General features: G+C 44.7%; 1 protein-coding gene and 1 long non-coding RNA gene across 5 annotated transcripts; both read left to right on the top strand.

Moving 5' to 3' along the window:
* Positions 1–2,341: 2,341 nt before the first annotated feature.
* KLF15 (Kruppel like factor 15) lies at positions 2,342–33,148 on the top strand. Of its 4 annotated transcripts, none has more exons than XM_027700350.1 (3): positions 2,342–2,481; positions 17,066–18,177; positions 24,158–33,148. In XM_027700350.1, exons 2-3 carry the CDS (start codon positions 17,135–17,137, stop codon positions 24,324–24,326), a joined length of 1,212 nt encoding a protein of 403 aa, XP_027556151.1. In that variant the 5' UTR covers positions 2,342–2,481; positions 17,066–17,134; the 3' UTR covers positions 24,327–33,148. The 4 variants fall into 4 exon arrangements, with proteins under 4 accessions (XP_027556151.1, XP_027556154.1, XP_027556152.1 ...); XM_027700353.1 differs by lacking the exon at positions 2,342–2,481 and adding an exon at positions 12,642–12,794 and having other exon boundaries at positions 17,070–18,177; XM_027700351.1 differs by lacking the exon at positions 2,342–2,481 and adding an exon at positions 14,676–15,933 and having other exon boundaries at positions 17,070–18,177.
* Positions 33,149–52,640: 19,492 nt separating this feature from the next.
* LOC113976137 lies at positions 52,641–56,278 on the top strand. The gene is made up of 2 exons (XR_003537012.1): positions 52,641–53,124; positions 56,106–56,278. It is a non-coding gene; the product is annotated as an uncharacterized LOC113976137 (long non-coding RNA).
* Positions 56,279–61,245: the final 4,967 nt, after the last annotated feature.

Below are 61,245 nucleotides of genomic sequence, written 5' to 3'. Positions count from 1 at the left end.
GGGGCCCTGGGCACTGGCTGACTCAGCAGGGGCCCTGGGCACTGGCTGACTCAGCAGGGACCCTGCTCCCTGCCTGCTCATGTCTTTTCCCCCTGTCAGCAGCAGGGTGTCCAAGGCAAATTACCTGGTTTTGGGACAGCTTTGGTTCCAGCTGAGATTGGCAGACTCTGTCTTACTATGAACCTTTTAGATGTAGCAGCAGAACACCATCCAGGTATGGAAAACAGGCTGAAAATGCTTGCCATGCTGTACCCTCTCCAATGGTCTGCCACGTGTGCGTTACATGAGCTAAAATTTACTGATCCAAATTTCCCTAGACTGTACACTGAAGGGAAAGCATGTGGTTCCTGTCTTTCAGATTGAGCCCCTTTTGCCAGTTCTCAGATAAAATCTAATGGAGCTTGTTCAGGCTATTCAGATCAGCAGTGGCTGTGGGAAAGGGTCTTGTAAAATAAGGGTGTTTAGGTTTGTTATCCATGTATTTAGTTTCCTGTAGACTTTTCGGTGCTTTCTTAGCCTGGCCTATGGCTAAAACATTCTCAAGGGACTAGTTAAAAGACTCTTGTTTATTTTCTTGATACTTTTTCTGGCATCTTGTAAAAAGCTTTCTGCCTTTGACACTGTTAAATGGTGAAGCAAGGAGTTCTACCGCTGCAATACATCTAAGCTGTTTTAAGTTTCTCTGAACATATAGCATTGCAAAGAGCCAAGCCCAATTAATCTCCAGCAGCTGGCCTGATTTACTTCCTACTCCCCATACATTATGTTAGACCTGGGTCTTAGGGCTATGCTCATCCTGGGTCACAGTTTGATCTCGTTTCAAGAGGTAAATCCTGCAGCTCCATTAAAATGCGGCTGTTCAAGACGGCCCCTCAAAGCAGCCCACGTGGCTCCTCTGCAGGTCTGTGGGCTTGAAGGCAGCCAAAGAAGGCTCCTGGCACATTTTCCTCTTGAAAGTGGGTGTGAGGGAGGAGGAGGCGGCAGTAATTGAGCTGACAAAATTTTTGTGTCTCCTGTCTGGGTCTCAGTGGGCTCCAAAAGAGGGTTGAGAAGTGCCAACTCTTTAGGCTGGCCCTGTCCCACACGGAGGTTGCCTTCCAATGTGGCTCAGGAGCCTCTGCTCAAGATGATTTTTTTCAGCATTTTTATTCCTTTCTGCACTTCTTGTTCTGGGTTGCTGAAGCTTTTCTGCTGCCTTGTATTTTTACGAGGATTCATTGCACCCACTGGGCTCTGATGACTGGGCCACCTTCCCATCGCTGGTTTGCAGCAAAGTCATGGCACAGCTGAGCCTTACCCGGGATGCCTGGACTTGGTCCGGCTCTGCCCCGACAGGCTGCAGATCCACCAGCAGCTCTGTTCAGCCCTTTATGGGAAAAGCAGAACTCATTCCTTTTCTGAAAAACCTCCAACTCTTGATTCTTTGGCACACCTTTGAGCCTAGTGGTCCCTCCGTTGGCTCATCTTCTATGGCCTGGACAGAAATGTTGGCCCTTCGTGTTCTCCTTGGAGGTGACATCCCACACATGAGTTCAGCATTGAAACATTTGCCCCAAGCATCCAGTCAAGTGGCCTGGGGCTTTCTATGTTCCTGCCTGTGTCCAGTTCCTTTGGCTGCCTTGGAGCCTTTTTGTGTGCTCTGATTTCTCTCCCTCCCACCATCTCCAAAAGCATCACCATCTTCTGGCTTTCCCATGAATCTTCATTGATTCTTTTACCCAGAGAAGACCTAAACATCTCCACACACTCATGCTTACTGATATTTGATATTGGAATATTTGTATCCTTTATTTCTCTTTCCGAAGCCCGTTTGTACTAGGCAATGCCCAAAAAAAAAGAAAAAAATCCAAGAAACCCTCTCCTATACCCCATGCAAACAGCTCTGCTTGTGAAGGCAAAGTTTTTTTTTCCATCATTTTGCTGCTGCACAGTGACTCCCCTCTATTTTAAAATGTTTTTGCCTGAAGGCAAATTATTAAACAGCTTTTTTGAGCAGACTTTCATCATTTTTTTTGCCAAATTCTTGCCGTTTCTACCCACTCAAGGCTGATCCTGACGGCGCTGAGCTGCGTTGCTGTCAGGCATGGATGTGCCCGATTCCTCGGTAAAGTCTGTTCTGGTATTGCACAATGTGTCTGTTCTCTGGGGGGGCCATGTGCAATCTCTGACTGGGACAGATGTCTGAGCTTGATCCCTCTGGAATGACGTCAAAGGCTGCAATACTGTCCCTCTTCCCTGGGCTGGCAGGGCCTGGGCTGGCCATGTGCCACTGCTGCAGCTGCGCGTGAGGTTGTCCCCGTGCAGGGTGGTTAACGGGTCACCAACTGGCAGCACAGGTGGCCCCTGCCACTTTGCAAGGTGGAGATCTGCTTACACACCTGGCTCTTCTTCCTTGCAAGTTCCTGCTGCTCCAGAAACCTCTGGCTGAAAGCAAATGGGAGTTGATTTTTAAAAGGAGCATCCTCCATTGTCGACCCGTGAACAGATAAAATACTGTCAAACTCACAGCCTTTTTCCTGTTCTTGAGATACTGGCTGGCACAAGCAAATGACATTTGTCATGGAGCTGCAGCAGGCAGCACAGCATGGGGTGCCAGTAAATCCCTGATGTGGCTTGTCTTCCATCTCCATGGCACTGGTTAGGAGGATAGGAGTAGTTACCTATAAGCAGCTATTTTGGATGCTTGTGAGAAGGCAAGAGCAACAGCAGCCTCAGCTTGTACCCAACAAGCCGTGGAGAAATAGGGTGACACACACTGCTACACCTGATTGTTTGCCTCTGGGGAGGTTTCCCAGTGCTTCAGGGAAGGAAGAGACTGGCACATCCTTGGGGCAGGAATTCCCTGAGGCACATCGTCCTCTGCACTCCCCAGGGGCTGTGGCAGGGCAGGCAGGTTGGGAAACACCGTGTGCTGCTCAGCGGGATGTGATTCACTGCGACCTCCCGTCACTGCTGCAAGCATCGCCTGTGCCCCGCTGGACCTGCCTGCTGGTGAAGTGGCTGCTGACATTTCACATCTGCCAGACCCAGTCTGAAGTGGGCTGAATCCAGCCCAAGATTGGTGAAATGCTGTTTCTGATCTGCTCAACAGTGTGCTGGCCCAAGCCACGGTCCATTTTGACAGCTCTGCACATAGGTCAGGGGGAAGAAAGGAGGGTTTGACGTTTTCAGTTTTTCTATGAATGCCCAGACAGTTCTTAGGTTCTTCTTAAAAAGCTGATGACAGATTAAAAACAGCTCCCAAGTTTGGATTTTGGAAATACTGTGATTTTCCAAGTTGTCAATCCAGCAGGAGGAGTTCCAGCGTGCCTGGGGCTGTGCACAGCATCCTCTCCTTTAGGCAACTCAGGGCTGCTGGTGGTAGCTGCTCCCAGAGACCTGCCCTGGGGAAAGCAAAAGAGAGTCTGTTACATTAACAGAAACATTTTTGATGGCTCATGAAGTGAAAAAATATAAGATGTAGAAAATTGTATTAAAAAAAATTGCTAGCCTTACAAAAATGGAAGAGATTGGTTTTTAGCATGTAGATGAGGAGGTAAGGTATTTCTCAAAACCCTGTAATTTTGAGCTGGAAATAGGACTGAAACAAGTCTTGAAAGTAAATATTTAATTACCAGATCAATTTTGACAAAAAGATCCAGAGTTTGCAATTGATTTCTTTAGCCTCTGCTGAGCCCACCAGTGAAACTCCAGGTAAGTAGTGGTGCTGCTGTGTTGGTTTGCTGTGGGTCCCATCAGGAAATAACTTATACTTGTGATTATAGTAGATCTTGCATGCTAGAAGTGAAAAATGTGACATCTCAGAACCAACATCCTTTCTGTCTTCTTTTGGTAGTTTATTTCTAGGTGTAAAAGCAAAAGTAGTTTTCTTGACTTAAGAAGGCTGTGAGGAGAAGGGCTGGCATGGCAATGCTTCACACTTTGCAGGGCAGAAATTGGCCAGTATTTACCTCAGGGACTGTGATATTTAGACAAGAAATCCAAAGGAAATCACCACAATGAACTTGAACTAACTCTGACAAGTTTTCATGATCAGTGCTTCACTATAATAAGAGAGATGATGCACAGGATGGTCACTGTTAAATGCAAGCCTAACCAAAAACATCTAAATGTTGCCCAGTCGTTGGGGTAAATTGGCTTTAGAGCTGAGGGCTGTTGCTGCATCAGCCTCTGCAGCAGATGGATCCCAGGTCCACTTGGACAAAGACTGGGTGATGTGCAAATGTTTAGAGATATCTTTTCTCTAGGAAAAAAATGCATTAGCATGTCATTAAGAAGAGGTTATGGGAAAATTAAATCTCTAAATAAGATGCGATGTTCTCTTCCATTCAGAGATTACAGGTTCTTCCCATAAGAGCTGCCATATTCCCTGTGCTGCTTGCACAACTCTGTTGTCCTGAAAAAAAAGCTTTCTCATAATCTTTTTCTATATATTCTTCACCAGACAGTTGAAGTCTGTTCTATGAACATCAGTTTGTTCAGGATTATACATTGTCAAGATTATTATCCTTAGGGAACAGGTGGAGAAACTGCAGAGCAAGGAGATGAGGTGAGTCTCTTTTGGCTGTATAGACATTTAAACAGTAGCAGGATTGGGAAAGGACATGGTTTCCTCTTAAGCAGCGTTTGTGGGGAAAAAATATAAGCCAGTAATCTGAATTTAGCTCTCTGTTATTGCTTGTGACATCAGCAAGGGTGAATATTTTGCTCCCAGACATCTACAGAATTAGAAAATGGGCATCTTTAGATCACAGGATGTATGACTAGTTTTCCCCCCAATTTTTTGACAAGTCCAGGGTGGGTGTGAATGAAAACACTTACTATGATCACATCTGTATTTTGAAGAAGAATAATCCAGGTCTGAATCAGTGGTTTTAGTTTGTTAGTAAGGATGCATTAGATGAGAAAATAGAGGCTTGCATCACAATGGATAATTTTTATATGAGCAATCCAGTTGTTTGGAGGGGACCTTGTGTGTTTATTTATTATTAATTATTCTGTTGAAAGTATTTACCCTGAGACAAGCAAAGCAGTCAGCTCTCAACAGCAGCGAAATGAATCTCAGTTCAGGGCAACCCAAATTGGGAAGAAGCTCTGGAGAGTGGTGCTGTTTGAAATAAATTGAGGAATTATTTTAAAAGCTTGCATAGAAGAACAGAGTTTTGCCAGCTATTACAATTGGACTTCAGAGTAACTGCTGAGTGGGTAATTAGTCCCTCAGGAACACGGGAGTCTGGACAAATGTAAGAAAGAACAAGAAGGGGAAAAAAAGCGTATGAAAAATTAACTTTAGAAAACAAGCTAGAACATTAGTCACAGGAGGGATATAACTCAACTTTCATTTAACATCTCTTTCTGTGTTGAACAGACACATTGTTCTTAACCCCTGTACTGAAGCAGGAAATACAAACCTTCTCGCTTTTTAAGGCAGCTGGAACTGAACTTTATTGAATTTCATCTCTTTGATAAGAGGGTGAAGGAGAGGGTAAAGAAATGTGCTGAAAGTACCTCAAACCCAGAAAATGGGACTTATGTTTGGGTGGAGCAGGGAAACAAACCAGTTGTGGAACTGCTTAAGATATGTAGTGCCTGTTTTGCTCTCAGAGACTCCTCCGTCATGAAGGCAGAGCAGTTAGTCAAGGTTTAAAAGATAATGTCCCCACCAGCATTTGCTCACAGCCTGTCTACAATGCACAGTCTCATTCTCCTCTGGACTGGGGGCACCCCAGCTGGACAGAAGTGATCTACCTACCAGACATGTTGGAGGATACCTCTTTGCATAACTCTTTGCTGGGTTTAGAAACACTTGGTGGAACACAACTGCAAAATAACCTGGAAGTATGTGAGACACTTGTGAGGTTATATAGCGGACGTGTGGTTGACCCTGCACTTCCAGAGGTCCTGATCCATAGTTCTGTGCTGTGACTATTGAACCAGAGACTTATTTATAGTTTCTACATTTGGGTCTTGTGGTCCATTGCTCCCATTATTATCTCAACAGCAGCGATTTGCTAATCAGTCCTTTGTAGGATAGGACTAGTATTGCTTTGGATGTTCAGTGTTTAGAGAAAAAAAAATGTAGTTCTTGTGACTCTGGAAAAGCAAGAAGCTTTGCAAAAGCTCCTAACATATCTGTGTGTGAATCTAGGTAAATGGATCATAGTCACTGGACTCAGTGTCTGGAGGGTAACAGTAACATCACAGCAGAAGGTTCAGTACCTGACACCAGACATGGATCTTCCTGATTTTGAGGACTTTGGTGTTGTCTCTACTCTAGAACCTCCAAAGGGATTGAGTCAACCTCCGTGCTGGGCTCTCACCAATTCACTCTCCAAGCGATGGGGTCCCACTTGCCCGTTCCGGCCTGGTGCCCACAGGAGCACTGTCTGTCGGTGCCGTGGTGCCGCATTTCTGACCTGGCAATGCTCTGCTGCTCCCTGAGCAAAGGTTACTGGGGTTTTCATGTGGGCTTTGTGTTTCCCATTTAAGGCGAGAGAGAGGCTCTGAATTCCATCGGTTGGGTCACCCTCTCTGTTTCCCAATTCAATGCAAATGGCCAGACAGGCAGGCAGCTCTTCCTTGAAAACATGGAAATTCACTCGAGGTGTGCCAGTTTCTCTGGCAGATGTGGTGTTGGCAGTGCACGATGGACACAATGTGGTCATAGTTGTTTATTCCTGTAAACACTGTCTTCAAAATCACCATCTCCTCTCACCACCTTGAGTCACTTCCCCAGAGTGCTCAGCACAAATATGCTGCACAAAAGCACCCAGCTCTGGCGTATTCCTTCCAGGAGAGGGCAGGGGAATACAGTTTATTACAGATCCACTCCTGAACTGGAGCCAACCTTCATCCTGGCCCAGTTCTTCCTGTACATCTTCCAGTCTATTTTGCTTTCCTAAACTTGGGTGAGCAGAAATAGGAGCTGAATCTCCTCGAGGCGAGCCAGTGGGTTTTGTTACATTTACAGACCTCCTGTCCCTGAGTCATCTTCATGAGAGATAGCTTGGACTAGGTTCTTCCCCGTACTCTTGAATCTCTTGCAATGAGCCTTGTGTGTCTCATTGAAGGCATTGGCTTCTGTGCATCTTCAGGACAGGGGTTTTAACAGCTGAGCCCCAGCTCTCGTGCTTCATCTCTCCAGAGGAGGCAGTGATGGGACAACTTGTCTATCACACACTCAGCACACCCCTATCCCTGGAGAAAGTGGTCTGATTCCCTCAGATGTTCATGATGTCAGCAGGCACAGCTCTGCTTGTGGGTGCTTTGCCAGTAGATTAAAATGCAGAGCATGGAAATCTGAGGTTGGAGCTGGACCTGGTTAAAGATGGCCTAGAGAAATGCAGCCAGAAAGTCAGCTGACATTTTCTCTCTCAGTATATTAATGAAGAGAAAGCCTGGGAGAAAATCAGAAATTCTCCCCAGGTCCCCACTGTCTTTAATAGTCAAAGGAGTATTAACATAAAAAAATCCTAAAATGAGTTTCTTCCAACTTATCTCCCCCTAGGCCTATGATTCTGACTTGAAAAGACAACATAATTTCCAAACCTGTGAAGGAAAGAAAAAAAAAAGAAAAATCAATAAACAGTTGGCCCTGCAGCAGAGATGCCCTTGCAAAGCCAAAGAAATTAAGTCCTGAGATTGCTGTTGTTGTTTCCATCTTGTCCTGCAGAGCCACAGCCAGGCATAAACATATTCTTTGTGTCAATATTTCTGTAGTACCGAGAGAACTTAAAGTCCTTATCTGTGAGTGTCAAGGACTGCTAAGTTAAAGTGATCATAACATTACTGGAGAGTCTGACAGGCTTTTTTATTTCCTCTGTGCCCATGTAACTGTTCTGGTGCTGAAAGCTGAAGCCCAGTAGAGCTCAGCCGGCTGTGACTGTCGGCTTTGTGGCACATGGAAGGGATCCATCTGCAGGAGACTAATTTAAAAAAAAAAAAATCCCCAAATAGAATTTGAACTTCCTTTTAATATTTTTTCTCTGCTTGATTATTTTTGTTTCTTTCATTGGAAAAGAGCAACTTTGATTTGTAAATCACATGGAAATGTGTGAGTAATTGATTCAGCCTGACTAACCCTTGTTTTGCCAGGTGTCTGGTTGGCTCATCGGATTACTAATAGTTTGCTGCAGTAAATGGGAAATAGCAAGGGCTGGGGCAGAAATACCACAAGTGACCTCTAAAGACAGCAAAGCACTCATCCGATGCAACACAATCCCTCTTTTTGCCCATCCATGAAACCCAAACACTTTTCCTTCCACTGTCCTCAAAAATGAGAAGTAATTTGTAACACAGAACTGTGCAGGCAATGTAGAAAAGATGGGAAAACTTGAGGCAGGAAAAACTATCCTCTGTACAGCACGGATGGAAAGGCAACATGTGGGCAGAGCCAGACAATTCTTAGGTGTAAACTGCTGAATGTTGAAAGGACGAGCCCTTTGCTGCTTTTCCCACCTTTAATGGGTCTCTGCTGTGTGGTACAAAACAACCTGGGAACAGCTTCAGCCTATGGTTTCTTTTTAACTTTATAAAGCAGTGTTATTATTATCTCCAGGGAAATTTTTAAAAGCTTGAATACTGAGGTTTATTTGCCTTTCCTGACTGGTTCTTTAACACACAGCCTCAGAAAAAAGCCAGTTAAAAGGACCTTAACCTTATGTTATCCCCAGTGTTTGACTGGGCTATGGGAATGCTAGAAAGCTTGTCTGAGCAGGGCAACCAGTTTGACTGAAGTTCTCTCCTGAAAGGTGGCAAAAAAAAAAGAATAGAAAATCCCCAGTAACATCAAGGGATAGAAGCAATAATAGATTTTCAAAGGACTTGTTGAAGAGATGAACAGAGGGAAGGAAATCTCTTAGTGATGCACAAAAAGGACGGGACAAGGGAAAATACAGATGTATTTTGTAGCAGGTAGTGGGGACTCAGTTGTGCTGCATTACAAAATGAAAGATGCTGATGTGAAACATCAGTCACAGCTGCACAAAAACTCATTCCCAAAAGCCTGTCCCAGCCCAACAGTCATTCCTGGTTCTCATGAAAAGTTGGCAGAAAAAAGGGATCAGAAATCACTATATTTGTCTAGATCTGTGCATTTCTCCTGCTGTTAATAAAGGCTTGTAATGTTTCCAAAACCTTGAGCAAAACTTAGATGTGTGTCAATTTGCTTTCACTGTCATGGGGCTCCGAAGGATTAACCAGTAAAGCAGTCCACAGATTGAGAAGTGCATTCAGAGATCACGGGGGGATGGAGAAGTAGCTGAGTCAGCCCAGGCAGGGCTGGCACCTGCCACTGTACTCTCTAATTCTCTCTTAGGTTTAAGCCCCAAATTGTGCCAGCAGACCCCAAAACCAGGGCTGCAGTTCAGGGCTGTCCCAGCAGACTCATGGGTAAAACAATGTGATCATGCTAGGAAAGGAAATTTCTCTGATGAAATCTGCTCAGGAAAGATGCTGTAGAGGATGAAACTGTGGGCAGGTTTCACCAAGGACGACCCCAGACTGGGGCTCAAGGTGACAGTGACTTTTGTGTATTCTCTGTTGTACAGTGACAGGTTTGTGCTGAAGTGAGGCATCAGAACTTGTGCTGTCGTATATCCTGTTTGTTTGGTTTTAATGTGTGCTTTTTCTCTGTCTAGAAATTTTGCCTGGGCAGAAAAAGAGGACTTTGGATGTTTGTCCAGGGTGTACTGATGCCCAATATCCTGGTCAGGGCAGCATTTTCCACAAAGTGCTGGACACCCAGGAATGCCTAAGGCACAGTCACTGAACCTACACTCGAGGGCTGTGCTGAAGTTTCCCATGGATTTTGTGTGCATGGCAAAGGGGACCTGGATATATGTAAAAAATTCAGTACATCCAGAACTTGTCACATGGTGTGTGAGTGAGCTCAGGCCAGGGCTTCCTCCTGCATGCTCTGGACTCACTTCCCAGGTGTTGTGTGCTGCCTGCCTGCATTGTTAATACTTTTTCTTTATTTTTCCCCCTAGGAAATCTCAGGGAGAAACACAGTCTCCTTAGTTACACTTTCCTGATATTTTCCATTGCATTTCACCTCGCAGTGGTCACTGTTGCCTTATATTGAAAGGATAAGATGCTCTGTAGGGTTCTTCAGATGTGAAAAAGCATGAGATCCCCCCTCCATCTCAGGGCGCAGCCACACAAGGGCAGGTGCTGGCACAAGGGAAGGTGGCTGAGCATGTTCTCCAGCAGCAGCACGTGTTTGGATCTGCTTGATCCCACAGAAAACATCTCACCTTTGTATCTCTAGCTTCAACAACAGCCAACAGTACAGCCTTACAGCTGCACAGTGGGCAATGGACCCAGACTTGAGCAGTGCTTTTAGAGAAGCAAAAAGCTTGTGGGCCCAGTAAAATGGATGAAATTTGAAAAGCAGAACTGGGACACATACCCTTTTATTTCCACATAAAGTAAATATGGAACTTCAGTACCTCTCCAGCAATTCAGAGGAAGTTGGGAACTACTGTAACTAAAATACAAAGACATTGTCTTTTGCAAGTGGAAAAACATAAGTTAGAGAAACCTCTAATATGTCCCAATGCCTAATTAGGTTATAATAATGATAAAATCAAGATTGCAACTTTTGGTTATTTTTATGGTAAGGGAATTTCATATCTGTACAGCCAACAATTCAAATTCCATTTAAGCCCAGTCTTGAGCTTGGATTTTAGCTGTATCTAAATCTTATGTTCTAGGCATTGCAAAGCTAAACTTCACATACTCAGGGAACAAGGGGTTTTTAACTGAGAGAAAGCAGTAAAGCAAGGTTTGCCAAACATCTATTTTGGGTAAAAATATTTAAGGCCAACATTTTTACCAGTGTAATGCATTTTACGTCAGTGGAGTTACACTAATGCAGAATTTGGCCCTGATGTACTTGTATAAATATAGTATCTAGGATTGTGATGAGTGTGTATTCATGCATTATTCATTGAGACAACGTGGAGAGGAAGAGAGAGGTATGTGCATGAAAGCAGAGCCCTCAGCATTCCTGGGTCCTTTGGCTATTCCCTTGGAGTGAGGCCACACCTGTGGGGTCACCCCTGTGCTGTTGCCAGGCCCTGTTGCAGTGACTTTTTGAGGCTGAATGCCATCATGGAAAGCGAGTGGTTTACATTTGTCAGGATGTGGAATGTGTTACTGGCAATTAGGAAGAAATGCAGATGGAGGATATTTTTGCCAGTTTAAATTGAGCTGGAGTTGAAGAGAGATGAGACTGCACCTTGGTTTGCCACAGGCATTTGTTTTGACCCTCTGTGCCTCAGTTTCACCATAAAATGAAAATAATACTTCATTTTCCTTGTGGGACAGTGAGGTCCACAGTGAGACAGTAGGAATGGTGTGCTGTCCCATGTGTCCTCAGAAAAGGGTGCACAGACCTGTTGTCACAAGACTACGTTCTGGTATCCTGGACTTCACCTTCCCAAGGATTTGAAAAAAGAAAAAACTGAATTTGAAAAACCACTGACTTCTGCAGCAGCTGGCACCACTGTGAGCTTCCTCAGGTGGGCTTTGCCTCTGCAGGGGTTGAACATGATCCTGATCCATGCCAAATATTGCATAACTATAGTGTGTGTGTGTGTATATATCTCTCTAAATTAATACATGTATTTATATTAAAAACTAGTAATGACTGTAATAACAATGGTGGGGGTGTATGGAGGGTAACGCATCCCAAACCCCGATACTTTCTATTATGCTGGAAGTCCCCCTGTCAAGCTCCGGCAGGCAGAAAGGGGAAGATGTGATGGTGTGGGGCAGGAGTGAGGGCATGCAGCAGGGAAAGGGCCTGGGACTCCTCGCACTCCTCCAGGGACTTGCACCTCCCCAGGGACTTGCTTATCTCCTGGAGATGTCCAGAGGCTTGTACACTTACAGAATCATAGAATGGTTTGGGTTGGAAGAGATCTTTAAAGGCCATCTAGTGCAGCGAGTAGTGACATCTTCAACCAGATCAAGTTGCTCAGAGCCCTGTCCAACCTGACCTGCAATGTCCCCAGGGATGGGGCATCTGCCACCTCTCCGAGCACTCTGTTCCAGTGTTCCATAGCCCTCATTGTGAAGCATCCTTCATTATATCCAATCTAAATCGACCCTCTTTTACTTCAAAAACCATTACCCCTTGTCCTATCGCTACAGGCCTCGCTAAACGCTCCCAGGACCGCGCATCCCCTGCGGGATTCACACGTCCCCGGGGTCCCTTCTGGGCGGCCCAGCACCGCCCCGGGGGCCGGGCCGGGCGGTGCCGCGGCTCCCATTGAGGCCGGGGCCGGGCCGGCCCCCGCCGCCGCGGGGCCAATGGTGGCGGCGGACGCGGTCGAGCCTCTCCCCGGCCTCCCCCGCCGCCGCCGGGCGCCCGTCATGTGAGGGGGATATAGTACTACGGGAGCGGGGCCGCGCTCCGCAGCCGCGCACCCGCCTCCCGGGGGAGCTGCGCCCGCCTCCCGCCGCTCCGCGTCTGCCGGGGCCGCTCCTGCCTCTGCGGGATCGTGTTCTGGTGTTGTTTTGTTGTTTTGTTTTGTTGTTGGCTTTTTTTTTTTTAATTCTGCGTTTTTGTTGTGCGTGGGATTTTCCCCCTTGTTTATTTTAAAATTTTTTTATCATTATTATTTCTATAATTATCTTTGCTTTTTTTTTAAATTATTTTATTTTTTTTGTGGCTTGGCTTTGTTGTTTGGTTTCTGTTTTTCTTTCCCCCGTTTTCGCTGTTGTTTTTGCATTCTTCTGGTCGTTCCTGGCCTCTCCCCCCCGTCCCGGCTCGCAGAGGAGTTCAGGTAAGGGCGAGCGGGGGGGCGCGGGGCCGCGACCCCTCCGGCGGTGTCCCCGCACCCGCTGCCGCAGCACCGCACCAGCGGCCGGGATGTTTGTGCCGCTGCTGCCCGCTCACGGGGCAGGTGGGAGATTAAATTCCACCCCCGGCGGTGCAGCGGGAGGGTGCCGGGCTGCGACCAGGGCTGGGGGGCTGTTTCGGGGCTGCACCGGTGCCGTGCCGTGGAGTGACAGGCGGGGAGAGAGGGGTTTACTCCCGGTCATCGCGACCAGGGGACCGCGCCGGGGGCGGGGGAGAAAGGGGGAGCTCGGGTCCCCAAAGCTTCCTGAAAAGGGATGGAGGGAAAACCAATAAAATAAATAATAATTAACACCCCCCCAAACAAAACAGAAAACCACAATTAAAAACCCAAATAAACAGATGCTTTGCAGGCGTGGAAACCTGGCTGTGCTTGTGCTGGGATAGGAATGTGTGTGTCCCCCGGCCCCCCTTTCCCTGCCCAGGCAGCTGGTGCCACGCGTTATTTGGGGCACCCTTCCCTGCTGGGGTGCAGGAGGCAGCGGAGTGCACTCCGTGGGGAGGACATTGCAGATGAAGTGCTTCCTGTTGTGGAAACCAAAGTTTGGGGCTGGAGTGGGACAGTTTTCAGAAGAAAAAGCTTTGGGAACGTTTCTGCAGCTTTCCATAAGTGATGGGTTTGGAAAAAACAAACAAGGAGACTCTAAACACCCCCCTGTGTCCATGGAGCAACACAGCCACTTCACAGAAGAGAGGAGAGCAAATAGGTTTACTCCTGGCTTGTGGCTTCTTTTTATAATTTTTTTTTATTAGTTTTTCCCCCCCATGCATTTCTATTTTAATTTCTTAGAAATGCTGGGCCCGGTTTACTGCCTGGTTTATGGCATGCTCTGTGGAGCAGGAGTCAGCCTGAACAGATTTAAAACCTTCTAGGGAACAAGAGAAAACACTGAAGAGATTAGTCCTAAACCAGAAAAAGCTGTGGCAGTATACATAGGAAATGACTGTCAGCATCTCATATATGCTGTGTGATGAGTTGTGCTGGGCTGACTGTCCAGAAATGACAGACTGGGAAATATGTCCCTATGTTTCAGCAAGTTCCCAGGACTTAGCATTTTATTGTTGCTCTGCATCAAAATATGCCTTCTCTGGTTTGGTTTGTTTTGTCATTATTTTTTTTTAGCCGGCGATTAGATGGACAGGTTTTAAACAGAACAACATGTTTCTGGCAGAAAGGACATCATAACAACCCAGGGAACTCTTAAAAATTGGAGACGGTTGTGCTGCTGAACAGCTGCTGTATTTCACTCCAGAAGTGGCTGTTTTCAGTGGCTCAGGCACTGCGGTCTCACTATAGGTGCTTACATTTCTAACATGTTTTCAGGGCTCCTAGAGATGAAAGTGCTTTATGGAAACAGCATCATTAGTTTTCATAGCTTTCACAGCCCTGGCTTTTTTTGGTTTTGTTTTCTAATCTTCTGGTTTTGGCTGAGTCTTCAGGCAAAGTAGGGATGAAAGCCTTTTAGTTGTTAGCCTGGCCTTTAGGAGAAAAATATAGCCAGGGCCTGATTCTGCATTCCAGGCATTCCCCAAAATCTTCTTGGCTGTTCTGCAAGCTTTGAGAGTGCACAGAAAGCAGAACTGGACCTTAATGCGCCTGAATCTATTTGCCTCTGACAGTCCCCTCTTAAAAAGACTCTGGTTACACTGAGTAACAATGTTCCTTGTCAAAGGAGATGAGAAACAAGCGTGCTGGCTGTTTTCTGCTGTGATAACTGGCCCACAGCAGTTGCTAGGGGTTTGTTGGTTTTAATTTTCCCCTCGTTTAAGCCCTTATTCAAGTTACAGTTTAGTTCTATTCCCAGTGAAATATATGGATATTTTGATATGCTGCTTTCTAGTTTTGCAGGCATTTTATTATTTGTTTTTTAAAAAGAACTTTGCCAACTGCTTTTGGTGCGTGTAGAGCAAGCCAACTTTTCTTAGAAAAACACACATGGCAGTCCAGTTTTCTCTCACAGCCCCATTCTTCAGAAGTTTAAGCTGAAACAATGCAGACATAGAAGGAAGAATCAGAAACCATCTGAGGGCAAGTCCTTCTTTCTGCCCCAAGTTTCACAAGACAGTCACCAGTTTTTGGTGCAAGATAGAAACAATCTGCTTGGGTGAATTCTTACTGGATGCCAATACAAACTTGTCAGAAGCAGATTGTGTTTTCTGTTTCAAAACTGGAATAGCTCAGCTCTGGGACTTCTGCTGGGGAAACTTTCCATCAATGCAGAGAGTTTAAAAAAAAAAAAAAGTGTGTTAGAAATAGTTCAGCTCTTCTGACTCTTCACTTTTACTATAAGCAATGATTATAGTCTAAGGTCACAAAACAGAGCCACTAACCTCTGTTTGAACTTCCTCGTGTCAGGCACATGTGGGTATTTCATTATCTGTTCGAGGTATAGCTGACTGACAGGACGTGCATACCAGGAAAATGTGCAATCTTACTTTTAAGCCTTTCTTTCAACCCTTCCCTGCTTCCTTCATGTGTGTTTGAATGAGGAAGCAGTATCTTTAAGAAATATGGGTGCTTCCCCCCCGTTTCCTGTGAAATATTAATAGGTGCTGCCAATGGGACAGAGCTCTTTAGGGGTGTTGTGTAAAATACCTCACCTTGCATTTGCTGCAGCCCTGAGCACACAGACACCTTTTGATTTTTTTCTCCAGAGAAGGAAAGACAGGGCAAGTTTTGGAGATGAGGCAGCAAGGATGCTCTGCAACAGCAGTAACAACCATCCCCTTCCCTGCACAAAACTGGGAGCTATTGACTATTCATGGCAAAGCGTCCAAAGCGCAGCAGCAGAGCCTGTGGAAAATGACAGCGTGTAACAAGATTGACTGGCATTTCCTTCGCACTGGGTCACATGTCTCCTAATTCACACACACGCAAAACCTCATAGGCTGATCAAATGACTTCTATCTCTGCAGTCCACATACCTTCCACAGAAAGAGTTGTTTTATTATGCACATGTACAGCTCTGTTTTCAATCAGTCACCTTGAGCGAATGACTGAGGGCCAGTGTTCGCTCCATCGGGAGGTCTCTGCCTTTGCTCTCTAGGAGGCATAGTCTCCATCCGTAAGCAGTTTTTTTTTTCCTCGGGGAGGAGGAGGGGGGGGAAGAAAAAAATACGCAGATGTCCCTCCTGCCTCTCCCTCCCCAGAAACCTTTCTAGGAAGTTTGTTTGCCTTAAGCGGGAAAGCGCAGGACAATCGCCGCCGTCAGCAAGCATTGTGGTGGGCTGCGCTGGGGAGGGTGAGTTTGCTGTTGTGGCTCCGTGGGGTTGTAGCGGGATAACGGCTCACGTGAGTCGGGATTGCGGGATGCTCCGCTCGCCGCCTCGATACGGAGGAGGGGGAAACTGGCATCGCAGCTGCCCACCGTGGCTCACAGCAGGTTGAGATGCCGGGGGTCCGTACAGTCCGTACAGCCCTCCCAGTTTAGCAACTGGAACGAGGTTCAGCTCACATCAACCTCCGTACCCGGAGAGAAAGGAGCATGGAGCAGCGAGGTGAAACCAGCCACCAGCTGGCCTGCAGGACATGGTAATTAGCTCAGTGCAGTGCCAGCTTTATTAAGGACAGTGCAGGTGATGATGACGTTGACGCACTGATTCATTACATCTGGAGGGGAAAATCCGCCTAGTAAATGCTGAAGCACAGTAAATATTTTTGGCTCCTGCCAGATTGATCCTTGCATTATGCTGAACAGCCTGTATTTGTAGAACTGAGGAAGTTAAAAATAAGGTGGTGGAAAGCTACAAGATAAGAAAAGGATTTGCATTTTATGGTCACCAGCAATAAACTTCTTTTTTATTTGGTTTTTTTTAGGTGGTAAAAATTTCAGCACTTTATTTTTTTTCTCCCCATTCCCTTCTTTGGCTCTAGATTTCACTGTTAGGCAAAAGCTCATAATTTATTTTCTCTTGCCAGTAATATTCTGGAACGGAGATGTAAATCTAGAGCACACACAGTTGGGAAATGATTTCTGAAAGAATTCTTTTGCAAATATGTGGTGCAATTCTGCAAAACGCTTCGGCCCTGACAGTCCTTGGGGCTGGTACAGACGTATCAAAGCATGTAGCAGCATGTGTACTCAGTGAGGCTGCTGCTCTGGACTTTCCTGTGGGCTAGAGGGCTTTCCAAGCTTTAGTTCATGGAGATAAATAATTAAACCAACTTCTGATTGTTGCTGTTTTGTTTTCGTATGCTCAGGCTCTCACCTGAACTTTGGCTGCCTGGTATATGCTGTTGGGATACCCTTAAGAGATCGCCCAGGAATGGTGGATCACTTGCTGCCTACTGATGAATCCTTTTCATCTACAAGATCTTCTCTTGGATACTTTGGGGACATGACAGCGGGAGTGAGGTCCTACCAAATGTTGCCCTCTCCCCTGTCAGAAGATGACAGTGACTCGTCCAGCTTTTGTTCTTGTTCCAGCCCTGATTCCCAGGTCCTCAGCTCCAGCTATGGAAGCACGTCCAGTGCAGAAAGTCAGGACAGTATCTTAGACTACTTATTGTCCCAGGCATCTTTGGGGAACACCAATACATCATGGTGGGACAAAAGGAGACTTCAGCCAACAGTAAAAGAGGAGTACTTTAGGTTGCCTGAATTTGCTGTGGATATGGAAGACTCAGGACCATTTCAGCCCACGCTTGAGGAAATTGAGGAATTTTTGGAGGAGAACATGGACTTGGAGCTCAAAGAAAGACCTAAAAGTGAGACCAAGGACTTGAGAGCCTGCAGCCAAGTTTCTGTTGCTTCGCTACAGCAAAAAGACCATATGTTACCCAGCACTAGTTTAAAAGAGAGTAAAAATGAACAGTTGAGCAGCACAACGGAAGGTGGCCAAGCTTCAAATGGAGGAATGACCCTTGAGAATGGGATACCGGTTATGCTCCAAATTCAGCCTGTACAGATCAAACAGGAGTCCAACACGAGCCCCAGTTCCCAAGGACCAGCACAGGAAAATATTAAAATTGCACAGCTCCTAGTCAACATCCAAGGACAGACATTTGCCCTTGTGCCTCAGATAGTTCAGTCGTCCAATTTGAACTTGTCCTCTAAATTTGTCCGCATTGCTCCCGTCCCCATTGCTGCCAAGCCAATTGGGCCAGGAGGCATGATCCAGGGTCAGACGGGAATCATCATGGGTCAGAAATTTCAAAAGAACCCTGCAGCTGAACTCATTAAAATGCACAAATGTTCTTTTCCTGGTTGTACCAAGATGTACACAAAAAGCAGCCATTTGAAAGCCCACCTGAGGAGACATACAGGAGAAAAGCCCTTTGCGTGCACGTGGCCGGGCTGTGGATGGAGGTTAGTATTGGGGTGCAGCTCTGTCCAATCCCCCTTCCCCTTTCTGCTCACTTGACCTAACTTGCTGAGCAACTAGGTTTGTACTCTGATTTACAAACTGTTTCTGTTCCCAAAACTTGTTTGGTTGGTTTGAGAATGAAGACTTTTTTCTTTCTGTTAGGTGATCCAAGGGCTTTGATAAATTAAATAGCAGAGCATCACCTGCTGGCAGCAGCTGTTTGAGTGTCTTAAAAAAATAGAAGGAGTAGCATTGTAATTTGTACTTCATTCTAGAGGGTCAGATTAAGCTTGTTACCATAGGTAATACCTTGTGTTTGCATCAGTCTGGTTGCAGCACACCAGCCACAGCAGACCTGTGGCTGGTACCAGCTGAGGCTGTGAGTGAACTGGGTGGTTTAGGGCAGAATCGCTGTGCGTGGCCGTGTGTGGCTCCAACTGCGTGGGACTAAATATGGTCAGTGAAGGACTGTGATAAGCAAGTGTGGTTAAAAGCAGTATTCTGTGCACTTTCATAGAAAATGCACTCCATCCCACTCCTTCTGGAAATGCTGGCAGTGACACTCTGGCATACTCGGGGTTTTATTCTCTGCCTTGATTCAGAAGAATGCGTGGGTGCCACTCAAAGTTGCAAAAAGCTGTCAGATGTAACAACATAACCAGAAGGCTGAGGTGGAGTTAAGCATTGCTTGAATGAAAGATTGCAGGTTTGATTGAGCAAGAGGGCATCTCTTTATTTATTTATTTCATTTCATTTAATTTTATTTTTAATACTAGCTGAAAAATTGAATCTTTGTTAAAAATATCAACTTTTTATTTTAAGGAAACTTTGATGGGAGTCTTCCTCCCTCTTTCCAATTAGCTGTATTACTTGCCTGTTGGCAAGTGTTAATACACAGCACCACAAATGACGATGGGAGAAAACATAATCTTAACTACCTTGTATTAAATTAAACTGAATTTCTTTCAAAGAATATGCTGCAGAGCTACAGTGAACAATGTCTAACGAGGAAATGGGTTGTGATCATGGGCAACAGATCAGGTAAAAAGTAACAGAAGAGCGTTGTGTAAAAATGCAAGTACATGAGACGTAGCAGTTAGAGATGGCTGGGTTGGTTTGAGGGAAAAGGTCAGAATGGAGCTGAAACTTCTGATTCCCCACTGGGCCAGTCTGAAGTTTGCCTTTTGGAAGGACTGAGGAGATCAGTTTATGGTGGCTCTACAAACTGGTGGTGATTTTCTTTCCTTTTATCCTGGTGGCACTTCTCATGAGCCGGCTCAGTGCCTTGCTGCTCAGGATGCCCTGACATCAAAGCCGTGATGTTCAGTGGGTCGGTCCCAGAAGCTGCAGGCTGGTTTCTCCTCACCTGCAGGAGAGGCACTCACTCCTTTTGGTTTGGGTGCCAGAGTACAAGCACACAGGCAGCAGGTCATGTTGGCTTTCCTTGTGCTGGGATGTAACCAAAACTCCGCTTTTTGTGACAATTGCATGTGGCACGTGAGGGTTTGTCTGATCCATGCTGAGATTTGTACCAATGCTCCCAGTGACTTTGTGGCTCCAGATACAGAGCCTGAAGTGTTGCCTGTGGATGACCTTCTCCAACTCAACGTTATTAGAGAGCTGGTGTTCCCCAGGCTGCAAAACCAAGGGGAATGTTTAGGAAAAATATTAAGTGGTGACGGATGATTCAATTTACAATGGGTGCCTCCCTTCTCCCACTGTTACAGTGAATGATGTGGATCAAAAGTAGGATACTGGTGGGCCAAGAGAAGTGCAGGTCCTGCAATCAGGAGCACCCTGAACTTCCAACCACCACAACTTTTTAAAGATGACCCCAACAGGAATGACAAAGGAATTACCTTCATTATGAGGAACATGTTACAAGAAACAACTTCTGGAAAGGCTTTTCAAACTCTGTTGCTGTTTGTCTTGTTGAATTTCACAGCCCAGGATGTGATCACAAACCCTCAAACTTTCGAAGGGCTCTGCTCCAAGAGAAGAGGTTTATAGCCAACAGGAGAGGCTGTGCTTAGGGAGCTGCCTCCTGTGCTCACCTAGCACCAGCCTCAGATTGCTGCACATCCCCTGCACGCTGCTCCCACATCAAAGGCCAGACCCAATTGAGCATTGAATTACTCAGTCCCCTTTCATCAATAAACCATGTTTACCTTTCCAGAAGTTCAGTGAGAGCTGTGATCTCACATGACTTAAGTCAAATGCATCTGGACTCTCTGTTTGCTCACAGTTTTATGTAATCTCGAATGAATTTAAGCACTAAAACACTGCTGGGCTCTGCTTTCCCCCTCCTTTCCCTACATTCTCATGCTTGTGTATTTATTTTTTCACTGAAAACACTTAAGATCTGACCTCACTGGAGATAGCAATTTCAAAACCAAAACAAAGTGTTGCCTAGCACAAAGTGCTTGAGCTCTGGGGTGTTAAAGGTTCCCCAGCTCTCTGGGCAGCCCTGCTATGATGGGTTGCATGCTTTAAATGCACCAGGGTAGGAGTGTGCACAGAGCAAACCCTTTTGCTAACCCCTAGGACAGCTGGAGAACCATAGCACCTCCTTGGAGGAGGCTAAACTCTGCTTGCTTATGCCCTTCCTTGGCACAGGGCAAGAGCTGTTTTCGGCAGGCTGCAGAGAGGCGTTTGTGTGTAAGTGGCCAGTGACCCGTGGCGTTCAATGCCCCGCTGTCCCGGTCGATGCACTGATCCGTGTCGTGCCAGCTTATACCTTTGGCACACCAGCCTCTGGTTAGCCCTGCTCCTCAGAAAGGCCCAGCCAAAGACCTGAGCTGCAGCGTGGGCCAGGCCCAGCAGCTGTGTTGTGGCACAGAATTCCTGCTTTTCCCCCCTGGTGCAGCATGTGCAAAGCTGCAGTTGTTGCAAGGAGGGAGGATTAGGTAATTGCCCCACTGCATCTTCTGTCTGGAGGCTCCACAGGTGACAGAGTGGGATATAAGCTCTGCCTGGTTTGGCAGGGAGGGTTTAAAGGCTGGTAATGCATGTGGCCAGGAGTGTGCATGGGACTGGGCCAGCGTGGGAGGTACCACACGTAGGGTAGGGCATGTGTCTTGCATTGGCTTTTCTTGCTGGTGGTGCTGTGCAAGGGGTTTCCCGGTGTGCAGGAGGTGTGCTGGTTTATTTTAGCAGAGCTTTCAGGATGGGCAGGACGAATTTAGAGCCTCCCCTCCACTACAGGGGAGAGACACAGTGTGAGTTGGCCTCAACAGCTGGTGGCCGTGGTAGGGACCACGGAGTACCAGGCTGAAGCTGTTGACTTTTCTTGCCCTGTGAGCCACAAAGCAATGTCCTCGTATGGTCAGGAGACACAGGACATATCCTACACATCAGGGAACTCTAGGATTTGTCTGCAAGGGAGATGTAGTTACAGGTCCTTTGGGATCCCACCAGATAGAAGGATGAAGGAGACTCTTAGTTGCTGTGGGATTGTGCAGATCCCTCCACCTTCCTTGTGAAGGAGGAATCTGTCTGGAAATGGAAGTGACAGAATGTTGAGGTGTTCCTTGGGACTTGCTCTTTTTTGGTTGAATTTGGCATTCCACAAGGGATTATTTGCACTTTTCCTGGGTTGATCTCAGTGCCAGGAGGTGCTGCAAATATTTCACTGCAGACCCAGGCCACCAGATCCTCCTGGCTTCCTTGTCCTAACCTTTGCGTTGTTTTTTTGTAAACACACAGACAGCTCGAGGTTTATTTCTGTGGGCTCTGTAAGTTGATCTTTCCGTCACTGCTGGGGAACAGTGTTGCAACATTCCTGCCTCTTCAGCTAAGGACATCGTTATGAGGCAGAGTGTATTTTTATCAGATGAACTCATCCGAGCTCGTTCCTGGCATGCGCCTCTTTCTCTGACACCATCCATACAATTCCCCTCGAAATGCACTTGTGAAGCTCTTGTGCAGGATTAGCCAGGTGCTGCTGCACATCTGTTGCAGGTGATGACCTTAATGGCCAAGGACACAGGACAAGGCAACCTGGCCACATCTGGTTTTACTCCTTTGGAGTCTGTGTTTAAAAGGACAGCTCTTTGCAAAGGCACTTTTTCCTCTCTGCTCCCTCTTTTCCCTGGATTTGGTAACGACCACTGGCAACAGTGCTGTTCCTTGTCCAGCACTGAGTCCTATTGAGGCAGTCTGCACAGGCAACATCCTACCCTTTCCAGACCCACTCACCTGTAGCTCTACAAGAGCATCCCTGTGAAGATGTGGCACTGGGACTGGTTCCCTGCTAAGGACTTGGGAGAAATCCCTGACCCTGCTGCTCCCAGGTCCAGACTGTGGTTTTGGGAAGCTATGGCTGAAAGGAGCAGAGGTGCTAGAGAAAGGAAATGTGCAAGTACGAGGGATGAAGAGAAACCTCTCTCATAGCCTTTATGGAGAAAATTCATCCCAGACAAGGAGCAGGTTGACAGCTCCGTAAGGGCATCTGCTCGTTGTTCTTAATGGAGAATTTGAATCTTTCACCTTGGGGATACCAAAGCAAGGAAAGGAAGAAATGCAAGTGAATGGATGAAAGACTCTCTCGTAGAAATGCCCCCATAGAAATCCCATAGAGATGTGTCCACACCATATCTGGCCCATGGCGAGTATCTGCATCTGCTTTGTACTGGCTGAGTGGTCTCTGAGGAGCATGACTAGACTGAAGAGCTGCAGAAATTGAGGAAACCATTACCAGCTTTCCCACTGCCTATGCCCTGTTCCTCAACTGGTGGCAGGAGATCAGAGCTAATTAAAACCTTTATGTGGAAACTTATTTTTCTTGCATGAAGGACTTATTCATAGGAGCCCAACGGTCCTGTTTTTCCCCTTTTATAAAAGTAGTGTATTTGCTCTGTTGGTGATGTGATATTTTGCGCCAGAAGGGCACATTTTTTTACATGTTCTTTCCCTCATTTGTTCAGCTAGTGCCCATGACTTCATTTATTTATTGTAAATAAACAGCTGATACCATTTCTTGCAAGCTCTCTTTCTGTGCCTCTCTTTGTTACTGTTCTGGCAACAAAACACTTAATTGCCCTTTGTCAGGCAGAAAATTTTTTGTACCCATCTGGACAGGGTTGTTTTAGTGTGACATTGTTAATTAACCCTCTGTCTCCCAGTCATGTCCAAACTCAGAATATAGCCAGCCTTGCTGTTAAGACGAGAGGATTAGCTGATTTGAGTTCAGTAAAGCCTGTGGATTCACAGTGGCTATTTGGGGATTTTTCTATGGAGACAGAAGGTGGGAAATATCTAAAATTCAAAAGACTATGGAAGAAGCTTTTGGTAATTAAAGGTTCAACCTTGATTTCAATTTACCCGTACAGTAACTATGCTAATGGCTATTGGGGCCCACCTGAACTTCAGCTGTTACAATGTTGAGTGTTTTTGTTACTGGGATGTTAATGACTCTCTATTTAGTTTGCAGGAACATGTACAGAAGACAATTTTTCAGCTGAATCTAAGTCGTCATATTGCTTTGGGTAGCTATGGCTGGCTAGCTATATCTGGAGTCCCTCTCAAACTAGGTGCAATTAGTGGGTATCCATTGTGCTCGTGTCAGTGGGAGCTTGAAAGCAGATTTCTCCTAAAAGACGGTGGTTGTTGTCTCTGCTTAAGAGGAGTCCGTGCTTGGATTTGCAGGAGAGAGGTTGTGGGAGAAGCTTTGAGGAAGACTGGCAGAGGGATCAAGAGCAGTGCTCTTTTTGTGGAGCTGTACCCATGTTATTGGGTCTAGGGCAAGGTTGGTACAAACGTTGCCTCCATGCTCTGAGTCCAGAGCTGACATGGCATGAGGTTGATAGTTGTGTGTTTCCATCACTGCTGCTGACTGATGGTTGAGACCAAACCAGCCCTGCTTTGTGTCCCTTTCAGTTTGTGGAGTCTCCCAGTGGCCCGACAGGACTTTTTTTTATCTGCTGTGAGAGACTTAGCAAAATAAAACCCCATTTATCTGAAAAGGCTTCTCTTCTCTTGCAGGTTCTCCAGGTCAGATGAGCTGTCCCGGCACAGGCGCTCCCACTCGGGGGTGAAACCCTATCAGTGTCCTGTCTGTGAGAAGAAGTTTGCTAGAAGTGACCACTTGTCCAAACATGTCAAGGTGCATCGATTCCCACGAAGCAACCGCTCCGTCCGCTCCGTGAACTGATTGTTCCCGCTTTCCCCTTCCCACCCAGCCATCTTACAACAGCCGATGACAGCACTTTGCTCACTGTATTTCTAGTGATAATTTATTTGTCTCCACAGAACAGTTAATGCTGTTACTTTATACCACCATGTTTGAGTGCCCTGTGTTCCTTCAAAGATGATTTGAGAATGAAGTTCCTTTTGGGTCAGGGGAGCGGGGTGCTTCTTTCTTTTTTTTTTTTTTTTCTTTCAAGGATATTATTTTTCTTTCCTTCTATCTGTCCCTCCTTTACTGCTGCTTCTTTTGGAAATTACAGTGTTTTATTTTTAGCTGTTTTCTGCTGCACAGGAAAATGTAAAAGTTGCTTGCTGCTAGTTAATTATAGCCCTGGCATTCCTGAGGGCTTTGCTCATGTACAGGCCATTCATTGTGAGTTTTTATTAAGCTGCTCTATTTGTCCAGTTTGGAAACAGCAAATTCCTTTTGAAATGAAAACAACTCCTTTGTTTTTGGGTCGCCTGAGCCAAGGATTTGTAGGGGCTGGCCATAGGAGGAGGAATAGTGGGAGTTGGGGACAGGGGGAGAGAAGGCTTGAGAGCACTGGAATGTGCCTTCATGCACATCTCTATGCAGCTCCAATTTCCCCAGCTCACATTTACCTTTCCCTTGGCTAGGGCTATATATAAATATTTATGTATATATATTCATACATACGTATATATATATATATTTAAGCAAAGGCACATCCCAGGCAAACTGGGAAGCTCAGGCTGGGCGAAATGGCTTGGAGTGGAGCCTTTCAGTACTGTGTGCTTGCTTCTGTCCTGTGCTGCCATGGGGTGAAAGGATGCCCAGGTGTCGAAGGACACACTGCTTTCCTTTGAGTCTGGTTTGCAGCATCTGTTGTCTTTAGCAGAAGAGCTGTTGTCTGCATGTAAGGCAGCAGGAAGACATTTCTGAGAGCGTCCGAGCTCTGGTCCTATCTCTGCTCCCATCCTCTTGTGTGATTGTGGGGGAGAAACCAGGGCCCCAGCCTCGGAGGTGCCTGGTGGTCCTGACGAGCACCAAGCATCCCCGCAGCCACCATGAATCAAGGCCTCGCTGGTTGGAGCTAAGTCTCCATTTGCCTGCTGGCAGGCAGGGTCTGTAGGATGTGCCTGTGCCCAGGGAGGATGGGAGGCATCATGGCCTGGTGGGACAGCACTGTGAGATCAGGGTCTAGGGGTGATCTTCAGTGCTAATCCCCTCCTTCCTGACAGCCATGTCAGAGCTCCATGCAGCTGGGGTGGGCGAATGGGTGAGAACAGTAGCCAAAAGAAACAAATTTGTGTGATAGCTGGCTAAGAAGGGAATTTAAACAAATAATCAGATGGTAGCAGGCAAATGATCTTGTTCTTGTTTCTTCTTGTTTTGTTTTTTTCTTTTCAACTCTGGCAATTGTAAGAAGCTTTAGAAGAAAATAGAATTCAGTAATTAGAAATGATTTTATAATGGATGTTGCATTTCCTTTCCATTCGCAGACAGCATCTGTTTGTCCTTTTTGTTGGCAAAATGGGAAATAGGAAAGTGCGATCCTAGCGCTAGGCAGAGCAGGAGCCCGCGCTGTGCGAGAGCAGCAGGTCTAGCTGAAGTGAATGCATTCCTTTTGTCCTCTAGAAATTAATATAAATGAACTATCATCTATTGACTGGTTTATATCACATCCTATGAATGTATGTAAATAAAACTGTACATAGATGCATATCTATATAAAATATCTTTTAATAACGTATCAAATTTGTGTAAATTGGAAACAAAAATACCTATAAAGCCAGTGTACATAAGTTACAATTCTGTATATTTTCTTTTGTTCTTCATAAAAATATATTTACTTTGACAATAAAATGAAAATGGAAATTTTAAATTCCTCCTTGAAATTATTATTCGTTAATTTCCTTTGTAGCCAGCTCTGTAATCAAGACAATAGCACTTCAAATTTTGATTCACCTGGATGTAACTTTTCAGGTGCTTTTTAACAGGGAGATGATGGAAGAGATCTGAAGTTATCTTTAGTTTTTCTCATCTCAGAAAGTTCTTGGGAGGCGCGAGATGTTTCAGCGCTCTCTTCGCCGGAGCCCTCACGCCTCGCCTGGCAGCCACGCTGGGACCCAAATGCCTTCCTTGGCTCCTGACTGCTGTGGAACAGGTCTGCAGATGCAGTAAAACTGTGGTTAATGGATTAGAGCAAGCAGGTGTTGAAGGAATTCAAACTTTAGTGGTTAGTGTGAAGGAGGAAGGGCTTCAAAGTCTGCTTCACACTGTGACTGTGATTCACTGTGCGAGCCAAGACAAAGGACTCGACTGCCGTGTGCTGCAGTTCCCTTTCTTGTAAAATGGGGATAATAATGCATCACAGTGATACTGTGGGACTTAATTTGCATTTGTATGATCCTTGGATGGAAGAAGCAGGAGTAAGACCAGTAGTCACAGGATTAGATTAGTAAAGAAAGGCTTGGCATGACGGAGGTCTTGGTGCCAAGGCGCTTCAGTTGGCTCTTCTGTAAACCCACGCCTAAAAGAGTGATGTGAAGGATCTGTGGTACGAAGCTTGCCTCAGGCCTGAGGAGAAGACGCCCTGTTCTGCAACAGCCATTGCTTCCCATTTGTAACAACAGGGGCATGAACATGATGCTCTGGTGATCTGCAAGCTGGGACATCTCTTGCACTGTGCTTTTGGTTGCTTGGCCTCCACTGGAAGAAGAAACCAGCAACATTACTGGTGTTAAAGTCACTTCTGAGTCTCCATGGGAGCAATGGTGCAGTGGGTCCAGATCTTCTCCCAGCAAGAATCACTCTGAGACTAACAGGCATTGAGGGATTTAAGTGTCTCCCTGAAGAACAGACACCAAAAAGTGCCAGCTGATGAGCCAGGGCTCTCCAGACCCCTGATTATTTTTCCCAGAGAATCCCTATCAGTCTGGCAAGAGGACTGAGGGATGAGGCAAACTAAGTTCTGTGCACTCCAGGTTGTTGTTACCTTCTGAGGTGTAGCCTGAAGACCAGAGTGCTAAGCACAGCTGTTTTAAGGGCTAGTCATGTACTCATTTTAATTAGCAAGCCTGCACCAAGAGGATCTGCGATTCCCTTCTGTTCTCACCCTACCCACTTCATGCAGTAAACCAGCTGCTTTATTTTAACCAGCATCTCAGTCTCCTCCCCATCTCACCTGGAGTTCTGATATTGCTGTAAAGTTGGGCAATTCACCCTGCAAGACACTCGGGGCAGAAGCTGTTATTTTTCTGCAAGAGGCAATACTTGAAGCTGAAGTGGAGTAATGCAAAATCCCTGCTGTTGGAGCACAGCAGGGCAGAAATCTAAGATCTAAGTTTATGTTTCAGCCTGGAATATTTTCCATGAAATCCTTATTCTTTCTTTATTTTTTTTTCTCTTTTCTGTTTTAAGTATGGTTTTTGAGTGTAGATTGTGTGGGTTTTTCTAGTTAATACCTGTAAGGAAATGTAAGCTTATGTATAAGTCACAGTGTTTTGCTGAAAAGAGTAGGGCTGTGTTTGCTGTGAAAGGAGAATTAGTTCTGCATGAAATTAATGACATTTTTAGAGATTTGTCACAAAAAAAGTAGAAATTTCCGAAAGAGATTTCAGTGTTTGTTTTATGTGAAATTACTAGCCTGCCTGGGCTTTGCCAATTCATGAGAAAAATGTGGCCTTGCCTTAAGCCTGAGTTTATCCACCTGAAGATAAATATATATTTAAGTGCTTTGATACCACAACTGTAGAAAAGTTTATGATGTCCCTGCTTCAGCAACTCTGCATGACAAAGCACAGCATGGTGTAGTTATACATAAGCCTATGTCTCATTGACTTCAAGCCGTTATAGTTTCATTTCTGAGGTGTGAATGGACACGTGCAGTGTTACAGCCTTTGCAAAACGATTGTGATCTGATTCCTAACACTTGCAAGAACTCTCTGTTTTTAAAAGGCTTATAGTCCTTCATCAGAGCTAGTGGTGAAGTGGTAGTTATGAGAGGTAAGGAGCTGTCAATTGGGATGGTTGTACTTGAGGTAAGGACTAAGCATCAGGAATATGAGTAAAGGGATGTTCTGTGAGGTAACCTGACTTCTGTGACCCGTGGCTAAACACAGTGCAGTGGAGCGATGTGTCCAAGACCATAGGCCAACACAAAGTGGAAATGGGAGCAGAACCAAGAAGTCCCAAACCTCCTTTGCCCCAGACAGTGGCGCAAACAACATGTCAATAACACACAAGGGGTTACAGAGGGCAAAGAGTAATAGGACACGTGAGACATCAGATAAGCAAAGAAAGGCAAAGATGGGGCATAGATAAAGTCAGGCTTTATCAGCATTATCAGCAGATACTGATAATGTCTGCTTTTGGAAAGCATGCCAAGGAGAGAGGAATGAGAGCTCACCTGCTGGTGTGCAGCACATGGCAGTCATCAAGGTACAACTCCCTAAGAAGAGTCCTGCTCCCCTGACCTGTGTTACGTGGGGGCTTTTTTCCCTGGCAGTTTTGGGGGGAGGGCAGGGAGCTGCACCCCTATGGAAAACAAACTACCCCATTGAGCAGGGTGGTGTGATGAAAGGTAGCAAACCTGGCTCCCCGGAGGAGTGCTTGAGTTTAGACCCTGCAATGTTTCCAACAGTCTTCTGCTTCCCACCCTCCCTGGGGGTTGTTTTCACTTAATTGCTTGTGCCATGAGCCTTCTCCTTGTCTAAACGGCCACTATACATTTAATCCAAACAACCAGGTGACTCCAGCACAAAGCCAGTGGCAATAATCCAGTGTTAATGATTACCCTGGGCCCCTTGGGTTATGTAAGTCTGGATGTGCTGTACTTGGGCTCTTGGCTTGGACTTGCCCTTCCAGTCTGGGAGAAATACCAAGGACTTGCCAACACACATAGAAAGCTGTTTGGAGCCAGCTGGGATTTTCCTTCTCCCCTTTTGACAGCACCTATGAAACCCGTTATTCACTCGGTTCAGCGACTGCTGTACTTTGCTTGCTTGTTATGCAGAGACATTGCTCTTAAAGAATGAGTTGTGCTAAGCTCCCACTGGCTTCCTTACAAGCCAGAGGCAGTGACTGCCATGGCTTATCCGGGGGAAAAAATTCCCAGCTAAGGCAGGGACTGCAAATCCCAACAGGTCCTTGGCTTTCCTTGCTCATTCCTTCTGGGACATTTGTGTTTTGTTCTTGCTTTTTTTTGGGGGGGGGGGGGAAGGGGTGGGGGGGGGGGGGGGAGGTGTTTGAAGGTGTGTGGTGTGTGAAAAATAGATATTGTGAAGAATCTTCTAGCCTTAACTTCTCATGTTTGCTTGCATACAAGTTGAGGGATGGAACTTAATGACTCTTCGGGTGAAATGATCCATATCATTAAGTTTGTAGCTCTGCAGTGCTCAGTGTTTCACAGGTCTAAGCTTTGATTTGCCCTGCCAGCTTAGTGCAGGTCTTCCTCCAGCTGGAGCTGGAGCACATCCATCATCTCTTGCCATGTTCTCTATGCGAATATCACTTTTATGATAATTTTGTGGTTAGGCTGACTCAAAGCTCATGTAAGTATTTGATCTCCTAAAGAGATAAGACTAGGGGAATCTCTTAGCTCTTGGAGACGTCCATTGCAGAGAGCTTTCATCAGCTCAGCCATTCTGCCCTACGGAGTGTGTATGCCTTGTCTAGCATCTCATTGAGCCCCAAATTTCTATTCAAACATTCTACAGTTTAGAGCAATGTCTGACAAGGGTCTGGCCATCATGAGAAGAGGACAGTGTTTGCATCTCTGCCCAGTGCAGCCTGCCAAGGTGTGAGGTAAAATGGAAGTGAAATACGTGAATGGCAAGTTATTCCTGGGAAAGCCAGCTCTCCTGCTGCTCACACTGGTGCACATCTGGTAACCCATCCCCTGCTCATGTTGGATTCATAACCATCCTGAAAAGGAGAGAAAATTGAGGTGAATGTGGTCTGTAGTTTTCTGTAAGGGAGCAGAGGAAGGAAAACAGAAATAGGAGCAAGTTATGGCATAGCAAGCACTGTTCTGTCTTTTCCAGTAAAAAGAGAGTGATGGGCTCTTTTTGCAGGAAGGGCTCTGCTTGTTGCCCAGGAGGAAGGTCTGAGCCAGCATCCAGCATCAGAGCAGCTCGTGTGTGCTGCTCTGGGGCAACAGCAGCTTTACGTCAGGGGATTTAGTGAATAATAGTCAGAGGGTTGTGCCTTGGACAGCTGGCAGTCACAAAGAGAAGGGTTTGGGAGGGCTTGCTGTCAGTCCCTCAGGTCCCTTCCTTGTATGATTCTGCTTTTCTCCTGAATCTGTAGCTGATTCTTGGATTGGACTCAGGGGATGCTTAGCACTTCCCAAAGCAGAAATTTTATTTATCCACATGAACCAGGGACCAGGAACCTCAATAGGCAGTCTGAGGTATTTAATGGAAAAATCTATCCATGAATTGTTTTGCATGTGACTGAGGGTGGAGTCCAGTAGCCCACAGAAAGAGAGGTATGAAGAATCACTGTTATGTATCTAAAAAAGCTTCTGGCGTCTGCCTTTCCTATTGAGTCCAGTGGGCACCAGTTTAAGCCCTGCTACTTGTTCCAACATTATGGTTGCAAATACAGGAATTGGGCTGTAAGGCTGAAAAGCATCCAGGCATTTAGCAAACTCACCTTCCATAAGTGAAGGAGTGACGTGAACGTTCGAGTTTGGCTCTTGTCTGCTGACTTTTTCTGAGAAGTCTATAAACGGCAGCCAGGTAGTCTCTCACTTTTTGTTTCTCTAGTGTGTGTTGTTTTTCCATGGACAACATGTTCTGGACCTCAGAGAGTTGGCTGGAGCTAGATTCATTCAGATCGTCTGTCTCTAGTGGCAGATAATGCCTCAGGGAGGGCAAAGGGTTTGGAAATTTTGCCATGTCAGAGCAGTGATCCTGCAGCCAGCACAGCTGGAAAAACACCCGGGCTGTGCTGACAGTGGCAGTGCTGCAGCAAGTGGTCTCATGGACCCCTGCCTGTGCTGGACCTTGGCTCCCCTGTGCTGGTTCTTGGGTCTGACTGGGACACTGTGACACCATGGAACTGAGAAACTTATGTGGCTGTCCAGGGACAGGGCTGATGTGGGAAGCCTCTTGTTCTAATGAGGCCTCTCTGCCTTGGCTGATGAGGCAATGACCTCTGGTATGGGCTCTCCACTTCTGGAAGTGGCAGATGCTGCCGAGGAAGGTCCACTTTGGCTGAGAGGGGAGCACAGGGTGATTAGCAATCTGTCCTCACTCAGAAAATCAAGTTAGTTACAGCTGACAAGTTTGCTGGAAAACTCTCCCACTTGTTCCCTCGGAATTAATGGCACAACTGGAGGGTGTTCATTTACCTGTCACTTGGGACCTTTAGTCTCCTCACAGGATATTGGTATTCCAACAACTGATAAATAAACACACATTAGTAAGACATTTTTCTTCAAGAGAGTGTGGATTTTCTTTGGCACCAAAACTCTCAACAGCCCTTCTCAAGCACTGCCTGGCTGCCTGAGCACCCAACCTTCACTCAATACCACTGGCACTGCCTGGTTGATAATCCAGGCTTGTGCATGAGATCAGTGATACCCATGAAAGTTTAATGCGAATCAATCTCTGTCATGCCTAAAGGAGTAATTAGCAAATTAGAATTGGTCCTGATGACTTTGTGCAAGTTACCTGATTCCCTGTGACTGATCCCTGGTGGGTGGGTGGAGGACCATGAATCCAGGGAGAGCTGGAGCCACCTACCTAGCTTTGCTCCTGCATTTTCATGCTAATCTCATTGAAACAAATTAGCTGTTCTAAATTAATAATAGTATTTGGCAGCTCTCTAGCATCTTCCAGATGAGGAGCAGAACATAATTCCCAGTGGGGAGTTAAGCCTTTCCAGTCCCCTGAAGAGTAGTTGTCACCTTCGCTGTGCAAAGTCAGAAAAGGGATTTAAATTATTTGACCAATAGTACTTAGGGAGCGTGTGGCAAAGATGTAGAGCAAGCCAGTTCCTCCTCAGACTCAGGTGATAATCACAGCTTAATCATTTGGTGTGATTTTGAGACGTGTACACACCGATGTATAGATGCACACTGGGGAAGAAGTGGGGATGCTTTTCAGCTTCTGGATAGGCTTAAGACCTACATGAGGTCAAGTGGAAGGAATGACAAATGTGTTCATTTTGTTGATGTAGCAGGAGTGATGGTGGTGCAGGTGTTCTGTGGCCCTTGAGGCTGCTGCAGGACCTGGGGAGCAGTAGGGGAACAACTTGGCTGCATCTGCTTGTGACTTTTTGAGTCCTTGCAATGGGCCTCAGTTACCTCTGCAAGATGGGTTCATTTTCATCATCTTCTGGGGGGACACGTTGACTCCCACAGTAACTAGCAAGAAGTTCAGATCAATGTTTTCTCTTGCCTTTATCACCCCATAAAGCACTTCCATGCTGTTGAATATGTCACCCTTTTGGTGTGACAGAAAGGAGGCTGATGAGCACCCTCAGAGGTTTTTTTGCACTAAAATCCAACTTGCACCTTGCAGTACCTTCCTACACATCTACCTACAGTCTTTCCTCCATAACTTTGATACTTTCTGCTTACTCTTCTCAAACACGTTTGTTTTAAAGAAAATGACCTGCTGCTGATGCACTAGCTGTTATCTATTAACACAAACATTTTAGATTGCATAAGACTGTCAGTTTTGAAAGTTAGTACAGAAGAACTAGTCGAATGTAATCTCTGCTGTTTATCCTGATCTTTTATTCAACCTTCTGGAACTAGATAATTTCTGTGGTAATTAATAAACTCTACTCTTTGTTGTGATAAGTTCTAATTATTACTTTCAAGGGAGTTTATTGGATCAACAAATAACTAGTCACTAGCTAGAGTGATGTGCTGTGTAGAGAGAGGTTTCAACCTACCTTATAATGACTAAGTAGGTATGTGTAAGCCATAGAGAAGCTTTGCAAGTAGAGTCTCTTTGCAGTATATTTGCAGAGCTAACAGTCTGAGTCAGCTGGCAATCTAACCAGATGCACAGGACTAGTAAAGCACATTTGGGGCTGCTGAGAAAAAAAAAAAGAACCCTTTTCATTAAAAAAAAAAATTGAAAGCATTCACCAGAAGACGTGAGAGAGCAAGGGAGCAAGAGAGACAGCAGAATTGCTGCTGTAGTGGCAGGCAGTCAGTCACTGGGGATGCTGGCTGTTCTGGTTCATTGGTCTCTCACTGCAGCTGTGCAACACCTGCACCTGCCAGTGGCAGGTGTTTTGAAGTGATGCTCATTCTTCCTCATTTCCTTTCCTCTGAGGCTCCTCTTGTGAACTGAGGATGTCATGACTTTACCAGAAAGACTCCATGGATGAGCTAATGATAAAGACAAACAAAGTTTCTAGTGCAAAACATGGCAGCCAGCTGGGGGATTTATTTATGTGAAGAAATGCTGTTTGGGGACTTGTTGTGGTCACACAGCTATGCAGAGAAAATGGGGAGTGGAATCTTCTCTAAGTCTGTCCTTGAAGGCCCCTAATAAGGCCATATCTAAGACTATGTTAATAGAGGAGACCTAGGACAGTGGGGTACGAATCCAATTGTCTCTGCTGTTGGCAACTCCTCTTTCCTTTTAGTTCAAGGTAATCCGCCAGTCAAAACTTTTCAGTCAGATTGATTTCAGATTTTCTCAGTTTTGATAAAATGTTTTTATTCTGCTTTTTTTTTCAAATGTGAATGTCAAGAATTACATGATTTTGTTCAAACCTCAGCAATTCTCTTTGAAGTTAGCTTTTTCTTCCCTTTTCAGCAACCCTAGAAATGTGATTTTTATGACCAAAGCATGAACAACTCACTAGAACAGACTTCTTTCATGTTCATAGACACTTTCATGGGATAATGTCCACTGTTTTCTGCTTGTCTTAGGAAAATATCCATCTCAGAGTCCCATGGCTGCCACCTCTAAATACAACCACTGATAAAAGTCTTTTGCCGTTCCCCTTGCCTGGCATCAGCACATACACTCCCTGAAGACCATCTCAAGGCCATTTTCATACTTCAGTGCAACACTGAAGAGAAGTAGGGCCTTCAAGTGGACGGAGCAACAACAGAATCATATTTCTGGTGCAATGTGGTAGTGACCATCAAGAGAGAAAAGAGATGAACTCTACCAGAGAGAAGATGTTTAGATCTGCAAGGTCATATTCTCAGTCATTCTCTACCACACTTTGCAGCCTTCCCTCTCAGGGCTAATGACTTTGCTTGCTGGGCTGATCTGGGAGGGGACTGGGGAGCCTCACCAAGGTCTGGGTCTAATCACAGGTCTCAGCTGAGGGCATCTCCAGGCTCCCAGTGCTCCCAGGCACTCAGGTAGGTGGATGGGATGGTGATGGGGTGCTTATGGCAGGCCAGGAAGGTAGTTTGGATGCAGAGTCTTTTAGGGAGAGATCAAGGAGGGAGACTACAGCAAGGAGCAGCTGGCCTGTGTAGTGAGATGCTTTGAGGAATGAGCCTTCAGCAGGTACTGTACTGGGGAGGCTGTGGTTGACATGGTTGAACCTTTTGGGTTTTTTTGAGGAAATGAGGTCCATTCAGGGGTGAAAGAGGCTTGAGGCTAAAACCTGTTTGCTGTTGTTTAAGCCCAGGTAATGTTGAATCTTGCTAGGCTGGCAGGAAGTTGGGTTGTTCCCCAGCTGAGGTGTTTGAGCTTAATGTTCTGTTTTTGTTTGGTTCTGCTCAGAGGGATGTAGAATAGATTCCTGGTTCAGTCTAGGTGGCTGAGCCTAGATTTGTCCACAAATCGTGACTCAGGGGATCATGCTCCTTTCTGGACCTGTTCTTCTTTTTCTTCTCTTGGCACAAAAGAGAGGGCTTCCTCCTGCTCCAGTGTCCAAGTGTAAAAATAAACCTGTTTTTGATTCTTTATTTTTCTCTTCTCTGGATAAAAGAAGCTGTGCTCTGAACCACAAAGGCAAGCACACAAGTCTGTTTTGTGTGAGGCAAGGAGGAGCGAACAGTTTTGCCTCCGAGCTAGTGAGTTTGCTAGTACAGGGCACAGTCCAGATTTTTCCACGTGTGGGCTTGAGCCCAGAGATCACCCTGACAACATGTGGGAACATAAATACAAACAAAATTAATTTCCAGATGAGGGATGTATGCAATGTTTTCTTTTACTGGCATTTATGCTTGCTTATTTGGCTGAAGTTGACAATCAACTCTGCTTATTGCAACAGGGTAGCGGGAGGATGCTAGAACAGTGAAAGTGCCTGTTTGGCTGTGTGTGCATCCCCAGAGGGATACAAACCCGTGGCAGACACCTTGGGGGGGGCCTGTGCAAATATCAGATGGAGGCAGGGCCCAGGGACAAGCAAGAATGGTCTTGCTAGAACAAACTCCTTTGGGGTTTTGGCTGACCCATAACCATTTAGGAGCTCTTGCTTTGTGGTGCATCTCGTCAGCCGCCCCTTATCTGGCTGTGCTGTGTTAGGCCCCCTCCTTGCGGTGGATTCTCGTGGATCTGGGTAGGACTGCATCCTCAGGAAGTAAAAGCAGTCCCCCAGGGAAGGAGGTTTTTGCATTTTATATTTTTTGGCTTGCAAATGACACTAGTGGTTTTTTAAGGTGATTTTTGACTGGGAGAATCTCTAAGGAGCTGGATCACAGCGGGCTAAGGGTTGCTTTAGGTTGAATGCTCAGCATCTCTCAGATTTCTTGTGGGGTAAGAAGGGTAGACACCAGATACCAGAGGCTGTAGCCTCCTGTTTTACATCGGCATCAACTTCTCATTCCCCTCTGCACAGTGTGCCTTACTCATGGGCTACACAGTCTGCTTCTGATCTCCCCTGACACTGGGGGTATGAATGCAGAATCTCAAGCTCCTTTTTTTATACATGTGTGTGTATATATTCCCATAGATAGTACAAAAAGATGCTGCTCCAAGCAATGCTATCAGGATGCTTAGGTATGATTCCTTACTGCAGCCCTTAGAGGGGGTCCTGGTCTACCTGGGCACTGAATTTATTGCCACCTTACCCCCAGGGCACCATCAGGAAAGACAATAATGACACCAGCTCAAAATTGGTGAAAGGAAAAAAAGGTTGATTGGTGCTGGGTGCCCTTATAGTTACATATAATTTTTAAATTTTTTTCTTTTCTCTCTCTGGAAAAATAAGTCCCTGAAAGTAGCTTCAGTATATTCCAATAGCCAGCCCTTGATGTTGCTGCTTTGAGTCTGTATGTCTAACAAGTCTAAAAATAACTAAATAAATCACTCAAATGAGGCAGTAAGTAAATAGATTTGCCCCCCCCGTTTATTAATAAACACATGCGCATGAACCTATATTGCTATATTAGAACATGGCTCTGCATCTCCTGTGGGTATAAAAAGAAAAACACCTGGCAAAGAGCGGGGGCAGTAAGGCAAGTACAAAGTTTCCACAGTAAACATATTTGTGTTTGCTGAGCAAGTGTTGCCTTAGGAAGGCAGGCGAGGCGAGCAGCTACTGCTGGCTTGCAGAGCCTCAGATTACCGAGCACAGAGAGATGACTCTGACAGCTGCAGATGTGCAGGTTGCAGTTGGATCATACAGGAGAGTATTTGAGAGAAGGGATATACAAGAATCCTTCCCAGCCTCTCTCCATGCTGACTGTACATGTGTAAAGTCCAAATGCAATTCCTCCTTGGAGCTTGCAGCTTGGAGAAAGCAGCCAGGAGACAGCACAACAGTAGAGCTGAGCTTTGGTGGTGGTTTGTTTTGTGGAGGGTTTTTTATTATTATTTCATTTTTTTTTTGGGTTTTCCCGCTTGGAGGACTGTTCCTTGGGATAGCTCAGATCCTGCTCTAATCCTCACCCTTGCAGAATAGCTCTGCTGACTTGCAGAGCACTCCTTTCACAGCATCAGTGTAGAGGTGATTCAAGCAAGCCTCTCCTGGTTGGATTCATGGTTGTTTAAGGCAAAGCTGAATATGGGGGTAAACGATGAAAGAAGAACCTGGGGGAAGAGTGTGCCCAGGGCATGCCATGCCCTGGCACAGGATCTCTGGGAAGGGAAGATCAGGGTCTCACTATGATGAGTGTCTCTCATGTGCTGTGAGGTGAGGGTAGCTAAAAAAATCCCAAGTGGATGCATCTATCACAATGGCTCCTTTTCTTGCCTTCCTATTCCTGTTTGCAAGCTGTGATGTTCCGCCCTCTCAGCCACACTGCTATTTTTGCTCCCTCACAGGGTCAGCTGAAATATGCTGAGCAAGGGGCAAAAGAATAACAAAAAAACCTGAAGCATGGTCCTGCCTAACTGGGACACGTCAAGATGTGTGGGTGGGTGTCTCAGGTCTTTCTACATTGCCTTCTAGCTCTGCAAGAGACCTATCAGTTTAGTTAAGGATGATGTCTCTTTAGAATTAAACAAATAGTCTTGCACTGGATTAATACAAAGCCTCCCACCTAACTGCCTCCAGCTGTAGTGGTGCAAAGGAGATGTCAGGTTCATCCTAAAAATGATGTGAGCCCAAGACAGGCAGTTGCATCTGGGCTGGGCTCCTTTAACATATTTATAAAGTTTTGGGTCCTCCCACTCCATCAGCCTTGGCAATACTGTTTTTGTGAAGTTATTGAATAACATAATCAGCTTCACAGCTTTGTTTTACACGGTGATTTTGCTGACCATAAATGTGCAAAACCTGAATATTGGAATTACTGATGTGGTCTTCACTCTGGATTTGATATCTAGGGGAAAGAAGATCAGAAGTATTAGGAAGTGCTATGATTCAGTGACACATATATCGCTGCACTTGGTTGCATGACCTGCATTTTTCTGCCTGGGATCTGCTCTTTTTTAATCAGAATCACAAAATTATGTTTAGTTAAGTCACAAATGGCAGTGAACTGTCATTTCTTCTGTGTATGAAAAGCCTTGAATAAACAGCTTGGAGAAATCCTATTAAATTGACTTGCCATGCCCTATCCCTCCTGGAGAAACTCTGCCTGTGTATGAGGACAGGGAAGACTTGAACATTACTATCCTACTAGTTTCTGATTGCATGTAAATGCTTTGTGTTAGCAGCTACTACCTGCAATGAGATCTCCCAAAAAAGAAACTGCAGGCAGAAGAATACTCCCAGGGCTGACAGAACCCTCCTTTGAGCCAGGACTGCTAGTAGGAATCAGAGAGGCATATTTTCCTCCTGGTATTTTCATTAAAAGCTATGTTCAATTGGGATGGGTGTTGTCAGAGATTTGTGGGACCTAGTCTGGCCATAGAGCCACAAGAAATTACTGAAAGCAATGATCTGCTAAGGTCCTTTGGCATCCATGTACTGAAGATGTGTTCCTTTATGTTACTAAAGTCGGAGCTGACCAAGTGAGGGCCATTCTTAGTGTGTCCTTGTTCTGCTGGTGGACAAGCCTAAAGCAATCCCAGTTAATAGGTCCCTCCTGGCTGTCCACAGATGTTATTTCATTGATGAAAACCAGCAGTTAGCATTGCAAGCAGTGGAAAGAGTGGCCTGCCAGACACTTGAAACAGCAGTGAGGGTGGCTAGACATGTTTAAGCAATAGTAGGGGACGGGTCATATAATTTTGCTGCAGCAATCTATTTCCATTTGGTTCTGCCTTTTGGGGCCCAAGGCAAAGTGTAACTTGCCCATGGAATGATTGTCCAAAGGACAGAATCTAATGAAGCTAAAAATGGATCGTGCTTGTTCTCCTTAGCTCTTGAAATAAAACAATGTATAATGCCATTAGACTGTGGAAATAATTAAAAACTCATGCTTAGACACTTGCATATTAAGTGATTGTCAGACACAAAAGATTAGAGGAAACAAGTCTCTACCTAAGCATGTTGTTGCATGATTTCTGGTAGGAAGCAGCTGTCAGAGCCAGCTCCACTGAGGAATAGGACATTTTTTTGGGACATCTATGAAAATTTTGGTTGTCTCGTGGTTCTACAGCTATTTTTGAAGTAGGTCCCATGAGGCAACTGCTAATACAAGCGAGCTGCATGTTTTTAAACAAATAAGAGAATTTAGGTTAAATATTAACTTTTGGTCATTCCAGCTCTGATAGCTTTGGCCTTCAGGTTGATCATTTAATGAGCTCCTTTCCGTTGCTACAGCAACTGCAGCCCTGGAAGACCTTGATGTTCAAGTTGGGGGGGTGAGGGGAAATAAAATAAAGCTTGTCCTGAAATTTGCTTAGGCTTCTATTGATAAGTGTCTGTGCTCAGAGTCAGTTGTTGAGACAAACAAGGCTTGGAAATGTACCGTAGAGTTTAATGCAATCCTTGCACAACCCCATTCCAAACCATCTGCTCTTGCGCACTGCTAAAAAAATAAAACCCCAACCAACCTTAAATTTCGTGCCCTCCTTTGACATGCACTAAGCCATTCAGTGATGTTGTTTTAAGAAAGCAGACTGGTTTGTTCTTCTTGCAGAGGTGTCACTGTACCCAACGTAATTCTGGCCCATGAGTGTGCGTGCCCTCAATGTGCCGTGTACCAGCAGAGTGTCTGAGGTGTGATATAAGCTGGCTTTTGGAAGGACACTGTTCATCTGTGCCCCCCTTTCAGCACATGTTTGTACACAGCACCGTGCCAGATCTGAGCTGCTTCTTTTCTGTCCCTTTCAAATACAACTTCTGGCTAGAAGGTTCTTTCTTCTTGGACTTCCCCCAGACTCAGAGCATTCAAAATTTCCCCTGAATGCTGGTTCTATTTTACAAACTCTTTTTGTGATGACTTCTCAGTAGGTGTAAATCAATATCACCTTCTTGAATTCACAGCAAGTATGCCACTTAATGTCAGATGAGATTTTGGCCACTTGTTTTTGCAGCAGTAGAAACCTCCTTAGTTCTGTTTACTTCTCTGAATGTTAATCTTAGCACTGTTGTTTGAGTTCTCTCTAATTTTCAAGGTCAAGAATTTTTTCTATGTCTAGGCAATTGCATCTCTCATATGAGCAGAGGTCCAGAATGAGATTGTGTGCACTGCACACATTTTTCTTTCTAGGTAGAATGCTTCCTCTGTCTCTTACAAAGGTATAAAGATTTTAATGAAACGTGGGGCTACAAATATACAGCTGAGTGCTCATCAAAGCTGATGGCAGAGCTGCTGTTGTCTTTAGTGTGCAGCCCCGAGGGTGTCTTGTTTGAGTCATGTTTCACAGTTGTTTTTAAATGTAAACTTTTATGACCCAATTTAAAGTACAGCTGGCAGGAAATGTTTTTTCCTATCCTGAAGAGCACTTGAAACCTTCAAAAAATAGTCCTGCTTCATGCTGAGATGGACTGACAGCTCCCAAACTGGAGAGCAGAAGCAGCCCATTGAAACTAGTTAAAACCCCAGTAATTTGGATTCTCTTGGAGAAGCTGCGACATGTTTGAATTCATAGTCTGAACCCAACTCTGAGTCTGCTGTATCAGGGTGAATGGCCTGCCCAAGAGCACTTTGCTACTTCATGTTTTCTCTTCCTGCTCTGATTCTGAAAAGTACATTGTGGACCTGAGATAACAACAGCATTTTTACTGAGCTGTCACTGTGAAAGCTATTCCCAGGAACTGTTTCAATTTCAGTGAGTCTGCATTTTCTGTCAAAATAACATTTTGTCAAAAACCTCCAGACCGTTTCTCATCCAAAGGCTGCTGGAGTCAATGAAAAATATTCGTCTTCAAGAGAATTTTAGTTACTATTAAGAATACCACAACAAAAGCTTAACCACATTAGGAATTTGCTGTCTTGATGGAAGTTTTTATTGATCTTTGTTTTTCTGGACTACTGAAAATTAGGAATGGGGCTAATGAATAACCATCTGGACCTCCCCTTGGTTTGAAAAATGGGGTATGAGACTGGTCCATGCCTGCCAGAAAACGTGTTTCTTGATTGCTGCAGTAGTCTAGCAAGTGACAGGCTGTTATAATGGGCAGCCATGACCACATTGCAATACCCTGATCAGATGTGCGTTAACAATAATTCACTCCCATACTTTTTTTAAAAAAAACAAAACGAACCAAAACCAAGCCCTCAACCAGCAACACAGCCCTTTCCTCCTCCCTTGAAACTTTTGGCTGATATAGCTTCAGGGATTTTAAATATAACCGAAAGAAATTCAAGAAGCAACAGTTGCAACATCATGGCAGGGGGGGTGGGGTGGGTATTAAGAGTATCTAGTTAAGAATGCATGACAGTAAAAGACAAATGAAATCACCTCTCTGCCTAAATTCTTCCATTGGAATGCACGTGTGCACACACACACACACACACATATCTTGGTGAGCTATTAGCCTGGAAGTTACTCAAGTCTTAGAGCAATCCAATTCTCTCGGGAAGAAGAAGAAAGTAAAGCTGCCAACTTCATGCTTCAAGTGGAACAATAATCCTGAACTAAGAGAACAGCTTCCAAGTCTTCAGATGGCGAATTATTTATCTGCTGACATAGAACAATGTGCACTTTGTAGTTGATGTACGAGGTTCCCTGTATGCGCTGCATTAGAAAGGAAGGGGGTGTGGAGTTAGACAATTATACTCTTTTTTAATGGAGGAAACACCCGCTCCATCCACAACTTTAAAATCTATAATTAGCCACAAGGGAATCCAAATGCCTTCGGCAGCCCCTTTTGAGGTGTTTGACTATTATGTTACTAGGGCCAAAGGATGCTGCTGGCAAAAGTTTTCAGAGTCAGAGTCAAAGTCCTGAGATTATCTGCCAGTCCCCAGGACAGCTCCAGCAGAGTATCCCAAAGGACCCCAATCAGCGTGCTCCAGTTGCTTTATAATTTTTTTCCTTTCTCTCTCTTTCTGTTCTCTAATTTCTTTGGCTTTTTATTTTGACTGCAATCCTTCATTGCCGGGAATCTTGTCTCCAAGATTGTCTGTAAAACACCTTTTTACCACTGTGCTGTTGGGAGGATAGCAGAAACATGGTCTGTTTCTGGAAAAGGGAAGAGCCATCTTTGAAAGCAAGTCTTTGTCCTAGGATTGCCAAGCCTTGGCCCTGAAACTGAGATAACAAGCCAGGGGCCTGCCTAAAGGCAACTGCTTTTGGGCTTGCTTTGCCTGAAGCTCTGTCTAAGGAGAACTGGGCTTATTCCACTCATTAACTACCTGAGCTATCATGACTTTGCAACACCATAATAAAATAAAATCTGTACAATTAGCAGCAGTTGTCTAGAGGCAAAAAGACTTTATATCTCATCACTGAACCTTTGAGTCAGCTTTTAATTTCTTTAACCTTCATTTTAGATAAGGTTTGTTTATGGACTAGTTGCATCCTTGTCTATGATCAGAAAACAGGTATTGCTCTCCCCAGCATCCCTGAGGCAGGCAAGATGCTGCTGCATGAATTGCCAGAGGCAGGCCCTATAAAATGCCTTTTTATGTTTTCCATAAAAAGCACCCACCATGCAGATTTCCTCCGTAGTTTACAATGCCAGGTTATGAGCCATAAGAAGTACTTTGGAGATGTTTAGCAATGTTAAACAAAGCTATCTCCTGATGGGAATAATTTCTCATACCCAGTAGATAAACATCCTCTGCCTGGTCATCAGACTGGTGACTTTACCTGCTCTCTGTGCTGGTTTTCTTAATGGAGGGACCCAGTGCTCTTGCCAGAGTGGCTGCCCCTGCAGCTGGGTCAGGGCCAGGGCACGTTGCGTTGCTGTTGCCCATTAGGGAGATCAATATGGGACTTCAGTCTCTGCCGCTTCAACACCTTTCATTGGAATAATCCTCACGTGCATTTAACACATGAAAAAAATCCAGGTGCATCCCAGGTTCCCATTCAGGGGAGCAGGTATGTTTTGCAAGGTTGCTTGCATGTAGTGATAACTGTCTGGACGTGTTGCCTCTGCTACTGGAAACTGTGGCTTTTGGTGTATGTCCCTCAAATTAGAAGAGCAGCATGAAAAAAAACACCCCACCACGCATGGGGGACTGAAAGGAAGACCAAGGTTGCAAAAACCCCATTACACAGTCTAGTGTGAATGAACTTAATGTATCCATTTCCAGAGAGCAAAGTGAGGTGTTTGTTAACTGAATTCCTGTGGACAGGAGGAAGCCATTGTCAGCTCTTGCAGTGTCATTCAGGACAGGAGAAAGCTTTGTGGAAGTGCAAGAAAAATGTGATTTGATGTCAGCAGTTTGTTGTTGGGGTTTTTTTCCCCTCCCTAATCTAATGTAAAGGCTGGTTCTTGTGATCAGCCTGGGGGTTTACTGGTGGTGCGTTGACAAGCCTTCCTTTCATTTAACAAGATAGAAGACCAGTTCCAGTTATATTAATCAGGCCAAATGTCAATGAAGCTGATTAAATCCATTCTCTCAGGCTCAGCTCCCTTCCTTGGCTGTTCTTTTGCAAAGGAGCTTTGATTACAATTAGTGCTGATTACCGTTTTATTGATAAAGGTATTATAAACCACAATTTTATCTTGGGGTATCAGCTTCAGCAAAGAAAGGAACCACAGATACAAAACTTTACACTGTTTGCTGCATCAGTCAGCCAGCTTGATGCAATAAAAAAGCTTACATATATCTCTTTTCAGAGCCTTTGCTTCCTTGCTTCAGCACTGCAAGCACCTGCAAAACCTTTGGCAAATATCTAATCACCACCTGTAACGTAACTGAACGGCAGGACCGTTCTCAGCCTTCATCACCTTCCCTGGCCTGGGCAGGGATTGCTAAAGTTGCTCTTTGCCTTCACTTTCTTTGAGCTTACACAATTCTGCTGTTAAGCGCATTGCAGAACAGTCTGGTGACTGATGAAATACCTTGCAGAGATGACAGGACACGGTGTAGATCTTCACACTACATTCTCACAGGGGAGAGCTGCACGTTGCAATGGGCCAGGGTTTGTCAGAAAGCTGCATAATTTTTGACTGACATATTCATGCTACAAATTATGTCATGATCTGATGTTTTGAACAGGAAAAACTCTGTCTTTGCACTGAATTCAGGTTTGCATCCAGAATGGTCGTTCATTTGAGCCCTAGAATTTTTTGTCTCAGGTGCTTTCCATCCAATACAATTGGGATTCCAGGACACCAGAGCATTTGGTTTGCTGGCACCATGGAAGATCTCTTGCCCCCATAGAACTCTGTACAGATAGGTCTCCTTTTCTCAGAATAGGGATGTTGGCACCACCCATGCTTGTGTTGTGCTGGTAGGACCAGCTCTACTGCAGGCTCTCAGTGGGAGACGTGTGTGCAGGAGTTCAGCTGAACATTGGCTCTGTGGAATTCTGGATTGTGCTACTTACATGCTGCCTCACCTGGGCCCTTTTGAAGGTGCTAAGGTGGGGAAAGCAGCATTTCGCTTCCTTGGGATACGTGTTTTGGGTACTAAGAAGGGAACTTCCTCAGGAACAGGGGTTTGTAGGAAGGGCTGAGGTGCTTCTTTGGTTATACACAAACCTCGTCCAGTCTGTGACATTTCCACACAGGAAAGTGGACATAGAAGTAGCTAAACCTCTTACTTTTGTGTTGTGTTGGTCTTACCAATGCTGCAGGTCACTGTTTTATAAACATTTCATCCCTATGAGAAGGGGTTTATTCTTCTCCAAGTGGCAGGTTACAGTGTTGGAATATGATCATATGGGAGATTTGCCCTCAGTAAAAGAGGGATGAGGTTGTCTAGTTTGATCCAGGTGCTTGTTTCAATCATTTTTAAAGAGATACTCTGTTTGGCATTTATTTAAAATGTGGCTAAATTGTTCGTAATGAAACATTTCAGTGCTTGATGCAAGATATCTATGTATATGTAAGGCAACACAGGTAACTGCATGATATGCACCCTAAGTTTTTATATTTAAGTGATATGAGCATGTAGGTACCCAACTCTCCTAAAAGGTCATAGAGTATGAAAGGGAAAGATTTTCTCTTTGCCTTGGATTCTTTCCTTTATTGCTTCCCTTTCCAATAATTTTAGTCCCTTCCTGCTATCCTTGCTGCCAACTTCCTTTGTGCCAAAAAGCAGCGATGCAGAGAGAACAAAGCAGCCTGATGGCCACCAAAGCAGTGACTGCACCTACACATGGCTCTCTGCTGGGAGCACCATGTGGCTCCAGCATAGCTCCCAGCAGACCTTGCACCTCTTCCAGGACCCATGTGAGTTGTGGTGTTGAGTGGAGTTGTTGCAGGTGCTGTGGCAATGCCAGGCATTGACAAATCCAGAAAACCCCACTTCTCTGAACTTGGAGGAGAGCGTATGCTTTCCTGGGCTCAGATCTGGTAGGAATCCGGTTCCCAGTCAGCATAAAAGCAAATGTATTTTGTGCCTTCAATGCCCTGAACTTTGGAAATCTCAGCTTCTAATCTCGTTGGTGTGTGTGGATGGCAAGTCTGTGGTCCCAAGTGAGGCAGTGCCCTGGGACAGCTGACAGGGTTCACTGAACTGGAAACTTGACCCTCTGTAACTCATTTTGGACCCTGTAACTGCTTAGCAAGTCTTCCATTTTAACCAGTGCACTCATGTGGCACAGTTTTAATCCTTCATTGCTTCTGGAGAAGGGTCATTTAAAGTGAAATCCTGGCCTCAGAGGAGTCGGTGGGAACTCTGAGGTGACTTCAGCAGGGGCCATGGCTCCACCTCTCGCGTCCCCACAAGGGCACTGAGCGAGCGGAGGGGCGAGCGCTCGCGTGTATCAAGTGCAGAATAAAGCAGGGGGGTCAGGAGGAGGAAGTCAGGGCTCTGAACTGTGCATTAAGCTGCTGCTGCCAAAGGACTCCTGCCAAGGAGAGGAATATGCACTTTACATGCCCCATGCACACAGTCTCTCCTTGCTCAGCGTCAAGGCCACAACGTACCGAGCGGTTTTGTGAGAAAGCAAAACACGCAAGTAAACAGCAGCTGCCTTTAGCTCCAAACTGGTCTTGGTTGGTTGCTCCTGCTTTCTTGTCAGAGGAGTGATTCAGCTAAGGGAAAGGTGACTGAACCATTACCGGGGGGGGGGAAACACCTATTAAAAGAGAAATAATTTAAAATACTGCAAATGGCTCTCTTGTGTTAGAGCGACTGTCTTGGCCACTGACCTGTCCTCAGCAATCCTTTCTTTTTTCTGCTGCTGGCAAAACCATGTTCAAGAGCTGTAGGGTGATTCCTGGCCTGGAGGGAAGCAGAGCTGGAGAAGTGTCCTTGTCTCTACTCATACACAGGTTAGCTGGGAGAAACAGTGAACAACAACAGGACACAGCTGAACCAGCTGCAAGTTTTTGGAGGCTAAGAACACTGAAGGAAGTGAGAAAGGGAAGGGAATGGGATGCTAAATGGAGTAAAAAACTTAAACTGAGCAATGGAAACTGTAGATTTAAATGTCAGGGTATATTTCTTAACAGTGATTTCTGTCAAGTTGTTGGCTAATCCCAAAGGGAAGTGGTGGAAATCTCATACAGGGAGATATTTCTCAAATTAGGTTTTGATGAAGGCAGCAAAAAATACATACTGACAAAAAAACCAGTTGAACTAGATAATCTCAGAGTATTTTCCCATCTCTAAAGTGTGATTTATACTATAAACACTGCCAGACCCTGCAAACTAATCTGTTGTACTAAAAGTGACTTAAACGCAATTGCTTATATTTTTATACCCTTCATGATGTTAAACATTTGGTTTGCCAGGATGAGTTGAAGTATCCAGGACTCACTTTACTGTGAATGGATTTCATGAACTATAATTACTAGGCAATAAATCCATGCAAATGGGAAACATCTCAAGTCTTGTGCTGGATAGTAGGAAAGGATAGGAACTGATTGTTTTGAGGGGTAACATTTTTGTGTGAACTTGGAAGGAATTAAAACACCAATGCTGCTTTTGAAGGGCCATTTGGGGCAGGGGCCACAAAATTGTTCTTTACATTAACAGTAAAAAATGCATTTGCACAGCTATTTCTTGGATGGGAGCTCACACAGAGACAGCTGGTTTTAATTAGGCAAACAGATGCAATAGCTGAGCAATTACAACTTGATCATGAGCCCATGCAAGGCGAGGGGATCTTTAGCAGTCTGTGCTTAAACTGCTTGTGTTGGGCAGGATTAAACGTGCAGATGAGAAATCTTGCAGTCAACACAGCAGTCCTTGGAAGCTGCTGCGAGTAAGACTTTTTCCTGTGGCAGACTCCATTTGTGCAACAGCACAAACCTCCTTCTGATTTGGTGGTGGGTACAGGCCTTGGGGAACAACCAACTCATTGGCTTTGCTGTCATTTCTTCCTGCTTCCAATAGGGAAAAAGATGGGAGAACACTACTAGGTGTATCTCTGGGAAATTCCCTGCCACCATTTTAGTGGAGAGTGCAGGTATTTCTTGTGGGTTGCCGGAGGAGTTTGCTACTGATCAGTAATTATTACCAGCAGTAATTATTATAATGCTCAAAAGGGGGGTTGTGTTACTACAGGGAGAATGATAGATCCTTATTCAAGTTTGGATTTTTTATTTCTTTTGGGCAGGAAACTGTAGTTTCAATCTGTGACTGGTTTATGCGCAGATTATCACAGCACCAAAGCACAACCCAGGCTTATCACCGCACTGAAAGCGAAAATACTCCAGTTGTTAGTAGCAACATGAGTAGAGTTAAGCCCCTTCAATCTGTGACTCTTTATTTGGTGTCTTTAAGTATTATTTTCCTCTTCCTGTTTGTTAAAGAAGATGTACATGGTATCAATAGGTGAACAACAACTTCATCTGTATATATACACGCACACATATATGAGTGTGTATATATGTATATGTGTGTGTACATATATATATATGAGTGTGGACACACGTATATATTGCACAGACTTTCAAAAGAAGTAATTATAAGCTCCCAGCAGTCTAAATTCAGCGTTATCTTCTTATCATCAGTCACTGGAACAATTGCAGTGGAACAATGATCCAGCACTGCTGAGAAGGACAAACACAAACTCAGCAGAGGAAAGACAAGCACTTGTTCATTCAAGGAATTGTGGGAAAACCCCAGCCTTTAACTGCTTGTCATAAAAAGCCATGGCTTCTGCAGGGGTTTCCTGTCACCAACCCCCACCCCCCATGTCCTCTGCCCCAGGGCAGAGCCTGTTCATTCTGTCCAACAGAACTGAGAGGAAAGTCTTCTCCTAAGTCAGAGTCCAGACTTCAGGCTCTCTGTCTGACTCTGAAAATAGCAGCTCTGGCCCATATGAGGTTGGACCTTCTTGCTCTCTCACTCTGTTTAATATCACTGACAACTCCATGTAGGAGGATTGTTTCTGGCATATATAAGAGCACTCATGAAGCATTACTCTGCTGATTAAAATATGTGCAAAACAAACCGCGTCAGGTCCTTCCCCCTCCCTCCTTGGGACAGCCAGGACAGCCAGCTAAAACCCTCTGTGAGCCTTTATTAGAGAGAAGAGAGAGTATAAGCCACTGTCCTGTGGCTTCTAAAGCCACTTTATAAAAGACTGACTCAAACTGCTGCTCCACCAACTTGAGTGTGCCCATCCCAAAGCTCTCTGATCCGGCAGTGTCTGGCTTGGTTTCCCTGTGCCTCCATGAGAGCAAATCATGCTGAAGTGGAGCTTGTCGGTGCAGGGTGAGAAATGAAAAGGTGACCTAGCTGCTGGAGGAAAATATACAGGCTCCTGCCCCTCGGGCAGGGCATTGAGCCTGCCATCTGGTTGTTAAAATTACAGCTGTGCCCCAGGTTGGCCAGGTTCCCTCCTTCCCTCAGCTGGACCTCACTCCAGGGGGCAATGCTGCCCACAGCTGGCTTGCAAATGTCTCTCTTTCCTCCCCCTTCTCCTATTCCCTTTAGTCCAGATCCCCAAATCCCTCCCTGTGTGGTAAAGAAGGGGATGTGGGGATTTCCCAGGCCTCCCCTCCAGAGATGGTTGATGCTGTTTCAACAGCCCTGCTCGTTCTGGTCTTGTCTCGTTCTGCACCCCCAGCTCCACACTTATCTTAGGCTGCTCTCTCTGCTTCTGCCATGATGAAACCATAGCAGTCTCATTTTAATTCTTATTGCTGTTTACAACCTTCCCCTTATCACAGGTTCTTCCTCTCCTGGTGTCTTCACAAATTACGTTTGACCTACTGTTCTAAGCAGGGAGCAAGTACATGGTGAAAGGAAATGGTACCACATTCAGGAATCCCTGGGCAGACCCTTAACCTTCATTCCTACCTTTGTGATGGAAATAATTAGAGTGGTAATCCCTGAATTCCTTCCAGAATTACACCCTTGCTATTCAAGTTTTGAGTTTCATTACAGATCCTGGACCAACCTTTATGTGTCATAGTGCTTGATTACTGAATTTTCTCCTTTGGCTAGTTACTTTTTCATTGCAATTCCTGCTGTGACTTTCCCAGTAATAGCCTTTTGTCAGTCTATATATTTTTCTGGTTGGAACTGTAGATCTCTGGATAAACAGTATCAAACATTGTTTTTAATATTGAGAAATTACATGATAAAAAGCTCTTCCACAAAGCCAATGAAATGGTCTCTGATGCATATACGGTTATCAACAGTGCTTTGGTGCTCTGTTCCCTTTTACTTTATTAACCCTGTCCCTGTGGGCATTGAGCAATGATCCAAATTATATCTGTGCTGCACGTACAGTGTGTTCTGCTGGCCACTTCTACACAGCAAGACAACACAACAGATTTCTGAAGCTGAGTACTTGTAAACACATTTTCAATGTTAACATAAATTACCTTATGCTTGCAAACATCTATGGTGCATGCATGACTATGTAGCCAAGAAATGGGCATGCTCTCACACTAACCAAAACAGGGAATATTTGCCTCTCTACAGTGGCTGTAGCCACAGCAGGAATATTCTGCACCCTCTCTAACAACTTGTATCTGCAATTAAGTTTTAATCACTCATAGAATGACTCTGAGATGTTATACTTCCTTCACATAAAATCTAGGGGATTTTTACTTTCTCTTTGTGCAAATGAGCAAGATGTTTTCCAAAGAGAGATTGAGAGAATCATAAGGAAAAGAGCTGTCTGATGGCATAGGGCACACACTCATGCGGAAAAGCTGATTTTGGTATCATGCAATGGGCTTTATTTTTACTTTTGGTGGCATCTTTGGGGCTTTGTTAGCTACATGACGGCAACAGATGAACATGAACAGTACGTTACTCATCAAAAGCTACCTGGCATGACTACCTCAAAAAAGAATAGAGCAGTGAACAAATACTGCACAGAGAGAAGTGATGAGACCACCTACATTTCAAATAAGTTAACTTTGTCTATACACTGTTTTGATAAAGAAAGATTAAATGATGTGCTGGAATGAGTGCAGTCTGACTAATGAGAGAATTCACAGTTACACGTGATAGGAGAGAAAAATACCAAAAGGGATACAAACCATCAGGCATCTATATACTAGTGGATTGTCAGGAAAGAAAAATCTGCTGATTGGCCAAAGATATTGCTGTTGGCTGGTTTTTTTCCTCCTCCTCTGAGATGTTTCACCCCATTAGAACTATGTCCAGAGGATCCAGAAATGAAAATCTGGAACCAAAACTGTCTTGCAGCAGCTCCAGGCTATGGCTCCATGAGCAAGGTAAATTTGGGCTGATTGCTGGCTTGTCTTTTCCTGCCCAGTAAGAGCCCAGCTGCCCTCTATGACACTGCAGTGGGTACAAAGCAGCTTCCCATGCTTTCATGGCCAAGGAAGCACACTGACATTTATCCAAGGGTGTATCCAACTGTGGACAGGCAGCTCCTTGCAGGATGGCAAAGCTGTGGTGAGTTGTTCATGTAGCTGTACTCATGCAGGAGGGAACAACAGGAACTTCATGGGCCCATTGATTTTTCTGAGGGAGCTGAATTTTTTAATTTTATGATTAGTACTAACGTATTCCAAGTCTATTTCCTCATGAATTTTCCTCTATTTATTAGGCCTCTTAGGATGAGTACAAGTCATATTAGTGCCATCTAATAATTAGTTCTATTTTTACAGAAAATAACACTGCACGAGAAAAATGATCTGGCAGGTGCTTAGCTCAGGGCTAGAACAAAATGAGATCCCAGCAGCTGTCTAACCAAGAAGCTGTGCTACCACAGTCCTTGAGATAAGGGAGGTTTTTTCTTTCCAATAGTTTCACATTTATCCCACTCCACTCTTTTGGTTATTTGTGGTGCTTTGTGGGCTAAACCAGTGTATAACAATGGAGAGGACTGAGGAAAGATTCTGTGAATTCTTATGATGGCTCCACGTGCAACACAAGAAAACAGTTTTGTTATGAGAAGCTGTTCAGCTAAATCCTCCAAAGGTCACTGTCCACCCCAATCCTTAAAGCTCATCCTGTCTCAGTGGGATATGGCAAAACTGGCAGTAAGGCTCCTTCCTTACTCTGGGCAGTGCTGTTAGTCACAGCCTTGCTGGTATTGCAAGGCCTTGGAGATACCACAGCACCAGGAAGATGGAGAGACAGCACCTGGCAGCTCGAACCAAGCTCCAGCACCAATGCAGAAGGGACCACACACAAAGTAAACCACCTTTTCTCTCCAGCGAAGATTTTGGTCATTCATCCTGATGGCATTTGACATGCAAAGGATCCAAATAGCAGGAAAAATCCAGCAAGAGAGGGGAGAGGGCTCTGCACTTATCAGTTCAATTTTTGTATTTGAAGCCTCATCCAAAATCTAATGGATCAATGGGAATCCTTCCAGTAACTTCAGCTGGGATTTAATTAATGGCCTGGATGCTATGGTTGTGCATGTTCCTCTCACAGTACTATTCAGAGTTTTGCCTCCAAAACAGACTTAAACAAACAGGGCTCCTTGATCAACATTTTGTAAATGGCAAGACAGTAACTCTCTTGGGAAGGACTTGATAGTAAACGTTTGTCTACAACGGTCTAGAAATTTTCTATTATAAATGGAAGGAGAAGAAGCCATTTTTGACCCTGTTTATGGATGAGTTTCAGCTGTATTAAGTTTAATTTTCTGATAAGGGGTAAATGTTTAATGTTAAGACTGAAAATGTCTTAGGATTAAGGAGCTCTTTGCAGTTAATGTGAGCATTTGGCACAGGACTGTAAATTGCATCTGACTTGGAGAAGAAAAAATATGCTCTAGTGTAAAGATTCAGCTTTTCCTGTGTTATCATTTTCCTGCTGGGCAAGTGTTCCAACGATGTGGTATACCAATCCAGCTGCTACCCTGATTCTCCAAGTTACTTTTTTCTCCTTGTACTTTTTGAAGAGTCTGTCCCATCTCTTTTTTTAAATCATGCTTCTTATTTGCCAAAAAAAATCATCTGTTTGCCCTTCAGCACCCCCTCCATGTCTTGTTTCCAGCAGCCACAAAGTCAGCTATGGTCCTTAAAAGCCAGACTGGTTTTTAATAACTAACTAGCCAAAAGAGGCCATTAGTGAGTGACAGCTTGTGGGTGCTCATGTACCTGCTTGCACCCACAGACAAGGCCCTGCAATCCCTGCCTTATCCTAGAAAACAGCTGGGTTTGAAACCACAGAGCTGCAGACACAAGGGGAGGGCTGTGATAGGGACTGGGCTGAAAGAGCAGTGCCTGTCCTGAAGAATACCACTTTGTTTATGACTGTCTCTTTCTGCTTTCAGAGATGTGGGAGAAAAAATGATAGTATGTACTCTGTAGGACTGTGTATAGATGTGTGTGTACACTCAGAGACAGGTACATTTATAAACGAATCACAGAACACTTGCAATGCTTGAAAACACTCCAGTGTGTCTATGGACATCTTGTTCTCTCCTTCTGTCCTTGAGGTGTCAGGTTTCCTTGTTTACAGTCTGCCTCATTCAGGATCTGGAATTCCTAAAGAGCAGTAAAACCCTATCATGTGACTGAAGACTGATTTCCAGGAAAAGCGGAAGAGGTTCTAGGAAAGGTCAGTCCTCATGGTTTCACTTGTTCCCTTCAAGAATACAGAACAAAGGAGATGAAACAACGTGAAGTCCCTGATCCTTTGTCTCTCTGTTGAGCCTGGAATGAGATTTAAAGGAAAATGCAATGCTTGATGCAGAGTTCCTTACACTCCATGTACTTTTCCCCCTCTTTAATGTTTTATTGACATGGGACATTTCTCACAGAAGTGGAATTCCTGCCTCCTGGTATGTCAGTCCTTCCAGTGGCTTCCTTATCTCCTGAAGGGTTATTTTTGCATGTGCTGTCACAAGTGGTCATAACCCTGCTTGTGACATCATTAACAAGATCATGGGACAGATCCAGGCAACAGTGAGTGTAGGGAGGACTACATTAATGTAGTAGCAGAAAATAAATAGAGAGAAAAATACAAACAAAACCAACCAGGTCATATATGCCAAGAGCATCAATGAGAGCATTTATAAAGCTCATCAGCAAGACTAGTGCACAGTGATTATATGAGGTTATCTGCGTGAGGAGCATCTGGGTCTCTGGCCCTGGGCTGTAGCTTTCAAAGACCCTGCACTATAGAAAGTCCGTAGTGCCTCCTCTGGCTGTGCCCCACAGGTCCCAGGAGACTAGAATCTTTCTGTTTGTGATGGGAACATGTCTGCCTTACTACACTGTGTCAGAGTTTGTCCTGAATGAAGTTTTGGGCCATGCAGCCTGTTTGCTAACCAGAAGGCTTATGTGCTGCCAGGCTGCAATTCCACGTCAGTCTGAATCAACAGATCTGATTTTATTTTTTTTCTTTGCCTGAGATCGCATCGGATCTGCTATCAGCTTGGATCCAGCCTGGTGGATCAATGAAAGTTATGACGCTGTACAGATTTGTTTTTCAGTGGCATTGATAAACCAGTGTTGCAAGATCCTCAGCTCAGACTCAGAGTCTGGCTAACTGTAGGTTGTGAAATTTCCAAAGGCGACAAGGGGGGAAAAAAGCAGAAAACCACTCTCCCCTGTGTTGCAACTCTAAGTGCAATCAGTTGCAAACAATAATTCTCTCATTGGACACTCAGATTCATTTGAGTTGTGTCCACAGAAGATTATTTCTACATATATCAGCTAGATATCTGACCTGAGAGTTAAACCAAAAAATATGCTTGCAGAAAAGTTGCAAATGCAAAATTGAGGCATGACAGTCCAAGTTCTGCCCTTGACTAACACAGCTTGTCTCAAAATTGTGACCACGTTGAGCAATTGTACAGGGGAAGGGAAGATCTTGACCATTCTGAAGGACCTCTGTAAGCTAAAACACCATCAATGAGAACCACCAAGAAACGGAAATACTTGAGTAAAGAGAAACACTACAATGAAGATATTTGCTGTGAAACAGCTCCCAGGGCTGCACTGGTGCTTCAAAGCTTTCTTTCTCATCTTCTTGAGCAGCTATGGTTTGAGTTTATCTGTGCCACAGATAAATAAGAGGACTCCATTCCCCTTGATCAGCATTTCAGTTGCTTGCCTTGACTCAAAGTGTGGGCTACTGGATGAAACATGAAGGTACAGTGTCTGACTGGATCTGATTCCCACACTGAAGCATCTCTGGTATTAGTGGGCATTTCAACACTTGAACATGACACAAAGTCAGAAAGATTCTAATGAATATTCAGAGATGTTGATTGGATCATGGCAGAGTAGAGAAGCCCCAGTCTTGGGCTGTGAAGGTGATGTAAAGGCAGGGGACACACAGGCAGTCCCTACCTCAATAAGCCCTGGCCAGAGCTCAGGAGGACTTTCTCTAAACACTCACTTAAAATTCAGAGGAGGGAGCTAAAAGGGGAAGAATTAACACAATTTGCACCTGGGAATTAAAGAAACAGCAGAAAATCTCTAGGAAATTCTACTCCATTTCTTTCTACTTCAAAGAATGGATTCACAATGTGATTTCAAGCTCCTAGAAATCCCCGATAGTATAGGCCAGAAAAAATTATTCTAATCGAATCCATCTAATCTAATTTCATTTCTAACTACTGTGAAATGTCCCTAAAAGCATTTAAGATGGTTTTAGTTCTTTTAAATGTTAATCATCTGCAGCATCATATCATACATACCATTGCTTTATGGACACTGTTTCTTAGTGGAATTATCATTTAACTAAACTGAAATAAATTGCAAGAGGAAATGCTTATTAATGACAGCTACACCCAAGAGAAGCCTTGTGAAGATTTCTTTATTAGGATGATCATAACAACAATAGGAGTATGCCATGCTGTGATGATCTAGTGATCACCACTTTACTCACCGTGGAATTGCCATTGTGGGTTGACCTTTCTTTCAGAAAGGGTGAAGGGCAGCACAGAACAGGCTCCTGATTCAGCTTACCCACACCTCAGTGGACCTGTCTTCAGGCACCTTTCACATGACTGCAAGGAAAAGCTAAGATGATCCCTCATCTGAATCTGAAAGACCAAGTGTAAGAGCAGGCCAGAGATCTTCGTACCCTTTAATGCAGTAAGTAATGTTGCATATGCAGTGTATCAACCACTGAGAGAGTGCTAGAGCAGGTAGATCTCTGTTTTTCCTTGACTAGTATATTCATCTTCAGATTTCTGGTTTTTTAATGATGTTACACTGGACTCTGAATATCAAGACTAGTGGCAAGAGAAAGTGTCAGTAATTGTTGACTCAATGTTTTCACAGTAAAAAACAATCCTAAATTGACTGACATGGCATCAGCTAGGGCAGGAGTCTGATCCCTTTGTAGTTCAGATACTGCTTTGAACCATAAAATCAAATGAGGTCACATAGATAGCCATGTGCATGAGTAAAAGCATCACAATCTGACACGTGTCTTTGGTGAAGAGCATTGAAGTCCTCCAAAGGGAGGTGCAATAGAAGGGTGAAGTGTTAATAGTTCCTTTGACTTTTTTATGACTCCTGTTTTGCAAAGAGTGGTCATATGCTGCTGTTTTGAACTTCATTCTTGTTTGTTCTATTTCCTAGATCTGCCTTTGTGATGACCACTCCCAGAGCAATCAAGCCTGAGGAGATTTGTGTCTGAACTGAAGAAGCTCAGTTTTATTCTCAGCTCCTCACTGGAAATTTGAAAGCTTTTGTTCTACCTTCATTTTTTCCATAGTGTTCCTAATTAAAGATCTGTGGATTAATTCCGTCTGCTTTCGTGTCAGCTCTTCCATGTCATCAGCGTATATTCTGTTACCTCTAGCATCCCAAAACCACAGGTGAAATGTGCCAGGTAGATTTGCTGTTGCCTCACGTACTCAGCTCTTGTATTTAAATTCAGAGCCAGATGTGATTTCAGTGAACCAAGAAGCTGTGATGATACCACAGAGGTGGACTACAGCAAAAACATATTTTAACCAGCAAGAGCCGAACCTGCAGCACCTGCTGCTGGTTGAGACCACGCACTGATTCCTGACACTGGGTTTACTTTATTAAGTAGGTACAATACTAGGTCAGTGTTGAGCTACTGCTGATGGCTTGTGTCCACAGAGGGTAAGTACCTCTGTATTATACCTTCCCACATTTTCCATTTTATGTGCAAAATTGTCTTGGGACATTCCTTTGCTTGTTGACAGATACCCAAAGGATACTGATGAGTTCAGCCTGGTTTCTCTTTTCCTTAATTAATGGTCACAGAATGATATTTTAGTTCTGGAAAGAGAATCTTTTAAACTTCACACATCAACTGTAGACTCTACCCTGCACAGAGTAAACAGTGTCAGGCAGACAGGAGGAGGTCTAGGGTTATGAAAATGGACATTCAACACCATGGACCTCAGGAAGGCTCTGTGTTCATACAGAGATAGAGTTGACGTGCCTCCACACCAAAGCACAGAAGGTTGGCAGGGGCAGGAGCAGCACATGTTTGGATGCATGAAGACTCCACATTATGAAAACCTTCCCAAAACAATACAGAGGAAAAAAATAAAGTGTTTCAAAATTTGAGCCCAAAGGAAAAGCAAATTGACGTCTAACAAAAGACTTATTTCTTCTCCCATAGAGAGGTATCTGCCACTTACTCGAGCTGGCAAGGCAGCGTCTCAAAAGGCAATTTAACCAAGTTGCATAAGGCCTTGGCTGGGTGGCTGTAGAAATATTGGGCCTCTTATCTGAATGCTGGCCACAGCTGTTGCAGATCTTAAAGGAATTATTTCTGTGCCTGTCAAACATCTGCTTTGTAAGCAAACAAAGAGGCTAAAACACTAGTGGTGCACATGATATGCTGCAGCTCATGAGGCAGAGCCAGGAGGCAGTAAATGGGAACTTTTTTTCCCTGGCATCAGAATCCTGATGTCTCATGAGTGTCTTCTATGGATGGATAGGCCCTAATCCCTTTGTGTTATATAGACCTGTGCCTTGTCATAGAAAAAGAGCCAGTGTGGTCCAAGCACTGATCTCAGTGTCTTTTCTAAGTTATAAATCATCTACAACTGTCCTGAATATTCTGGCATATAGCCTACAGAACTACATTTACTTTCTCTCTCACCACACAGGAATTATTCCATAGAAATGTGGGTAAACCCAAAAGGGCTGATGCTAAAACTCAGGATGTGCATTGGAGCCCTTTGACATTAAGCATCTTTTTCCTTTTGTCTTTTCCCTCCCTTAGTCATCCCTAAATTTTTCCTCTACAACAGTCACAGTGTTAACCAAAGCATCTGCCTTTCTGTATCTCTGGTAGTCTCCCCATTACCAGTTCTCCCACACTACACAATAAATACCCTCTGGGAGCCTGGCCACAGGGAGTGTAGGGTGCCTGTGTACTGGGTAACAAGAATACTTTGTGTTCTCTTGTGTGTGTTTTTATGCTACCACCAGTCTCATGAAAACCCTTGATAACTGCCCATTGCTGTGCTTCTGTGCATATGAGTCTGCAACACGAACTTCACTCTCCCAAAATGTAGGTGCTGTGGGAGAATCCAGTGTAAATATGAGGACTGGCCACCACATGAGGATACTGATTTTGTGTTTTGTCCATTTAAAACTTTCCTTCCTTGTGCTTTATCGAAAACCACTAGCACTGAAGAGGAGGATGGTGACGGTATGGATGGATGAATGATCAGATGAATTAACATAAAAGGCTGACCTGAGGCCTCTCTCATCTATTTTTCCCTTGGCAGAGACCTCTAGGTGTTCCTGCAGTGTGTTCCTGAGCCGTTTATCCACGTCTTTTTGAAATTATCTCAGTTCAATGTGACACAGCTTCACATTTTCTTTATATGTATAATCAAGTGCAAACAATTAAGATTGCCTAACTGAGCTCTGTGCCAACAGGTAACTGCAGTTCAAAGGACCTTTTACGCAGTTAACAGGTTGGACAGCATTTCCTCCACACCCTTCAAACAAAGTTATGGTGTAACATCTAACAGAATTTTCCTGTCAAAATCTGAAGTTCTAGGGTGAGCTCTCAGGCCAATTGCCTGAGGTCCCAGGTCATGAAGGACACTTCTAGGCTGAGTAGAAAATCAATGCATGACATTCAGTTTTCAAATGAAAAAGTGGGAAAGCATCCATTTCAGGCTCCATGCAATACCACAAGGCTATTGCCAGTTCTCTGTGTGTCAGCTGGAAACTAACAAAGCAGTATCACCTTGCAATGAAGACAATCTTATCAAGGACTTCCAACTAATTTCCATTCCATGCTATGTTGCTGCAGTTTTTATCTCATTATTCTCAATGACATCTGAAAGAGGAGGTGTTAATATAAAGGAAGATTGTGTTTCTAGTTACTGCTTAACACTATGGGCAGAGAGTGGGTTTTGTTCTAAGCTTTGCCATAAATCTGGGTTGATCAACATACCTTTGCCTCATGGCTTTAAATCTGCAAAGTGATGTGAGCAGTTACACTAAGTGGAGAATTTAAAATCATTACTATATTTAAAGTGCTTTTTCTGGAAGATAGTGCAGGTGGTTTGGCTATACTTGCCATAGGAGAGATCACCCCAAGTGTCTGCTCAGATAATGTATTTCGGAGATTTGCGTAGTTAAGTTTGTGCCATCATTCACGTGGGTAGCTGGATTTAGTTTAGCTAGGGCTGGAGGTGGTATTTGGCTAGACATGTGTCATGTTGTGTGAATGGAATCTGAATGTTCAAAGAAAGGAGGGCAGCAGGGAACTGACTCAGCCAAGACTGGCTGCGAGATATGGGGCTCTTCAACTCCTGGGTTCAAATCCAATGAAGTTAATAGAAATCAGATGGCTTTCTTGCCATCTGGCCGCCAGTTGGGAGCTTGTGTGCATTGTATATTGTGAATTTTACCATCAGGTTATGGGGCAAGTCACTTCATCAGCTCTAAGGACAAGCTGGGAACAGTGAACAAAACTGAATAAAGTGTATCAACCTAGAGCAGTGGTGTGGTACTTTTAAAGAAATGATGTGTGGGAGGAATGAATTAAGTCTTAGTCTTATAGCTTTCTTTTCTGACAGAGAAGGACAGACTTCACAGCTCATAAATACCAAGGCTTCTTCCTGGGAAATCAAGTAGGTCAGAGTCTTCTATCAGCTCTGTGGTCCTTCCCATGAAGTTGGATGATGGTTCTGATGCATCAGGAAAACTCACAGCTCCAACCACACATTTTATTTTGTTTGTTTTAGAAGGTAGAACCCTGTTGAAAAAAGTTTCTTTTGTTTTCATACTCATTGTAAAGATGGATGTGAACACAAGGGAGAGATAAAGGGATAGTTTGCTGGGATGGCCAGAGCAGGATGTAAAATCATACAGTGACTCCTGGATGTACAGTGATATTATAAAACCTACACTAACTGTGTGCTCTGGCCTTGTATCACCTCATGGTTTTCAAAGCAATATTATGCCTCGGTTGGTGGCCATTTCACAGTAGCCCATGGCTTCATGTGTACTACAAGAACACAAGCCTTCTGACTCCTGAAATATTCTTGCAAATTTGAAAACAGATCCCAAGACACTTTGCAGACTACCAGGAGAAGAAAGGGGTTTCCAAATTTCTGCCCAGCCCAGTCTCAGCCCTGGTCGAAGCTCTCATTTCTCCACAGGTGTTTGTGAAAAGTACCGGGGGACAGTTGTGTTTCTCTCAGTAGGGATTTAATTAACAGCCCTGAGCAGGAGACTGGGAGGAAAGCAGCTATTTTTTAACAATTTCTCAATTTGTTTCTTCCCTCCACATAGCTTAGGGTTCCCTGAGGGATGGCAGCTGCAGCTGTCAGGGGCTCTGATTGTCTGAAAGCGCCCATGTGCCCAGGGACATCAGTTTTGCTGATGGGGTTTGGGGTTAGGCAGGAGGTTTGTGGGTCCTCTGGTGGGTGGGCTCAGTTCACAGGGGTGTGTGTTAAAAGCAGCTGTGTTAAATTGTATTTACTGTAGGAATAAGTGGTCTGGCTGCTCTGAAGGTGGGAGAGGGTCTGGAGGAGAGCCCTGCCTAGGTGGAGCTGGCAGTGCCTGGTGGGGAAGGTCCAGGGCAGCAGGTAAGGCTCTGTGTGCTTTCTGGATTTGTTTATTTTATAGTGCTGGCTGCTGGTGCAGACACTGGTCACAACATGTGTGGGAGCAGATGCTTCTTTCACCCTCTGGGTGTATTTGGAGAGCTGGTTTGGGCCAGCTCTTTGTGGAGCTCCTGCCATGTATTTCTGTGATGTTTGGTTGTTTTCTTTTGTTTATATGTTTTAACCATTTTAGTTTTCTATTTGTCTTGGCTTACCTGGAAACTTGTAGCACCTCTTTTTGTTGTGACAACAATTCATTTTACATAGGATAATATTTACATTGTTGTCTGGCTGAAACTGAAGTGCCAAGAGGTCATCTGGCATAACTGATGTCAAAAGAAAGGCTTAGCTACCATGTACAGTGCTTCCTAATGCCTCAGCGCAGCACTGGAAGAGCTTTTCTTTCTCCATGTGGGTTTATGCATCTCTTCACATTTCACAGCGCTTATAGAAGACGAATGTGGCCGAGGCAGCTGGTTTGCTTCTTCTACATGAAATTTCACAGTGAGGAGAGAATTTCTGGCCATTTTCTATTGGAACTGAATGCGCTGAGCCAAGGGTGGAGCTTCTGGAGTTGTAAAAAAAAAAAAACAACCAAAAAAACCAAACCAAAACCCAAAAAAGTCAGAGCTTTTGCATGAGACTAAGCAGTAAATCGT

This window comes from Neopelma chrysocephalum, unplaced genomic scaffold (genome assembly GCF_003984885.1).
Source record: "Neopelma chrysocephalum unplaced genomic scaffold, ASM398488v2 Primary Assembly neopelma1_147, whole genome shotgun sequence".
NCBI classification, from domain to species: domain Eukaryota; kingdom Metazoa; phylum Chordata; class Aves; order Passeriformes; family Pipridae; genus Neopelma; species Neopelma chrysocephalum.
The sequence above is the reverse complement of the archived record's forward strand: the minus strand, read 5'-3'. Positions and strand labels throughout refer to the sequence as shown.

Bases quoted from the DNA above. Each gene is read 5' to 3' on its own strand.
- KLF15 (XM_027700350.1), top strand. From the start codon at position 17,135: ATGGTGGATCACTTGCTGCCTACTGATGAATCCTTTTCATCTACAAGA. The intron at 18,178-24,157 runs GTTAGTATTGGG...CTTCTCTTGCAG, and splicing joins TGGCCGGGCTGTGGATGGAG to GTTCTCCAGGTCAGATGAGC.